The following is a 58,795-nucleotide window of genomic DNA, read 5'->3' on the forward strand; positions in this document are numbered from 1 at the left end:
CTCTTTCGATCTCTTGTTAAAGTTTTCATATTATGATAACACTTTATACACATCATCGGTCGCATAAGGATCCTTTATTTTAAATATTTATTGGTCTTTATTCAATACAGTGATCTTCTTTAGTCATCAACTACACAGCACGAGTGCATCTCATGCTAATCTTGTTACAGCAAATATTACATCAAAACATCAATGCACGTTTTGAGAGTAATACAAAACAACAGTCGAAAAGTCATTGTTGAATCTATTTAAGTCCATTTATTGCCCAACACCTTACTGGATCCTCTTGTGGAAAACGGATTGGATCATGGCTCTACAATCTGAATTCCGCCATGAACATCATCTTTAAACTGGGACCACCAGTTCACTGATCCTTGGGTGACGTGGCATGTGGCGTACTGTGCAGCAATATCACTCTCGGAGAGTACTTCGCCCCAGACATTCACCTCTGTCACTTCGCCAACAAAAGATTTGTATGGGTTAAAGCGCCCTGCGTATACGTCAAAGTACTGTCCGATCGTGGTGGTACCTCCGGAAATGATATTTAGGCCTGCATTTAAGCCTGTACCACTGCCTACGACCACACCATCCTTGTAGAACTTATAGTCTCCGTTGGTGTTGCTCCAAGTGAAGCAGAAATGGTTCCATTTCCCATAGTTCAGGCCGACATCAGCATACCTTTGAAAAAGAGAAAAGAAATTGCAGGGATAATAACTAGATGAAAAAATAAGAACATCAATTCTACGGGAAATAAGTATTAATTAATTGGACATTTATGCTTTTTTGATCATTTTTTTCACTATTTCATGTGCTGATTACTTTTGAAAAAAGCTCTGAGACGATTAAAAAGATTGGTGCCAACCGATGTTGCCCTTTTGCTGTATAAAGCTTACATACTATACCACATGGAATAATGTAGTCCACTTCTATTGGAAGTCAACAAAACGTTAATTCTCCTAACCATTATTTCTTAAAGACCCTTCTGAGTGCTGAAAATAGCTCCGAATATACTTTCATTTTGTCAATGGCAAACATGCAATCACTCGAACGTAGAAGGTTCGATCAATCACTTACCCTACTTTTTTTAATGTTTCAAGGAAAATCACGTTTCAAAATCAACGTTAATCAGAGAGTTTGAGACCAAGAGTATACAAGTTTATAGTCTTGATTTATCCTTGCTTTGTTGTAAAGAAGCATTTGTAATATTTAAGCGCACCTTTACTTGTTTAAGGGACTATTAGTAGAGGAACAGCTGAATAACTGGTAAAGTTTTTCTTTCGCAAATTCACCACTAATAATAGTGCGAAGTGGACAGTACCTTTTAGCGCCGTAATCGAACTCAACAGTTAAAGTGGGATATGTACAAAGCATCAACGCATTTCCCCACGTTTCTACAGCAACATTGTAGCTGTATAAGCACTCGTACACATTAAAATCGGCAACATAAGGTTTGTTGTCATCAGTGTCTTTCGCAAAAAAGCACACTGTAGCTGCGTCCAGATCATACACGATCGAGTTTTCTTTTATTGCGTAATCTGTGTTGGTAAGCTCTTGAAAAACCATTCGGTACTCTGCGGAAAGAAAACTTTTCAATGTATTATAACAATAGAGTTGATTTTCTAGAGTGTAAATATTTTTCAGCCCGACTTTGGCTCACTTCAGGGAAAAAGGGCTCTAAGAAGGACCAGAAACATACTGTATTTACGCCCAAGAACACTTCTGTGTTGCTATAACAATAATTTCGTATGGCAATGTAAAAGAACTTTTATGACGGTAAGCCGTGTTGAACACTGCCGGTGTTGAGTCGGTGTTGAAAACCGTCAAAAATTGTCTCGGCTCCAAATAAAAAAACGTTAAGTCATTTTAAAGAATGTTATAATGGCGGTTTGGGATTATTGCCTGAACTGAGCGGGTTTCGCTCGACAAAGACAAACTTATATCCACCTCGCCAGCTGGGTTCTTTTTCGAGTTTCTGCAATTCCTTAGCCTGTTCCAGGCTGTCGGTAGTTATAGAAGAGTGAATAAAGTGGGTGACCGAGGAAAAATTATTTAAGCACGATAGTTTCTAAAGCCTTAAGGTTGTGGGTTCGTATGAAAAATCAATTGTTTAAATTTGAAACGGCAGACGTAGACAGTGTAAAGTGCATCTTAGCTTACCATTGGAAGGAGTGCAAGAGTCTGTGGCATCCATCACAGAAACAAACAAAACAACGAGCAGGAAAGTGGTACAAGCGAACTTCATTTCTCTTCGATATCTGTGGAGCTGATAAAAAATTATAAATGTTAAAATAGACTTTGATACCTGCATCTACATTTTATACTTTCAGGACTCAGAAAGAACTCCGCCGAAACCTTCATAACAACTGAATCAAGTTAGATTGGTATTATTTATACAGAACAGGCATAGAGCAAATAAAATGCTTGATGTACCGATCTTTTTTATCGAACCCTTTATGCGCGCGCTGCCACGCCAGCAAGGTAAAACGCCGGGAGCTGGATTGGCTAAGAAAGAGAACTACGAACAACTTTCTAGTCACCAAATTTTGGGTTCTTGGAGTAAGTGACTAGCCAGTTTTGCAAGATTTGCTTGAGTTTCCATCGGTATTCCAGCCCGTTATTTACCTTATAAATGAATGACTGAGCGCGAGTTGTTGAAGTACGTCCTTCTTTTAGACATAAAAACTATAAAAGTCAATTGAATAGTGTTGGTTACATTTCACTGAAGAAGGAAGTAACACTGCAAGTTTAAGAGCGTCCAGGTTTTAATTCATAACGTTATTTTTAGAATTTTACTTAGTATTGGCTACTTTTAAAAAGTGTTATTTTCTGACGTGCTTTCTTTCTTGGCTATGCCAAGTTAACATTTTAAACATTATATCATGAATCGTTCCCATTTTCTTTATTCTTTAATATTTATTTTTTACTTCACAAAATAGCCTTGTTCTGGAAGTGAACATTGAAGGTGGTGTATTTGATTGGAAAAGAAGTAAAAACCAATTACCCGTTTATAATAATTTGTTCTATTGTGTAAGATACTTTACGTGTGCTATTGCCTGAGGGGCGCACGTGCATTCCTGCGTTTTGAATGAGATTTTCCTGTTTCTATTTTTTATGTTCTTCGTTGAAGAACCTTATTTTGGAACTGAATGTTTAGCACACCCGGCTTTAGCCTTGGCCAAAAGGCAACGCAAGTGGACGCAAGTAGCCGCAAGTTGAACTTGCTTGCAGACTTGCGTTGGGTGGCTAAACGGACTCGCAAGTTTACTTGCAGGTGCACGCAAGTAATGCTATTTCGTGCGCTGCAATTCAGTACTTGAAGTAAACAGCAAAACTTGCGTTGGGTGGCCAAATAGGTGAAAACTTCCGCCGACTTGCATGCAAATTTGATCTCGACCAAAGTGAACGCAAGTCACCGCATATCAACGCAAGTGCACGCAAGTCCTGGCCAAACGGAAACGCAAGTGGATGCAAGTTTAAAACTCGCGTCTACGCGGTTTGGCCAGGACTTAAGAGGGAGACTGGACTAAGAGACGTGTAAAATCAACTATATATAACTGATCCCGTGGATAATTCTTTATTCTCTTTCAAATGCCTATTGTCATCTATATTGTGTGAAGTACTTAGCAGTTGCTTTGAGCACAAGTTTTGTTTTTTTGTTACGTTGATTACTAACGCGTTATTGTCTGGCGTGCTTTCCTTCTTGCCTAACATCGTTATTTCCGTTTTTGACATAACAATAGAGTTGGTGTTCGCGGGCGTAAAAATGTTTTTGGCCCGACTCAGGCTCTGAGAAGGACCAAAAACATATTTACGCCCAAGAACATCAACTCTATTACTATTATAATCATTTCAGAGGGCATTAAGTTAAGCAATCAAAAACAAGCAATATCTTGAACACTGCCGTTGCGAGTCGGCGTTTTATTTCTGATTGAAAACTAGGCTTAAAAGTTTACAAAACTCGGCAGAAAACCGCAAAATTACTCAAAACAATCTTTGCTTGAAAAGAAATTTACAAAATTCTATCGGCAGCAAAGAAATAGTCGTCGGCAGCAAAAACAAAATAATTCGCCGCCTGCATTCTTCTTTGAGCTTCTGTAATTCCTCTTCATCTAGCTGAGAAGACTGAGAATTTGCTTTCCCGTTCAGTCCTTCAAACATTTAGTCCAGTCCCTGAACTCTCTCTTCCACGCGCCCTTTATAGGGGTTGAACCCAGGCGCGCGAAGAGAGAGTCCAGGATAACTTGCATGCGCATGCTCAGAACGAACCAATCAGAAGCGAGGAGTGTGGCGTCACTTGCTTGGGACGCGCGCGCTAGGCTAAAACTGGCTCACTCAAATGACGAATTCAACTACGCCACCGAGCGCGGGAATAAATGCAAGAAAAAAACTGTGCTCAATTGCATCCAAAACCAATTCAAAAAACAGCTACAAAATACTAGGAATAGTTGACGGATAGCGATTTTTGTTTTGGCCGTTAGCTTTTAGCTGGCACTGACTGCAAAGCTAGGCTTTTTAAAGTTATTCCGGTGATCCTGCTTTAGTACACGGCCGCGTAGTTGAACTCGTCATCTGTGCGCGCGCGTTTTCAAAAGTGCTGCCAAATATGGTTTTTCCCCCAATTTTGGGGGAAAAACTGGCGCATCCGCATGCAAGTTATCCTGGACTCTCTCTACGCGCGCCTGGGTTCAGCCCCTATAAAACGCGCGTCGAGAGTTCAGGGACTGGACAATCAAACATTTTGTCATTATAAAGCTCAAAAACAGTTTTGAAGCGTCTCCACTCAAATTAAACGGAGCTTGAAGTGATGCCAGCTTGTGCCAGCCAATAAGAAAACGGCGCGAACAGTTGAATGGTTTTCAGTTCTGATTGTCTGGCTTCGTTTTTTTCTTGTTTCTGATTGGTTAACCGCAGCGGGTTAAAATATATTTTAGCCCGCTGAATTCTTCATTTTAGCCCGAAAAATACGCCACAATGCCGGATGAAATGATTATAATATTATTATTTTTTTTTTTACAAAAGAGCCTTGTTCTGGAAGGGAACATATCATAAAGCCTTGGAGATGGCATGTCTGATTGAAAAAAAGTAAAAACCAATCACCCGTTTATAATTTGTTGTACTGTGTAAGATACTTAGCAGTCGCTTTGAACACAAATGACATAGGAAAATTCCTTTTTGTCAACCTTGTTTCATTGACTGCCAAATCATCGTTTTCTGAGCTGCTTTTTTCTTTGTTACTTGGCCAAGTTGTTACATTTTCAAACTTATCGATCTCGAAACTACATGGTGAGCTGTTAATCCAGTTTGTCCCTATCAATTTACATTGTTTTACCTTACATCAAAGGCCTAACTGAACCTCTCTAACAGAAACAACGGAATTCAAATCACAACCAGGCCTCTTTAGTCCTTACAACAGGATTTTTTTTCTTCGAAATTAAGACCACCGACGGAATTAAAAACAAATGTTGTTTTTTAAGATCCCATGGGCCGACTGTTCGTGGAGCTATACTGGTGAAACGGAAAGATGCTTTCAAACAATGACTAAAAAATACCAGAAACACAAAAACCTATAAAAAAAGGTTTTAATATTGCTTCACATGCATGGTTGATCGACCATTCCATTGACTTCTAAAGTGCACGCGTGATCAAAAAGGGAAATTTTCACGTAAGAAAACTTTGGAATCCTGGCACACAGCAATTGCGAACTACGTTGACAATAACGCAAAACGGTTACCAAGATAATATTCAATTTTTTTGAAATTTACATAAGCATTTTTTCTCGCACACTAGCATGTTATAATTGTTTTTATTGTAATTTCGCTTTTTCGCACTTGTTATAGTGCATATTACAACGTTTAAAGGGCCGGACATGAATGAGTTAAAGACTACAGACTGGAAGTCGAAAGCTTGTTTTATCTTTAAATTTTTAATAAGAGAGCGTTTTTTTAAATTTTACCTAGAAAAGTAAAAGTGTTTACTGTGAACGTTGTCTCGAGTGACATGGCCGAAATGAAAATCGCTCTTAAAAACCGATCGTCGCATGTACCGTCATGTATCACAGAAATATTTTACAATGCAATTATCACTTGACTAAAGTGAACATATACGGACCGACTTAGAAGGCAAGTCGTTTCATTTTGTTTAATCCCAGTACTGAAACCTGCACATGACTTTGCTTTCTCTTCTGTCCTGTAGCCCACCGTTACAGCAAAGAAAGTTTTGTTCAAAGTTGTCTCGTCTAACCCATTATAGATTAAAAAATCACCGTTAAAATAGCTGTTTAAAATTGTTTCGTGTAGCATAACGTCTAACCATTCAAACAACTAATCATGTTATGTCATTATTATGCAAAGAAACTCAAGCGCTGGTTAACACAGGATACTGTACTGAACTTTTTTTTATGAAATCAATGCAAACTGTTATTTCGTTTACTTTAGCGATATTTTTTTTAAAAAAATCTTCCTTTTTTTTCATTTCGGCACGCTTAAATTTTAACAGGTACTTCCGTTTATAACCTTGCATCTCCATCTGTTCGGTTAGAAAATTATAAATTGCAAGAGGTGAAGATAAAAACACGTTTGAAACACCTGTCTTGAACAGCAAACAAAGTGTGGTCTAGTGGGTAGTGACCGTGATAGCACAGTATTTAAACGTTAAAATACCGTAGCATTGCTCTTTTAAATCAAACTGAGGGAGTTCTTGTGTCTGATACAGAATAGATACATGGTAACTTGGGGGTTTAAAATTCTTGTACGCTCAAAACGTTTCAAAATTGCACTTTATATATCTTGTGCATTTAAAAAAAGGCGACGGAGCCTGAAAAATTGAAAGTGTAACGCTTCAATGTGCATTTCCATTTCGTTTTTCTAGCGACGGAATACTCTCTTGTTATAGCTAGGTTTAGGACAGGGATAAATAAAAACGCGAAAGAAACTGACTTAAAAGTTTTCATATTATGATAACACTTTATACACATCATCAGTTGCATAAGGATCCTTTATTTTTAATATTCATTTGTCTTTATTCAATACAATGATCTTCTTTCGTCATCAACAACAAAGCATGAGTGCATCTCATGCTAATTGTGCTACAGCAAATATTACATCAAAACATCAATGCACGTTTTGAAAGTAATACAAAACAACAGTCGGAAAGTCATTGTTGAATCTGTTTAAGCCCATTTATTGCCCAACACCTTAATGGATCCTCTTGTGGAAAACGGATTGGCTCATGGCTCCTTCACCACAACTCCGCCATGAACGCCATCTTTAAACTGGGACCACCAGTTCACTGCTCCTTGGGTGATGTGGCAGTTGCGGTACTGGGCAGCAATATCACTCTCAGAGAGAACAACGCCCCATACATTCACCTCTGTCACTTCGCCAACAAAAGATTGCGTTGCGTCGAAGCCTCCTCCGAGTGTGTCTTGGTCCTGTCCGATGACTGTGGTACCTCCGGATTTGATTGTACCGCCTTCATTAAAGCCTGTACCACTGCCGACGACCACACCATCCTTGTAGAACTTATATTCTCCGTTGGCGCTGCTCCATGTAAAGCAGACATGGTTCCATTTCCCAAAGTCAAGTCCGACGTCAGCAAACCTTTCAAAAAAAGAAAAGAAATTGCAGGAATAATAACAACAGTAGATAAAAATAAGGAGATTAATTCTACGCGAAAGTAATATTAATTGTAAAAATTTTATGCTTTTGGGATCTTTTTAGTTCACTATTTCCACTATTTCGTGTACTGATTACCTAACGGTTACTATTGTTAGTGGCTACTAAGTTTAGCAATTTTAGCGAGTCGAGTTGGGCTAAAATCGCTACATTAAGTACTCGCTAAAATTTTTCTCGGTCAAATTTAATACTCGTTTAATTTAAGTACCCTCCAGCCTCCCACCCCAAAGGGAAACAGTTCTTTAAATAAATGGATGCCGGTAACTTTGTTCTTTCTAGTATAAATGCAAATGTTAGTTCAATTTCAAGTAATTTTGTTCTTTTACTGAACATTTTTTCCATCTGAGCGATTAAAAACTGATTTATACGACATCACTAATTTTTAGAAAATCCGCGCTAAATAAAATAGCCGCTAAATCTTGCTCAGAAAAAAAATGAGCGCTAAAATAAGTTACCGCTAACAATAGTAATCTTACGGTACTTTTAAGCACTGAAGCGAAATTTCAGTATCCCTTCGTTAATCAGAGAGATTGAGTCCAAGAATATACAAGTTTATATCCTTGATTTATCCTTGCTTTGATGTAAAGAACCATTTGTAATTTTAACCGTAAGCGCACCTTTACTTGTTCGAAAGACTTTTAGTAAGGAACAGCTGAACAACTGATAAAGTATTTTTTTTAGCAAATTCACTATATTTTTTTAGCGGAGCTCCCCAGCTTCCGAAGGGCCGCAGAGCGGAGCCCCATAACTATTAGAAACGGACAGAATCGTGCAAGTATGCATACATGACACAGAAGTAGAAAAACCTATCTGTTCCAGTTGTCATGGTTCGCGGGCGGGGGCGCCAACCTAGACTTTCCCACGACTAGCCCGTTTCCTAGACTTTTCCTAGACTTTTCCTAGACTTTTCCTAGATTTTTCTTAGATTTTTCCTGGTTTTTGGGGGTTTAGGTGGTTTTCTTTTTTTTTTTCGGGCGGTTTTTTGGGTAGTTAGGTCATCTGGCGGAAAACGGACTTTTCTCGCCTGCAGCGCGCCATTTTTTACCGACCAGTTTTCTGGTCGGCGGTGTGCCGGGGGTGTTGATATCCAATCAGGGATCGCAATGTGTTGAGACGTCAATTATCCAGGAAACTTGATCCTCGCGAATCCATCACTTGCTCTGTAATTGCTCTCGACGTGAGAGAAAGTGAAGACGTGCGAAGGAAATGAACGTGAGGGAAACAATTAACGCTGGTTTCAAGGAAATTCGAGAGATTCGACGAGCACAGTTTTTACAGATAATTTCTGTCGAACAGATTTCTTTGTCTAGCTTCGCACCAACGAGGATTTCTAAGTTCACGCAAGCTTAGGCTTCACGCGGCGACTTTGTGCCTCCCGTAAAAAGCTTTCTGCGATAACACAGGTTCCAAACACCTTCCAGTGACAAGATACATACTGTTCTTTTTTTCTATTTTAGGGAAGGACTCACCCAGAAAACAGTTTGTCGAGGTTATCTCGATTCATTGTGAAATTCACGCGCGTATCCAGTCATTTATGAAACGTTTATTGTTTATTGTTTATTTATCACTTGATGTCGCAATAAATCGGTTCTATCCAACATGGCGTGTGTTCGCTGACTATCCTACATTTGGCGACGAGAAGCGCGGATTACAAGAAGAAAACCAAGGCCAGAGAAGAGAACATCAGCGAAATCCACGGCTATGACCTCGAAGCACTTTGGCGACCGACAAATTTAGAAGAATTTGAAGAAAAGAAAGCAAGAAAACGCCTAGAAGAACTTGCGAAGAGACCACGTGCTCGATAACAAATCATGCCAGATACACTTGGCCAAGAAGGAGGCGAAGGACACGCGCCGAATCCGGCAGAAATAAGAGTATTCAGCGTCGGAAAATCACTTAAGATAGAGCCATTTAAGATTCCAGAAAATCCCCTGGAATTGGACGAGCATGGAAAGAATGGATTGAAGACTTCGAAGACGAAGCATCAAATTTCGAGATTATAGAAATCAAAGACCGCGTGAGCGCCTTGAAGATTTATGGCGGCAAAGAAATCAAGAAAATCGCTCGTAACTTACCAGAAACAACGCCAGTGGTCGGAGATGATGATTACAAGAAGCTGAAAAGAAAATTAGACAACTGTTTTTTGCCGGAAAAGAAAAAAACATCACGGCAGATTCACGTTTAGCAAGCAAAGACCAGGCGAAGGAGAGAGTGTTGTCACATACGCGGCGCGACTGCGCGAAAAATCAAAGGATTGCGAGTTTGGCGAGCAAACAGATGACAGAATACTGGAACACTTGATACAAACCATCAAGGACAGCGAACACGCGAGAAGAAGCATTCAGAAGAAATGGAACCTCGACAAATTCCTCGAGGAAGCAAGCCAAAGAGAAGATATCAATCAGCAAGTCAGAGACATGGAAAGATATCGAAAGTCAAGATATCGAAAGTCGAGCATCAATCAAGAGATTTTCCGAAGAACGGCAAGTGGGGCGGAAGAAGAAAATCCAAGTAACCGCCGCAACCTCCCAGAAAACAAGATCACAAGAAAGAAGAGAAAGAGAAAGGCAAAAGCTGTGCTTACTGTGGAAAGACAGGAGCACACCCTTCAGGCCGAAACTGCCCCATACGGAAACAGTGAAAGTGTAGCAAGTACAATCACTATGCGTCATGTTATAGAATCCGTGCACAACCTCAAGAGAGACCTAAGGAGACCAAGAGAGGGCGAATCAAGAAAACAACAGAGGCTGAGGAGACAAGCAGTAACTCGGATGATGATTACATTTACCTTTCAGGAGACAGCACAACACCTACACCGAGTGAAGAAGATAAGGTCAGGTCAGATTCAAGACACGGTGCTAATCCGGATTGGAGATATAGATGCTTTTGTTGAACCAGACAGTGGAGCAAGCGCAAATGTGATGGACGAATATCAGTTCAAAGCCTCAAGCACAGATCACAAGAAATAAAGAACCTAGAGCCCAGTAGAGACACACTGAAGACACTTCAGTCCGATCTAACAGTCAAAGGCGAATTCACTGCAACATTGCGGAACAAGAACCGAGGTGCACAGAGCAAGTTCTTAGTAATCCAAGGGAAGATGGATTCCCCACCACTCCTTAGTAAGAGCACACTGGTGGAACTTGGAATGCTCAAAATAGATTCAGAAGGGACACTTAAAGGAACCAATGAGCTGAGAATCAAAACTGCTAAAACACCGGATGACAGCATCGAAGCAGTACTGAACGAATACAGCAATGTATTTCAAGGGATCGGTTGCTTTCGGGAAAAGAGTACAGGCAAGAAGATTGAAGCTAGAATTGGAACCTGACGCAGAAGCTGTGGCCCAGAAACCACGCCCTGTACCGTATCACCTACAGAAACCACTCAAAGATTGGCTTGATCAGGGAGTGAAAGAGGAGATATTTGAGAAAGTCCCAGATGGAGAGGCAATTACCTGGCTTTCGACACTGGTGGTTCAGCCCAAACCAAAGTTTACAGGAGTGAAGAGTGAAGAGTTAGACTCCCACATGATCAAGGCAAGCATCGACAGGAGGATTCCAAACCAGTCAATGAAACTAAACCGAAGAGTTCAATCACCAAGAGTAGAAGACTTCGCGTACCGCCTGCATGACTGATATATTTTTACGAAGCTGGATCTCAGACAAGGTTACCACCAGCTAGCTCTTAACCCCTCCACAAGACAAGTAGCAACATTCAGCACACGTTGGGGAAAGTACATTCCCCAACGATTGGTGTTTGGGGCGAAATCGTCCCAAGATGTCTTCGACGAGGCCATGTTCAGAATCTTTGGTAACATACCCCACTGCTTAAACCAAAGGGATGACAAACTCCTGGGAGGAAGAGACCAGATAGAACATAGAAAAGTACTGAAGACCGGCCTAAAGAAAGCACGAGATCATGAAATCACATTTAACAGAGAGAGATGTGAATTTGGAAAGGACCAAATTGAGTTCTTCGGACATGTTTTCACCAAAGATGGACTGAAACCATCACCTGACAGAGTAAGAGCAATCCACGAATGCGGAATGCCTGAGAACAAAGAAGCAGTGCGAAGCTTCCTTGGAATGGCAGGCTACCCTGGACAATCTCATACAGAACTATGCCGCCATAGTAGCACCACTATACCAGCTAAACAGAAAGGAAACCAAATTCTACTGGGGTAAACAAGAAGAGGAAGCATTCAGAAAGTTACAAGGCAACATCTCAAGCGAGAAGACTATGGCATCCTTTGACCCAAGCAAGTCCATTATCCTTTGTACAGAGGCAAGCTTCAATGAAGGCCTATCAGCAGCCCTGATCCAGAAGACAGACAGAGGCATACAACCAGTACATTTCATCAGCCGAAGAATGACAGACACTGAGAAAGAGGTACAGTCAAACCAAGAAAGACGCTTTGGCAATCAAATTGGCCAAAGAGAGGCTAAGAATTTTGCTACTTGGAGCACCCAGATGTAGAATTGTCACTGCTCACAAGCCAGTGATTCCTTTGTTAAACAAAATAAAGGCCAAGGTACCACCAAGAATTGAGAAGTGGATCATGGAGATGCAAGACGTGGATGACGAGTTGGTCCACGAACCAGGAAAGGTTGAAGCAGACCCCTTAGACTACCTCTCCAGACACCCTCTGCCTGAGACAGGAGATGACAAAGCTGAGAAGATCATCAGATGGAACGTGAATGCAGAGCATGCTGTAGTTGTCACACGAATCAGAAAGGGAAACCCAGAAAGATGAGATCATGTTGCGATTAGCTAACAGGATCGCTAAAGGGGACTGGGAGAAACACAAGAGAGATAAAGACCTTGAACCCTACCTACATATGAAGCAAGAGTTATCAGTTGCAGAAGGACTTATCTTCCGAGAACATCGAATAGTCCTACCGCACTCCAGAGGAAACAGCACACCAGAGGAAAGTGGTGCAAATGCTAAGAGAAAAATACTGGTTCCCACTGATGAACAGCATGATCCTCACAGTTATTGACCAGTGCTATGAGTGCCAAGTAGCTACGAAAGGAAACAGAAAAGAATCAACCAAGGTAACCAACATCCCAAACCGACCTTGGGACACAGTTTATACCCAGTGGTAGAGTCAGTTCCATCAACCGACTTCCAGACTAACAAGGAGAAATTGAAGCACATCTTCGCTACCTCTGGAACCCCGAGGAGAATTGAGAGCGACAACGGACACCAGTTCAACTGTAAAGAGTTCAATGAATTTGCAGAGTCGTGTGTAGCATTTGTGGTTCCCAAATAACAGCCAGACGGGTTACAGATGGACGAGCAGTTTGCCGAGATGCCAGCCAATTTAAGCTAGCAAATGCAGTAACCAACATCACCGATGAACCAGAGAAGAACGAGGAAGCACAAACACCACATTCAGTTCCAGACCTTAAGATCCCAGAAAAGGAGACTCCACCCAGTGTACCACCTGATACAACAGCAAATGCAGAGACACCACCGAAGTCACCCAGTGTAGAGACAATACCGGAACCGGAACCTGAACAGAAACAAGGAGCAGAGCAAGACCAGCCAGTGACCAAACCAGCATTGACGAGACCCAGACGGAAAAGGCGCCAGCCTTCACATTTGATGGACTATGTGTTAACTTAACAAGGAACTTGTTAAACAGCTGATTTAGTTTGTTATTGGATTGAACTTTGTTAGAGTTACAAGCTTTTTTTAGTTTGGGAGGGATGTAGTATCCGTTCCTCCGCACGCAGTGCGAACCGACCTTGTATCACGTGATATCACAATAAATCAGTTCTATTAAACATGGCGTGTGTTCACTGACTATCCTACACGACTGACTAATTTTTTTGCTGTTGTTTCTGCACGGTCAAATATATAAAATATCAAGAAATTCTTGAGCCTTAATGTATTTTCGCATAAAAAAAATTAAAAAAAACATAACTTGGGAGCTCCGCTTTTAGGCTCGGCTTAATCTATTTTACACTGTTTTGTGAGCAACAAAGTAGTGCAAAGTAATCAGTACCTTGGAGTGAGACCGAACCAAACATTTAACTTGGGAGCTGTGGAAAACACCAACGCATTTCCCGATATTGCTCCAACCACACTGTAGCTGAAAACGTCCTCTCCTGAACTTTTCGACGTGGGAAATTCAGGTTTGTTGTCATCAGTGTCTTTCGCGAAAAAGCACACTGTAGCTGCATCCATATCACACACGATAGAGTGTTCTTTTATCGCGTAATCTGTGATGGTGTGCTCTTGAAAAATCATTCGGTACTCTGCAAGAGAACGTTTCGATGTAATCATGAGCTATAGGATAAGTGGAGTTCGTCTAAAGATAAAGCCAATAACTAACCACTAAAGTCCTGTTGGTAAAGTCGTCTTCTACTCTCGTTGTTGCAATTAGTTTACAACACATGTGTAGCCAAGCTTTTGTTGAACTGAGAAGTCCTGGATGCTAATCTAATTTGCATTTGGTGTTATGGCGAAATAACAATACCACTGGGTAGGAAAAACTTTTACTGTTGCTAGGAGATTTTGGTTTTTGGCCAATCACTCAATCTAACAAACAATGGGTATTGTTTCTCAATTTCGTGTTGAGCTCGTAAGATCAATAAGCGCTTTCAATCCCCTAGTTAGGAATGAAAAAGGCGACAAACTTGAGCCTTTCCCCACATGGACGGTTATGCAAAAACGTTTGGCGACCGGAAATGAATTTTGGTTTATTTTGGAGGTGTTCGCGGCTGAACAGCGGAAAAAATATGTCAAATTTGGATAGCTTTGTAGTCGTTATTTTTGAAGGCTTTCGCTATGGAGTTAGCTGGAGTTGTCTTAGCCTAAACAAGCAACGAGTGACATTTTTACCGGTGCAGCAGGCACGGGAAAGCACAGGCGTTCAACTCTATGCGTGTCTTTGTTTGTGTGGTAACAGCTTAGCAATATGAATATTCAAGTATCTTCACCAATTGTTGTTGTGAATATTTAAGCTTCAAAAAACAGGGTTTTACGGCTGTGTTTTTCAAATAAAATAAAATAGAAATATTTCCGCATAGGGTGAGTTATTTTTTTTGGACGAATTGAAGGTCGCAAGAGCAGTTATTTGATTTAATGTTTTCGACTCGTTTATATGACACAATTATCTACATGCGGCGTGCAACTTTGACATCAGAGAATCCAGTACTGTTTCTGAAATGTAGCCGAAAAAATATATTTTCTTCACTCACTACTTCTCTTGACATAAGAGCGTCAGTTTATGACAGGAAAACAAAGAAAAGTTGTAAGAATGGGCGAGCCTGTATTATTTTAATTTGTTTCAAAGGTGATGTTAATAGTTCTTAACTCCAATTCATACTCGAAAAATTTAACCATTTAATTAAGCAAGAATACAACGACTCCGAGTAAACCCATGCATGTTTACTACATTCCACTCCCTGTGTGACAGAATGGTCTCCTTTGGAGACCCCCAAGGTGGGCAACCTTTACCTTCCATATAAGGAGATGGCCACCTTTGGATCTTACGAGCTTCACACGATCGAAGGGATTATTTTCTTACCCATGGTATTATGTGCATAGTACCAAATGCAAATTAGCCTAGCTGTAGGCATACCTACCCCCAAAGAAAATGGTTTTTGTTTCGGGGAGTGGGCAAGGGCAATTGCAAATTGCAATTTGCAAATTTGTTTAGCATCCAGGATTTCTCGGTTCAATAAATGTTTGGTTATCCATGTATTGTGAACTAATTCGAACAACGAAATAAGACGAAGACTTTAATGGTTAGTTATTGGGATTTATATTTAGACGATATTCACTTATCCTATAGCTCATGATGTAATATAACTGATAGAGCATGAGCTATAGGATAAGTGAATATTGTCTAAATATAAAGCCAGTAACTAACCACTAAAGTCTTCGTCTTCTGTCCTTGCTCGAATTAGTTCACAATACATGGGTAACCAAGAAAATGTATTGAACCGAGAAGTCCGGGATGCTAAACTAATTTGCAGTTGCAGTGCCCGTGCCCACAGTGCCATTTTCTTTGGGGATAGGTGTGCCTACAGCTAGGCTTATTTGTATTTGGTACTATGTACATAATATTATGGGTAGGAAAATAATCCCTTGATCGTGTGAAGCTCGTAAGATCCAAAGGTGGCCATCTTCTTATATGGAAGGTAAAAGCTTCCCACCTGGAGGGTGCGCAAATTTGAATATAATGCCTTCTCTCTCCTTCTAAAAGCCCTCTTTTAAAATTCCGCTTCTGTTATGACACACTACAGTATTCATAGTTTACCTATCTGCAGTGGCAAATCGTGAAGGTCTGTATCCGTGCTGTATTCTCTGCCACAAAATTGTCGGGAAAGTCCAAACTTTGAGATTTCCGAAGGTGTCCCGACCTAAATACGATCATTTTTCCAAGGAAAGATGTAATTATGGTAATTATATTCCACGCTTTTATGGTGAGAACAATGTGTTTTTAAAAAGGACACGATTGTTTTTTGCCGAATATTTTTGTGATTACTCTGAGTTTCAGAAATATTCAAATATAAATGAAAATAAGCTCAAAGATTTCCTACAATCAATATGAACGTATATCGCTAAGTGTTGTTTTAAATTGGTTTAAATATCAAAGAAACAGGAATTTTTTACAAATCACGCGCACGCGCCCATATTTTTGTCCAGTCATAAATATCTCGTAAAGTTGTCGATGTCAGTCGTTGTATTTCGTGCATACACTTTAAATAAATGCAAAATGATGAGGCTAAGGTGTCCCCCGCCACCTTAAGAACTACTAACATCACCTTTGAAACAAATTGAAATAATACAGGCTCGCCCATTCTTGCAACTTTTCTTTATTTTCCTGCCATAAACTGACGTTCCAATGTCGAGAGAAGTAGTGAGTGAAGAAAATATATTTTTTCGGCTACATTTCAGAAACAGTACTGGATTCTCTGATGTCAAAGTTGCACGCCGCATGTAAATAATTGTATCATATAAACGAGTCGAAAACATTGAATCAAATAACTGCTCTTGCAACCTTCAATTCGTCCAAAAAACCTGTATAAAAAATAACTCACCCTATGCCGAAATATTTCTATTTTATTTTATTTGAAAAACACAGCCGTAAAACCTTATTTTTTTAGGGCTTTTAAAAATATTCACAACAACAATTGGTGAAGAGATTTGAATATTCATATTGGTAGGTTGTGACTACACAAACAAAGACACGCATAGAGTTGAACGCCTGTGCTTTTCCGTGCCTGCCGCACCGGTAAAAATATCATTTGTTGCTTGTTTAGGCTAAGACAACTCCAGCTAACTCCATAGCGAAAGCCTTCAAAAATAACGACTACAAAGCTATCCAAATTTGACATATTTTTTCCGCTGTTCAGCCGCGAACACCTCCAAAATAAACCAAAATTCATTTCCGGTTGCCAAACGTTTTTGCATAACCGTCCATGTGGGGAAAAGCTCAAGTTTGTCGCCTTTTTCATTCCTAACTAGGGGATTGAAAGCGCTTATTGATCTTACGAGCTCAACACGAAATTGAGAAACAATACCCATTGCTTGTTTGATTGAGTGATTGGCCAAAAACCAAATTCTCCTAGCAACAGTAAAAGTTTTTCCTACCCAGTGATATTATTATTTCGCCATAACACCAAATGCAAATTAGATTAGCATCCAGGACTTCTCAGTTCAACAAAAGCTTGGCTACACATGTGTTGTAAACTAATTGCAACAACGAGAGTAGAAGACGACTTTACCAACAGGACTTTAGTGGTTAGTTATTGGCTTTATCTTTAGACGAACTCCACTTATCCTATAGCTCATGGATAGAGTTGATGTTCTTTTAGCTAATACTTTTCAACCCGACTTTGGCTCATTTATAAATGAGCTCTGTGAAGGGCCAACAACATGCTGTACTTACGCCCAAGAACATCAACTGTATTATTATTGAAATAATTTCAGAAGGCACTGTGAAAAAAAAAAGAGATTAAGACAGCAAGCGATATCTTGAACACTGCCGGTGTCGTGTCGGGGTTTATTTCTGATTGATAAACTTGCTGAAATGTCTATAACACTTCGCAGAAAATAGCAGAAATTGTTTCTCCAAATAAAAAATAAATAAATAAATACCTAAGAAAAAGTCATTTTTTTTAAAAAAAATGTTTAAATGGCAGATTGGGATTATTGCCTGAACTGAGCGGGTTTCGTTCGACAGACTTATTTTCACTTCGTCGCCTGGGCCTCTTCGAGTTTCTGTAATCTATAACGAGAACATTGAAAATTCATTTTCTTGATAGAATTTTGTCGTTATAAAGCTAAACAAACCAGTTTGGATCGCCTCGAGTGAAACGTTGCTTGAAGTGCTGCCAGTCAGCAAGAAAATAATGAGCGTGAATACAGTCCGACCTCTGTTAAGCGGCCACCCTCCATTAGGTCGCGGCCAGAATGGGAGTGACCGATCAAAACGATCTCAGCTGATGGGTGCGAAGCCAACGAGACAAAGAGAAGCTGATGTCGTTTGGTAGATGACGTCGATGAAGCCTCGCGAGTGAGGGAAATGAGTGGGAGAGGAGAGACTGGGACCCAGTGCACCGAGGCGCGGGCGGTGCCACCCCGCGCTCCGCAAGGCCGGGGAGCGGCGGAGGCCCGAGGGAGAGAGTCGGGACTGCGGGTGTGAACGACGGGCCAGACCCACGCGCGCAGGGCAAGAACGACACACGCGCACGCGCCCATCCAACCGGCGAGTCAGCGGACCGGCAACGCTTAAATAAGCATTATGATGAGCTTAAGGGTCCCCCGCGACCTTAAGCGGCCACTTTCCAAAGTCCCGATTTATTCAAGTTGTATGGGTAATCAAATGGTGACGAGTGAAATTAGGAAATAATTTCACGCGCATTTTGTCAAAATTGTAATAATTTCTCGAGCCTTTAGGCGAGGGAAATTATTACAATTTTGACAAAATGCAAGTGAAATTATTTCCTAATTTCACGAGTATAACATTTGATTACATTTTAATATCATAGGTGACAAATCACGCTTGCAATCGTAGGTTTTTGACTGGTATACTGCATCGCGAACTCCGAGCGTGAAAAGTTGAAAGCATACATTTTGCTTAAGTTCGCAAGTTTTTTAGTCTTTGAAGAAAACCTTTGAGAGATTCCTTTTTCTGTTGACAAAAAGTTTCAAATATAGCTGGCTAAGATGAAATTCAAGCGAAAATATACAAAGTTTAAGCTTTAAAACATCTTTTATCCCGGACGTCATCTTGCCGCTAACTACGTTGCCATGGCAATTTTATAATTTCACATGTGAAATTATAAATTAACGTTAAAATTTCGCGCCAAATTAAGGAGTAATTTGTCACCTATGATATTAGTCACTAAACTGTTGTATTTGATACCTCTATTCAACGGCCACCTCTATTAAGCGGCCGCGGCCACCTTTTTTCTGTCACAAGTGTATTATTTATATGGTTTTTTACCTCTATTAAACGACCAGCAAATTATATTTCCAAGCGAAATGGTGAAATATCTTGAGCACAATTTTTTCACGTACTAACAGTTGATGCAAAAAGGCCTAAGAAACTTGTCAACGATGTTTTGCATCTTTTTTCTGTTCATTATTAATCAAAGAAATACACTGTACATTTCAACTACGTGCCCTCTGTGTTAGAGCTAGAACTATGCATGGGCTGGAAATGCACTTGATGTTTTGTTACAACGAATTTTGGATATATCTTCATATATGTTCAATTTTTAAAAGCATATTGCGATAAAGAGTCAATAAAATCGGTGTTAACTGCATTTCCTAACCAATTTATATTGTACCTCTATTAAGCGGCCAACCTCTATTAAGCGGCCACTTTTCAAAGTCCCGAGGGTGGCCGCTTAATAGAGGTCGAACTGTAGTTGAAAGGTTTCCAGTTCTTATTGGCAGGCTATGTTTTTTCCTATATTTCATCAGGGTAAATTTTCTACTTTAGGCTGTAAAATACGCCATAATGTCCGATAAAATTAATATAAAAAGATTTGAACATTTTAATGTTTCATTGGTCATATTTACAATTACAATAACAGATAAATATTGTTTTTAACGTCATTTTTTGCCTCTGTCCTCTTATTGTTAATGACTTTGACAATGGCCGTTTTTATACTAGAGACGAGTTACACGTCTAGACGAGCTTCGGCAAAAATTTTGCGTCTCTAGTATAAAGACGGGCACACAAATTTTTTGTCGATAAGAGGACAGACGCATCAAAAAATGAGGTCAATTTGTTTTTTACCATAACAAAAAGCCAAAACTGATTTTGAAACGAAGGAAAGAATTGCATTTGGCCGAATTTATACTAGAGACGAGTTACCCGTTTAGACGAGCTTCGGCAAAAATTTTGTTGCTCGTCTGGTTATGCGTCTCTTATATAGAGACGGGCAAAAGACGAGTTACGCGTCAAGACGAGCTTCGGCAAAAATTTTGTTGCTCGTCTGGTTAAGCGTCTCTAGTATAGAGACGGGCAAAAGACGAGTTACGCGTCAAGATGAGCTTCGGCAAAAATTTTGTTGCTCGTCTGGTTATGCGTCTCTAGTATAGAGACGGGCAAAAGACGAGTTACCCGTCTAGACGAGCTTCGGCAAAAATCATCAGTTTTGTTGCTCGTCTGGTTATGCGTCTCTAGTATAAAGACGGGCACAATACGCGTCTAGACGAGCTTCCTTTCGGTATCCGTCTTTCAAGACGCATTTCGAAAAGTAGCTCGTCTAGACGGGTAACTCGTCTTTTGCCCGTCTCTATACTAGAGACGCATAACCAGTCGAGTACCCGTCTAGACGGGTAACTCGTCTTTTGCCCGTCTCTATACTAGAGACGCATAACCAGACGAGCATCAAAATTTGCGCCGAAGCTCGTCCAGACGGGTAAATCGTCTCTAGCATAAAAACAGCCAATGCATTCTGGAAAATACGATTGTCGTAGAATCTGAATTTCATCTCTGTAATTAGGAGAATCACAGGCTCGTAAATTAACAGTTAAGTTAGAATAGGCCAAACAATACAAGAAAAAATCCGAATTGCTCAACTAACCTTTAGAGCGGTTTTTACTTGAGTGTCGAAAGTGAATTGCGTTTGCTTTGGTGATTGGCTTAAAAATCACGCGCCACTTTCTCAGCCAATCAGAACTAAACCAAAACCAATCGCCACGTTTTCCCGCGCTTCGTGCCAGCTACAGGTATTTGCTTCGAGTTTTGATTGGTTCACTTGATTGTCTGTGTCCTTTGTGATTGGCTAGATCAACTACTTTGGTTTTGGTTTTTACGACACTCAATTGAAAACTGCTCTAATCCAGTGAAAACTGTTCACAAAATAATCCGCTAAAACACGGTTCAGCTTCCTAATTTCATCGACAGCACAAATCCCCGCTCATCTCCGATTTTCAGGTCTGAATCCTCAAAAAACATGCATCCGTATATTTTTGCTCTTAAGTTGCATTGGTTTCTTCAGTTTAAACCCATTAATTTTAGATGATTTCCTCATTGAAGACTACTAGATTTGTGGTGCAATTCTCGCCTCATCAAGAATGCAGCGCTGAAAAGTTTCACAACACTTTTGCTGGTTGCGCCAGCTTTACGTGTTTCATGCGTCTGTACTCTTATTGACAATAAAAATTAGCTAATCAACGCGCGAGAATTCGCTTAGTTATTGTAAAAATAAATTGTTTAACTTTGTTAAGTCAGACGTTGAAATGGATTAAAGTGTTATATGCGTCTTGTTAGCTTACCATCACGAGGAGTGCAGTGATCTGTGGCGCTTCTAGAAACGAGCAAAAGCACGAGCAGAAAAGTAGTCCAAGCGAGCTTCATTTCTCTTCAATATCTGTGGAGCTGATCGAAAAAACAACAAATTTTATTATATAAACTGCATTGTTTTACACAGATTTCAAACCCTGAGAAAAACCGTAATTGAACACACATAATATTACGATAAATTTACTGTGGTAATATCGATGACTTTAATCATGTTTGATAACATGTTTGACCCTTTTAATTAAATGTGCTGGTGTATAGCCGAAACGTCTTCGGATCTTCCTCAGAGGTCTTCGGGAAACTTCGGAAATCTTCGATGAAGTTCGACAATCTTTAGTAATCTTCGGAAATTTTCAGAAACTGTTCGGGAACTCTTGTATAACTTTCGAAAAACATTTTGAAAATTTTACATCTAATTGAACACTCGATAAAACCTAGACTTTGAAATCTGCATCCCCATTCTATACTTACAGGACTCAAAAAGTACTTGGCTGGAACCTTCACAACAATAATAAATTCTATCGGTATTATACAGAACAGGCATTAAGCAAATAAAACACTCGCTGTACCGATGCCATGTTTGTTTTTATCAAACCCCTGGGAGCCAGCTGCCACGTCAGCAAGGCAAAACGCGGAGCGCCCAAACTGTGTCCGGCCACCTATAGGGCTGCCCACAAGTTGCACGAGATTTTCCAAAAAGTTGCACGAAATTTCTCAAAAAATTGCCAAACGTTGCTCCAAAAATTCTAAAAACTATGCAGATGTACAATTTTGCTATAATTTCTTTTTATTTGCGGTCGGCTTTGCAAGAGTAAAATATGTTTTGGAGCCTAATTGTATTTTAAAAAACGAAAAGGAAAGGTTGCGAATAAGAACTATTCTCATGGACTAGTTTGGCATTAGAGCACGAAAACTCGAATAACTATATTTATCTGTTTATATTACAAGCCTATCCCCAAACATGACTCACCACAGTGGAAATTCAGTTCTTGTTCAGGTATCACCTTCTTCTGTAATAAGACTTCGTTACAGGATCGCTCTTCTGGGAGAACTGAATGCAATCGGTGGATTTCTCTGCTTTACATGGCCCTCATTAGTAACGATCAAATATAAAATTGACATCTGTCAAGTACGAAAATTGTGTTTAAGTGCTGGTTACAGCTATCTAGGCTTACTGGCGCCAGTAGGACCTAAAAATAGCGCTTGCCTTGTTAAATTCACCTTCCTAAGGCTTATTAATATTTACTTAATATAAAATTTTCGCCGAGTTCAAAAAACTGCAAATTCTCACTTATTGTATAAACTTCAACAAAAATAAAAGCAGCTACAGATAGTGTGAATACTGACAGTCATTCTTGCATTTTGGAAATCAAACTTAAGGCTAATGTTGAGTATGAAAATAACGCTCAAAAAATTCAATTTTTTAAAAAAGTTGATTAACACTACGAAGTAATGATGACGAAGCAGGTTTGTCAGATGTTATCTGTGAATATTATTAGTTAAGTTCAGAAAGCTTTTGTTGACATCTGAGTTTCAAAGATACATAACGTGACTGTTTAAAAGCACTTATTAAAGGAGAAGGACAGGTAATGTCAACGTTTAATGGCCCGAGCATGGCGCCGATTATTTACCCATTACAAGTCACGAAACTAAATAAATTGTTTGTTTAAAATGAAACCTGCTATTGAAAAACTGGAAAATTGGTGTACGATTGCAAATCACAATTTTTTGGGGGATGGCGATATTGGTTCTGAGTCATTCTGGTAAATTTCTGATAAGGTGATTTATCTCACATAGCAACATATTGCCTGTAAAGCAAATTGTAATATTTCCATTTACAAAATTAAAAAGTCCCCTAATTGATCAAGTGCTTTGTTTGCTTTTTGAATTTCAAGGATTCATAACGTGAGCGTTTAAAAGCACTTAGTTAATGAGAAGTACAATTAATGCCAACGAAAGTTACGTTTCAAAAAGATCTCTCAAACAGAAAAAACGTTTTTAATATCATATCAGAATGGCTCACATATGGCGCCAATTGTTTACCCATTACAAGTCACGAAATGAAATGCGGTCATGCAATGTGACTGTTTAAAAGCACTTAGTAAATGAGAAGAACAATTAATGTCAACGAAAGTCGCGTTTCAAGAAAACACTTTCTCTTAAAGGCATTCAAGGCCTACTGTGAAAAAGCCTCTTGCGTATAACTTTGAATCTCTATCTTCTCAGGTTTAAAAAAATAAACATTGAAAGAGGTGAAGCTAAAAGCCCGTTTGAAATACCTGTCCTCAAAACATGTCAAAAGCAAACAAAGAGTGGTCAGTTTTAGTGAGTGCGATTTTTGTTGATTTCAAGTACAGTTTTTAACTTGGTAGAATTTAAAATCGCCTTCCGTTCTCTGATAACGGTTATAATTTAGGGAAAATGTATTCATTGTAAGAAACTAAAAATGTTGAGAGCTATTGTTGAATAAAATAAAAAACCTTGTATAATCACTCATTGAGAGAGTGAATGCTATATTTATTCGGATGCTTTACAGACTCTTTACACTGAGAACATTTATCAGAACATTTTTGGCAATATCAAGCACTAAGATTGGAAACATTTTTGTTGAGTACATGTTTTTTACATGTTTACCAAAAGCCTTCATGGGAATTTCTAGCTACCAAACACCTTTGATTTGATTTGAACAAAGAGAAGTTTGATACCCTGTACACTTGGCTAAGGAACATAAATAACTGTAAAATGTGAAAAACACTTGGACCACCTACCGACAGATAGTCTAGAGATTAAAAAAGAACACGCTTTTTGTGATTAGCAAAGGCTGAATGTACCTGGCAGAATTCGTGGGCGGAATTCCCCTGACTGTTCTTTATTGTTTCTATTATTCACAAAGGCAAGTATGGGTTTAGGTGGAAACCCTTGCATTAAGTATGCTATTGCGTGATGTACGCGCGTACATTCCTATTTGTTAGTATTGTTGCTCTGACCACTAAACTGCTATTGTCTCGCTTGCTTTATTTTACATCTCGGCCAAGTTTACATTTTAACATTTTGTTCCCGTTTTAAAAGTTTTTGATATTTTGACTTCATACAAGAACTTTGTTTTGAAACTTTACATTTAACAAACATTACAAAAGGATTAGACTAAGTGACATGTATAGAACGCCACCATTAATCATTTCCTTGAATAATTCTTTTTGCTTTAATAGTAATTGTGTGAGGTACTTAGCGGTTGCTTGGAGCACAATTTTGGATTCAATTTCAGTGTTTTGTTAACTACTACTAAAACATTATTGCCTGGGCACGGCAGTGCTTCGTTCCCTTTTGTTTTTGTTTTTTGTAATTTTTCTTCGCAAATGAACCTTGTTCTGGATGCGAACATATCACAAAGCCTTGTACAGGGCTTATGTGATTGGAATAAAAGTAAAACCCAATTTCAATCAATTCCTCACGCGTGCATACTAATTTGTTCTATTGTGTAAGATACTTAGCAGTCGCTTGAAACACATACGAAAATTCCTACATGTCAACCTTGTTTCTTTGACTACCAAACTATCCTTTTATGGCCTTCTTCTGTTCTCTTGGCCGAAGTGTTACATTTTGGTCTCGAAACTGGTGAGCTGTTAATTCAGTTCGTTTCAATTCAATTAATTTAAATTGTTTTACGACTTTTTCCCTTGACAAGAGAGCTTTGTTTTAGAAGTCGTCTTGAAACACATTCAGTAGACCGTACTAGACAGTTTGAATCACGCAGCAGACGTATAAGAAACAAACGTGCTGGCTAGCTTGCTTTATTTTTGGTCTCTGTCAGGTTTACAATTAAAAATTGCATCACGAAATTTGCGAGAGGTTATCAAGGGCAGTACTACGTTTCGCTTTCAATTCTTTTCGTATATATTTTTGGTTTTACTTCACAGAAGATCCTTGTCTTGGTAGCTACTCTGAAACAAAGGCTGGAACTTTGAATAATATATAGTTTTTACTCAAAACTTTTTATGAAATCAATCCAAACTGTTATTTCGTTTACTTTAACGATATTTGCCTTAAAATCTTCCTTTTTCATTCCGGCATGCTTATATTTTATAATACTTGCACGTGGGAACCTTTAAACGGGCGAAGAGGTATTAAAAACCTGTTTAAAGCACCTCAAACGAAGAGAAAATATGGTCAGGGAGGAGGCTTTTGTTGATTTATTTGTTGGAGTTTAAATTAAAGCCTTAATACGCGATAAAGCATCGTTAAAGAGTTTGGTTTACTTAGATAAAACCCACAGTATAAAATCACATAATGCTTGATGTTAAGAAACATTTATATGATAATTTTTGATAATACTGTGAACTGTCTATGGTAATCAAGATGAGGTGAAACATAGCTAAAACCAAACATGGCTAAAATAAATGTTCTTTTTTTCAGCAATCATTGCAAGTTTCTGTTTATTATAAACAATATATAACCTTGAATCTCTATCAGTTCATCTTTAAAAAATAGACATTGAAAGAGGCGAAGATAACAAAACCCACACGTTTGGAAAAGCTGGCTTCAAACGGAAAGGAAGCTTGCTTTAATGAGCGTGATATTTGTTGATTTCAAGTTTTAGTAGATTTTGAAATCGCCTTCAAGTTTGTATAATATTCCGTTCTCTGATAACGTTTGTAATTAAGGGAAAACGTACTCTTTGTGAGTAACTGAAAATGTTGAAAGCTGTTGTTGAATAAAATATACAACCTTGTACAGTCACTGATTGAGTGAGTGAAAGCTATATTTATATTTATTCGGATGCTTTACACTGAGAACATTTATCACAACATTTTTTGGCAACATCAAGCACTCAGCTCAATTAAACAATTCAGTAAACATCTTTTACATCCAGTCTTCGGAAGGAGATTGGAAACATTTTTGTTGAGTATTATGACCACGAGGCGTTGTTTTATTCATTTCATCTTACACGTTTACCACGAGCCTTCATGGAAATTTCTACTAAACACATAAAGAATTTTGATTCCCTACGCACCATTTTCATTCATTCATGTTAAGGCAAAGTGTCCAATTCTATGTAGAAGCCTTGAGTCCAGAAATCGCTTGGTATTTAAATCGAGTATTCTCTGAGAAACGGTGAGACATTCTGACTGTTGAGAATATACTTTATTGAACTTAAAACCGTGCTCGTCAGTCAAGATTTTAAGAGTATGCCGAAGCTTGGAAAATTCGTACACTACAAAACCAAAGCATTATTTAGAATCCCTTGCATTTCTAATCAAAAATCGAATACTCTCAGAGGGTTTTTATTTTTGTGGATATTATTCCATGAGAGCTGACTCCGTACCAAAACACGAATATTTATATGTGTCGAGAACATCAAGATTTTCATGGTATGCCCAAGATCGAAAAAGTTTTCAACTACAGAGCCAAGTTAATGTTTTAAATCGCTTGACATTTCTAAACAAAGATCTACTATTCTATGAAGAATTAAACGAGATATTTCGTGGAAATTCTATAAGAAATTCAGACTGCCGGGTATCTAGTGTTCTCAAAACACCTCCAGGCTGCCGGGTATCTAGACACAAGGGATTTTTAACTCACAGAAGATCCTTGTCGTGATAGCTGTTGTAAAACAAAAGCTGGAACTTTGAATAGCAATTGTTTCTGGATGATGTGCATGGCAGTGAGATGAAAACAAAACCTATTTGCCAATATCTTTTCCCGTATTAATATGGCAATGGTTTTGACTTAAGCTGTAGAAAGTCAACATCCAGTCCTTGACTTAAATTTTTATAAATGAAACTCCTCTTAAATTCGTCGTTTATGTTTACTTTGGCGCGAATAACTTCGTCTAATCCTATTGAAAATTACACAATTTGCTTACTATTCACTGCGCTGTATCCCATCGTTACCGCAAAGAAAGTTTTGAATAAAGGTGTCTCCTCTAACCCATGATGAAACAAAAAATCGCCGTTTAAATAGTTTTCTAACATCGTTTCCTGTAACATCACGTCAAAACATTTAAACACCTGATCATATTTTGTCAAAATATGCACAGAAACTCGAGCACTGGTTAGCGCAGGATACACTTGGCCGCATTCTCATTTATTTTTACTCAGTTTTTTAGAAAATAATGCAAATTGTTATTCCGTTTACTTTAGCGATATTTCTCTTAAAATCTTCCTTTTTTTCATTTCGGCATGCTTATATTTTAAAATACTTGCACGTGGAAACCCTTTAACAGGTGAATATGTAATAAAAACCTGTTTAAAGCACCTCAAACGAAGAGAAAATAGCTGGGGTAAGTACTTTTGTTGATTTATTCTTGGAGTTGAAATTAAAGCCTTGATACGCGATAAAACATCGACAAAGGGTTTGGTTTACTAAGATAAAACCCGTAATGCTTGATTTAAAGAACACTCATATGATAATTTTTGTAAAAACTGTGAGCTGTATAAAATTATCACGATGAGGCGACAAAACATGGCTAAAATAAATGTTCTTTTTATTCACCAATCTTTGCAAGTTTCTGTTTATTACGAACAATATACAACCTTGAATCTCCATCTGTTCAGGTTAAAAAATAGACATTGAAAGAGGCGAAGATAAAAAACCCACCCGTTTGGAAAGGCGGTCCTCAAACGCAAAGAAAGCGTCGTTTAGTGTGCGTGATATTTGTTGATTTTAAGTTTTAGTAGATTTTGAAATCGCCTTCAAGTTTGTATAATATTCCGTTCTCTGATAACGTTTGTAATTAAGGGAAAACGTACTCTTTGAGAGTAACTGAAAATGTAGAAAGCTGTTGTTGAATAAAATATACAACCTTGTATAATCACTGATTGAAAGAGTGAAAGCTATATTTATACTTATTCGGATGCTTTACACTGAGAACATTTGTCACAACATTTTTTGGCAACATCAAGCGCTCAGCTCAATTAAACAATTCAGCAAACATCTTTTACATCCAGTCTTCGGAAGGAGATTGGAAACATTTTTGTTGAGTATTATGACCACGAGGCGTTGTTTTATTCATTTCATCTTACATGTTTACAACGAGCCTTCATGGAAATTTCTACTAAACACATAAAGAATTTTGATTCCCTACGCACCATTTTCATTCATTCATGTTAAGGCAAAGTGTCCAATTCTATGTAGAAGCCTTGAGTTCAGAAATCGCTTGGTATTTAAATCGAGTATTCTCTGAGAAACGGTGAGACATTCTGACTGTTGAGAATATACTTTATTGAACTTAAAACCGTGCTCGTCAGTCAAGATTTTAAGAGTATGCCGAAGCTTGGAAAATTCGTACACTACAAAACCAAAGCATTATTTAGAATCCCTTGCATTTCTAATCAAAAATCGAACACTCTCAGAGGGTTTTTATTTTTGTGGATATTATTCCATGAGAGCTGACTCCGTACCAAAACACGAATATTTATATGTGTCGAGAACATCAAGATTTTCATGGTATGCCCAAGATCGAAAAAGTTTTCAACTACAGAGCCAAGTTAATGTTTTAAATCGCTTGACATTTCTAAACAAAGATCTACTATTCTATGAAGAATTAAACGAGATATTTCGTGGAAATTCTATAAGAAATTCAGACTGCCGGGTATCTAGTGTTCTCAAAACACCTCCAGGCTGCCGGGTATCTAGACACAAGGGATTTTTAACTCACAGAAGATCCTTGTCGTGATAGCTGTTGTAAAACAAAAGCTGGAACTTTGAATAGCAATTGTTTCTGGATGATGTGGCAGTGAGATGAAAACAAAACCTATTTGCCAATATCTTTTCCCGTATTAATATGGCAATGGTTTTGACTTAAGCTGTAGAAAGTCAACATCCAGTCCTTGACTTAAATTTTTATAAATGAAACTCCTCTTAAATTCGTCGTTTATGTTTACTTTGGCGCGAATAACTTCGTCTAATCCTATTGAAAATTACACGACTTGCTTACTATTTACTGCGCTGTATACCATCGTCCCCACAAAGAAAGTTTTGTTTAAGGTTGTCTCCTATAACCAATTATGAAACAAAAAATCGCCGTTTAAATAGTTTTCTAACATCGTCTCGTGTAATATCACGTCAAATCATTCAAACACCTGATCACATTTTGTCATAATAATGCACAGAAACTCAAGCGCTGTTAAGCGGAGGATACACTTGGCCGCATTCTCATTTATTTTTATTCTTTTTTTTAGAAAATATTATTTTTTTTTTTTTTTTTTTTTTTTTTTAAATTTTTTTTTTTTTTTTTTTTTTTTTTTTAATATTTGCTTTAGTTATATATAAAAATTTTAAACCCTCAAAAAAAAAAAGGTTTTTTTTTTTTTTTTTTTAAATAAAAAAAAAGTTTTAAATATAAAATTTTATAAAAAAAACAAAAAAAATTATAAAAACTGTGAGCTATATAAAATTATCACGATAAGGCGACAAAACATGGCTAAAATAAATGTTCTTTTTATTCACCAATCTTTGCAAGTTTCTGTTTATTATAAAACAATATACAACCTTGAATCTCCATCTGTTCAGGTTAAAAAATAGACATTGAAAGAGGCGCAGATAAAAAACCCACCCGTTTGGAAAGCCGGTCCTCAAACGCAAAGAAAGCGTCGTTTAGTGTGTGTGATATTTGTTGATTTTAAGTTTTAGTAGATTTTAAAATCGCCTTCAAGTTTGTATAATATTCCGTTCTCTGATAACGTTTGTAATTAAGGACAAACGTACTCTTTGTGAGAACTGAAAATGTTGAAAGCTGTTGTTGAATAAAATATACAACCTTGTATAATCACTGATTGAAAGAGTGAAAGCTTAATTATTTATATTTATTCGGATGCTTTGCACTGAGAACATTTATCACAACATTTTTTGGCAACATCAAGCACTCAGCTCAATTAAACAATTCAGTAAACATCTTTTACATCCAGTCTTCGGAAGGAGATTGGAAACATTTTTGTTGAGCATTATGACCACGAGGCGTTGTTTTATTCATTTCATCTTACATGTTTACCAAGAGCCTTCATGGAAATTTTTACTTACACCCTTGATTTAAACACAAAGAATTTTGATACCCTTGTCATGGAGAAAAGTCCCGCGTGTACCGGGATTCCCGAGAACGCGTGGGAAGATAAGAAGAAGCATGAGAGACGCCATGTTAGATGATGTTGTTGGCTTGAAGGAAGATAAAATAAACTCGTCCAATGCGACATGGTAGCAGAGCGAGCGGATTGAAGAAGAAAACAAAAACAAAAGACACTTAGAAAGCCCTACTTATTGTTTGAAGCCGTTCACATCATTCTCAGCCGAATAATTCTTTCCTCAAAGCCATTATAGTGTTGTGAACAACATCAGCCTCGAATCAGCCGAGTTGACGAATTACCTTGAAACCTAGCCGAAATCTTCATAGACATGACAGACTTGGGCTCCATGCTGAGGGACTTTCCTCGAAACTGGACATGATAAAAGACAGAATGGAATTCAAACTAAGGGCCTGATTACATGGCGAATTTCAGCCCGGGCTAAAATTTCTGCCCGGCTTCCAAAACAAATCTTTTTAAAAACACGTCTGCGATTACATGAAGAAAGTTTCATTCCGGACCGAATTACAGCCCGGGCTGAAATTTCCAGCCCGGTTTTTGAAACCGGGCTGGAAATCTCAGCCCGGGCAAACGGGCCGAAAAACCTCATGTAATCGCGTTTTCAATTTCAGCCCGGGCTGAAAGTTAGCTTGGTGGTTTTCAACGAAAGAAAATGGCGGCTACGATAATTATTCAATTTTGAAAGTGTTCAGCCCTGGCTGAAATTCTCCATGTAATAGCAACAAAATTCCAGCCCGGCAAACCGGGCTGAAATTCGCCATATAATCGGGCCCTAAGACGAGGAAGTGTGAAAGTAAACATTGAACTGGAGGAGAAGATGCTGCAAATCGAGCATCAAAAGGCCGAGATTGAACACCGAAAGTTGCAAATTGAAGCAGAGAGGCCTAACCAGGAGAAAGAAAAACTCAAGAAGAAAATTGAGACAGAAACAGCAAACCCAGGTACGAACCTAACACTGTTAAATTACCAAAGCGCGAGTTCAGCAAATTTAGCGGGAAATTATTGAAATGGCAGGGGTTTGGGACTCCTTTGACTCAGCAATACACTCCAATGAATCTCTCAGCCCAGTAGAGAAAATGAATTACCTTAGAGCTAAATTAGAGGGGGAAGCTGCAGAAGTAATCTCGGGATTAACCTTGACGAATTCTAACTATCAGGAAGCAATCAGACTGTTGCAAAAACGCTTTGGACAAAATGAGATTATCATCAATGCTCATTATACTAGTCTCACGGATTTACCTGCCTCCTCAAGCCATACACCAGCCTTACGCACGAGCTATGACACAATAGAGAAACATCTAAGATCACTACAAGCCCTGGGGGAGGATTTAAACACAAAAATGCTCGTATCCCTGATTATTTTAAAGCTACCCAAAGATGTGATTAATCACCTGACTGACCACAAAGCGGATGATCAAGAATGGTCAGTACAGCTACTTAGAGATAAGTTGCATAGATACATCACCAATCGTGAAAATTCTGAGAGACAGTGTGGGACTCCCAAAGATGAAAGTAGACACCCTATTGCAAACATGTGGCCCACATCTCAGGACAGTGAACGCAAAACTACTATTGAAGCATTGTTCTCTGTTCCCAAACTTCCCAAAGATCTGAAAGTCAAAAGAAGAGATGTCTTTATCTATTGTAATGGAAAACACTGCAGTGACGAATGTAGAAAGTACCCCACTGTAACAGCCAGGAAAGAAAAGATAAAGGGACTCTGTTTCATATGCCTAAAACCATGCCATAATCAGAAAGATTGCAAGTCAAACAAGGTGTGTGCTCATTTTCAGCAGAAAAATCGTCAACACAGAAGTCTTTGCATTAACAAATTTCCAGAGAAACCGGCAGAAACTGTCAATACAGTGACTGAACCGATATCCATCACCATCGCAGCAGAGAATCCCCTGCTAGTTTCTGATGAGCATGTACTAATGCAAACAGCCACCGCTAAAGTAGAAGATCTACAAAAATCAAGAAAAGAGACTGTCCGATTACTTCTGGATACAGGTAGCCAAAGAACCTACATTACTGAACAGCTGGCAAACAGACTTTAGTTGCCAATCAACGGATCTGAGACCCTGACAGTCTACACATTCAGCTCATCTAAACCCAGACAGCTGCAGACTCCTGTTACCGAACTCAGGTTGTTAACCAAAGATGGATCATCCCTGCACTTGAGAGTCAATGTTGTACCCAAAATAACTGGTACTCTGCAAAGACCAAGCTTTGATACAAAGAACATTGAACACCTTGTTAAGGACATTACACTTGCTTATTCAATCCCAGAAACCAAACCACCTGACAAAGTATGATGCAGTCATTCAGGACAAATTACAAAAGGGCATCATTGAAGTTGTACCTGTTGAAGATTCCGCAAACACATTGAAACATAACATCCCACAACATGAGACAGTGACACCCGAGAAGACCACCACAAAGATACGCATTGTTTTTGATGCCTCCGCTAAAACCAGAAAGGGAAGTCAAAGCCTGAATGAAAGCTTACACCGTGGCCCAGCAATACTGGAGGATTTGTGCGGGCTTCTGATGAGGTTTAGACTTAACAAAGTCGCCCTGGTTGCCGATGTCGAAAAAGCTTTTCATCAAGTGGGACTTCAACCTGAAGACAGAGACGTAACAAGATTTGTTTGGTTAAAAGATGCCACAAAGCCGACCTGGAAAACAATCTCCAGATACTGAGATTTACCAGAATCCCATTTGGAATGATATCTAGCCCATTCTTGCTGGCTGCAACAGTCGAGTATCATCTGAACAGAGCAGATACCCCAGTAGCCAAAAAGATTTCAGACAACATGTACGTGGACAACATGATCACAGGAGTTGCCACATCAGAAGAAGCAGACGAATTCTACAAAGAAGCAAAGTGCCTTTTCCAGTCCTCATCAATTAATTTCCGTGAGTGGGCATCAAACTTTCAAGAATTCCTCCAGAGCGTCTCAGAAAGTGACCGAACAAGTGGAGACACCATGAAAAGCCTTGGAACCACCTTGAACATGAACAGTGACACAATTATTATCAATGGATCTCACACTTTATCCTTTCAAGTCACTTCCAAAAGAGAAGCATTGCAATCTATCAGCCGAATTTATGAATCATTAGGTTTCTTCTCGCCAGCCACACTCAATGGAAAACTGTTCATTCAAGAACTATGGAAACAAGAGTTAGACTGGGATGAAACACTCGCTGAATCACAACAGCAAGAGTGGTACAAGCTGCATGAAGACCTTAGCCCACCGTCCTCCCTGTTCATACCTAGATAAACAGGAGGAGATGAATACAAACTGTTCTGTTTCACTGATGCTTCAGCCAAGGCATACTCAGCAGCTGTATACCTGTACTCCGCAGTGGACAAAACCCCCAATGTTAACCTGGTATTCTCCAAGGCACGTGTTGCCCCAACAAAGCAACTGAGCTTTCCAAGACTGGAACTGTTAGCTGTTCTTACTGGAACTAGATGCCTAAGCTATGTTACTAAACAACTCCAGTTACCGGTGACTGACCGGATTCTGTAGCCAGACTCGTAGTGTGTTCTTCACTGGATGAAAAGCAACAAACCCCCTACTCGTATTTGTCCAGAACAGGCTGAAAGAGATAACCTCTCACAAAGATATCAAGTTCAGATATGTTACCACAACCCAGAATCCAGCTGACTTAGCCACCAGAGGTGTTTCCACAGAAGACCTCGTTAACAATCAGTTGTGGTGGCATGGACCATCTTGGCTCGGTGATCAAAAGACCAAGTTGCCTTCGTGGGACTTTCAGCAAATTGACGAAAACACATTGAAAAAGATGGCCAAACAGCCTGCTGGTCCACAGATTATGTACGAGACCTCATCCCTGATTGAAATGGATCGCAAGAAAAAGCACTCTAACAAGCCAGTTGCCCCGTTTGAGTTGAATGAAAACAATTATCCTTCCCTAACAAAACTTCTCAGAGTGACGGCATGGGCCCTACGATTCATTCAAAAACAAATATACTAAGTGAAAACCATCTGGGAAAGACATGTCCAGAACAGCAGTTTTGCATCAGATATTAAAGCAATCAAGAACAATACAAGAAACAAACTAAAGAGTCAACTAGGGCTAAGGATAGATAAAAGTGGAATCCTTCGTTGTCATGGCAGATTGATTAGAGAAAATCTCCCAGAAAGTACCTTCTACCCCAAGCTTCTACCGAAGAACCACGCCTTTACAAGCTTAATTAGTCATCAACAACGTCCATGTCAGAGCTGTTCATTTAGAAATCATTTATGACATTTCTGTAGAACAATTCCTCCTGTGCCATAGAAGATTTATTTCCAGGTGTGGCAAGCCGAAAGAGATTATATCGGACAATGCCTCACAATTCAAGCTAGCGAAGTCCACTGTTGGTTGATGAAGCATGGAAGTTTACCACCTCTAGCTCTGACACGCAAAGCTTTCTAGCAAACGAAGGAATCAAATAAACCTTCATCACTGAACTGGCCCCCTGGATGGGTGGCTTCTATGAAAGTCTTGTGGGACTTGTGAAGCAGGCTCTTCGAAAAAGTATTGGAAAGATCTGTTTGAACATTGTCCGGTTGGAGACCATTCTTACAGAAGTCGAAGCTGTTGTAAATTCACGACCATTAGTGAACGTGGGAGCTGATCTGAATTCTGGATTTGCACTCACCCCTGGTGACTTTCTTAGTCTAAATCCAAAACCTGGTGTACCATGCCTAGCAACAGAAGACGAACAGCCGCAAGATCCAGACTTTGTTGAAAGACTACGTTCTGCACAGAAACTTCTGGAAACATGGAAGAAAGGCCAGAAACATCTTAACATGTGCTGAGTCTACGAGAAAGGATGCAGAAACACTTGAAAGCTCCTAGAGTTCAATCCAAAACTCAGCCCACAAAGGGAGATATCGTGCTTCTGAAAGATAGTTCGCCAAGAGGAACCTGGAAGCTAGGAATGATCGAAGAACTCCTTACAAGCAAAGATAATGAAGTACGAGCAGCTACAGTCCGAACAGCATCAGGAAAGTTGCTGAACAGACCATTGAACTTTCTGTACCCTTTAGAATGCTCGGAAGTGAGTGAAAAACCAACCGAGTCGAACGAACCTGTTGGTAATGAAAAACAGGATGACACAAGCAAGCAGAAGAGTAGGAATGAACAGCTGAGAAACGCCCTATTCGCAACGCTGTGATCGAAGCAAGAGAAAAACTAAACGAATTATTGAACACTTGGTCAGATGCATGTTTAAGTCCGTGTATTTACTTTTTGTTGAGTTTTCCTCGCTGTATAAATAAGATAGGCTTCAGAAAGACATTGTCAGTTTTCGTTTGACGTGACATACAACAAAACTTTCCTCGGGAGTTTCATGGAAAAACACTCCACGAAAAGTCCCGCGTGTATCGGAATTCCCGAGAACATGTGGGAAGATAAGAAGAATCATAAAAGCCGCCATGTTAGATGATGTTGTTGGCTTGAAGGAAAGATAAAATACTCGCTCAACGCGACAACCCTACACACTTGGCTGAAGAACCGAAATAACTGTAACCGCAATCATTTTCATTTATTCATGTTAAGGCAAAGTGTCCAATTCTATGTAGAAGCCTGGAGTTCAGGAATCGCTTGGTATTTAAATCGAGTACTCTCGGAAAAACGGTAAGAAATTCTGACTGTTGAGTATATACTTTATTGAAAAATCGTGCTCGTGAGTCGAGATTTTAAGAGTATGCCGAAGCTTGGAGAATTCGTACAGTACAAAACCAAAGCATTATTTTTGGACATTATTCCAAGAGAGCTGACTCCGTGCCAGAACACGATTATTTCTAAGTGTCGCCGGAACATCGAGATTTTCATGGTAGGCCTAAGCTCGAAAAATTCCTCATTTATAAAGCCAAAACAATATACTTGAAATCGTTTGACATTTCTAAACAACGATCTGTTATTATAAGAAGAATTAAACGAGCTATTTCGTAGAAATTCTGTAAAGGCAGGTTTTCACGGTGCGATTTGACTGCCCGATTTGGCCCAGATTTGATAAGAAAATGAGTCCGAAAATGAGATCGGTTGCAGTGCCACAGATTTAATTTTGGAAATCGAGCCGATTTTCATCCTTGCAATTCAAATAAGGCAAAGTAAGTCCGGCCTACGATTCGCAGTGTGTAAATTTGCTTAGAACAAATTGGGTCGACAAATCATCGTATTTAAACCGGCCTGTAGAATTTTAGACTGCTCGGCTGCCGGGTATCAAGACACAACATCTGTTTTTATTATTATTTCACAGAAGAGCCTCGCCGAGATAGCTGTTCTGAAACAAAGGCTGGAACTTTGAATAATAATTGTTTCTAAATAATGTGGCAGTGAAATGAAAAAAAAAATATTTGCTAACATCTTTTCCCGTGTTAATACGCAAAAAAACGTTTCAAAATTGCTCTCCATATGTTTTGTGCAGTTAGAAAAAGGCGAAAGAGCCTGAAAAATTCAAAGTGTAACACTTCAAGTGCGCATTTCGATTTCGTTTTTCTCAGTAGAGACGGGATGCTCTCTTTTTAGCTAGGTTTAAGGTAGGGATAAATTAAAAAAACAAGGAGACTGACTTTAAGTTTTCATATTTCGATATCGTATCAAGAAATGTGTTTCAACATTGATAACAATAGGCTTTGTTTCACAAGCAGAAAATGACCCTATATGGTCGTTTTTGAACAATGGCGCAACAGCTTCAGAACACACGAGGGATTTGTCGAAGTTTCTGATTAGCTTACGAGCGGGAAATTTAAACGTTCGGAAAGATTGAAGGAAGACAAATTCTCCCTGGGAGGGTGATACTAGTAGGTTTGGTTCGGTGCAAACAGCAATGGCGCGGGGGACGGGTAGGAGCGACAGTTGCATAAAGGTGAACAAGTGTAATTAAAAGTTTAGAAAGGTTTTGACTTCAAAGCGTTTGTTCACGTCTTCTCAAGTGTGAATAAAAGTTCAACAAGGTTTCGAGTTCTAAGCGTCGGTTCATGTCTTCGCAAGTGTATTTAAAAAGTTAAGCAAGAGTTAAGCGTCGGTTCGCGTCGTCGCAAGAGTGAATAAAAAGTTAAGAAAGGTTTCGAGTTCAAAGCGTTGGTTCGCGTCATATTTTGATACCACTTTATATACATCTTCAGTTGCATAAGGATCCTTTATTTTATGTATTGATCTACCTTAATTCAATACAATGATCTTCTTTCCTCATCAACCACATAGCATGAGTGCATCTCACGCTAATCTTGCTACAGCAAATATTACATCAAAACATCAACACACGTTTTGAGATTGATACAAAACAACAGTCGGAAAGTCATTGTTGAATCTGTTTAAGCCCATTGATTGCCCAACACCTTACTGGATCCTCTTGTGGAAAACAGATTGGATCATGGCTCCACCACCACAACTCCGCCATGAACGCCATCTTTGAATTGGGACCACCAGTTCACTGATCCTTGGGGGATGTGGCAGTCGCTGAACTGGGCAACAATATCACTTTCGGAGAGAACAGTGCCCCATACATTCACTTCTGTCACTTCGCCAACAAAAGATTCGTCTGCTTCGAAGCCACCTCCAAGTTTGTCCTGGTCCTGTCCGATCACGGTGATACCTCCGGAGCTGATTTTGCCGCCTACATTAACGCCTGTACCACTGCCTACAATCGCGCCATCCTTGTAGAACTTGTAGTCTCCGTTGGTGTTGCTCCATGTGAAGCAGATGTGGTTCCATTTTTCAAAGTCAAGACCGACATCAGCATTCCTATTAAAAGGGAGAAGAAATTGCAGGAATAATAACTAGATAAAAAATAAGAAGATCAATTTTAAGGGAGGCCGTCTTTCTGAAAAACACCCACTCAAATTCGCGTCAAAAAATAATTTCTCCTGAAACTCTGGCAACTGAAAGACTTTACCGAGGCTAGAACTGAAACATATTTGGTTTGATTGAAGATGATTTTCTGGTCGTGTTAGGAGTGAGTGTTTTTCAGAAAGACAGCCTCTTAAGAATGAACCCTTGATTTATTCTTTGATTGATAAAGCAATCTTTCGCAAATTCACTTTAAGCTGTTTTTTGAGCAACAAAACTTGACTTCACACTAGAAGCTAAGTTAGTTTCAAGTAAGCACTTGACTTAAGTGCACTTGAAATTCCTAAGTCGCATTTTACAAAATCTGGCTACTCACTTGATGACAAAGTATATTACTTGAGGTACAAGCTGTCAATCATTTTCAGAATCGTGATAAGCTGCACGCCACTTAATTTGGCTTCCATTTCTTATTGGCCAAGTGCGTTCTTAAATGTTGTGTAGACCATACTTGGCGGCGTATTTCGGCTTCTTTGAACTACGAAAGTTTCCATGGTCACCAAGTAAAGTACACGTAAGTACGTTTTCCCCCTTCACACTCAAAGTAGGTTCCAAGTGCACTTAGATTATACTTACGAGCTATAGTGTGAAGCCAAGAAAAGTAGTGCAAAGTAGTCAGTACCTTTGAGTGTTCTCGAGCCAAACCCTCAAACTGGGAGATGTGCAAAGCAACAGCGCATTTCCATACGATGCTTCAGCATCGCTGTAGCTGTATACGCACTCGTTCCCACCATATCCACCGGAAGGTTTGTTGTCATCAGTGTCTTTAGCAAACAAGCACACTGTTGCAGCATGCAGATCATACACGATAGAGTTGTTTTTTATTGCGTAATCTGTGATGGTGTGCTCTTGAAAAATCATTTGGTACTCTGCGAAAAGAGAACGTTTCGATGTAATTATTTATATTACAATAGAGAACATTTCGATGTAATATAACCTCAGAGTTTATGATCTAGAGTGTAAATAAGTTTTCAAACAAACTTAATTTGACACATTTAAAATGAGCTCTGAGAATTAAGGTCCTTATACACATTGGGTTCTTGTTTGAGTTTCTGTAATCCCTCTTCATCTAGATGATAAGATTGACAATTTGTTTTGGTGGTTGCGTTTTCAGCTATTTTGTCGTTATAAAGCTAAAAACAGTATAGCAGCGTTTCGGGTGAAACGGTGCTTGAATTAAGTGCTGCCAGCCAAAAAGAAGCGTGAACAGTTGAATGAATTCCAGTTCTGATTTTATGTCTTTTTTTTCTGGTTGGATCAGGGCAGCGGATTAAAATATCTTTCAGTGCCCTATTTGTTTCGTTTTCACAAGCAAAACACTCCATGCACAATGCTCCATAAAATTATTATAATTATGAGGTTTGAATAATTGCCTTGTTCCCGCTTGGTTAGAAAGAGTTAATAATGCTGATAGCCTTCATTTAAACAGGATAGTTTTAAACTGAGCTCCAACCTTGTGGGTCGTGTGAAAAATATATTGTTGAAATTTAAAAATTGAGACGTAGACAATGTAATGTGCGTCTTGTTTAGCTTACGATTAGGAAAAGAGTAGACGAAGTTTACCCGAAGTATTCCGAAGACAAACCGAGGAATTAAAAAGCGTGCCGTTCCGCTGAATTACTGTTTATAATACGTCGTCTTGGCTTACCTCCAGTAGGATTGCACTCCGCCGCTTTAGACAGCTTTCTCCCTTTTCCTCCCTTTCTCCCGTTCCTTTTTCTGGCATCTAACGCAGAAACGAGCAAAAGTACGAGCAGGAAAGTGGTCCATGCGAACTTCATTTCTCTTCAATATCTATGGAGCTGATTGAGAAAAGCAAATTTTAAAAGCAATGATTTAACTTAAATTCAACACATTTGATACCACAAAGAACTTCGCTGGAACCTTAACCATTATTGTTTTTACAAATCTCCTAATGTGCGCGCCGCCACGTCAGCACTAGAGAGAACAAGAGAACTTGTTTTGCGAGTTGTCGAAGTACGCCTTGGTATAACACATAAAGCTAATTCAATAGTATTACGTGTCACTGAAGAAGGCCGAGTAACTCTGCAAGTTTTGGTTGGTTCAGGTTTTTCCTTTTTACCAAGCGTTTTGCCAAATACTTTTTTCTTTTTTATCCGTAAACAGATTTGTAGCAGTTTGCTTAAACATACTACATGAAGCATTAAGTCATAGGACCACTTTTTAAAAGGCTTATTGTAACATACGTTTTAGGATTTCACTGAATGTTTGTTCCAGAATCGACCAAAACAGTTCTGAAAGGTTATTACTTCCACTTAATCGAACCCTTATGAAAGTTAAAAAAACTGAACATAATGTAGACGCATAGACCGGCTACAAAGCAGACGCATAAACGGCCAACAAAATATAAATCCTTTAAGGAAAGTGTGCAACTGAACTCGCCTTTCATTGGTCTTCATTGATACATCTAAAATAAAACCATTGAATTGTTTCTTATTTCAATTCCTACCTTTTCCTTTGAGCTTGGTTCAACGGGTCAGAGCCGATGTGGGAACAAGTGCCGTCTTCGTGTACTCACTGAAAATGACGAGAGTGGCTCTGAAATGTGCGCATTAAGTAGGCGCTATTGCGTTAGGCACGTGGCAGCCTCCTGCAAAGAACATAAATGACACAAAAACAAAATTCCTACTTGTTAGAAGAGTTTCATTGACTACCAAGCTATTATCGTCCAGCGTACATTATTTATTGTCTCGGCCAAGTTCACATTGTTACCATGTTTACTATTTTTCATAGTTTCACCTCTTAAAAGAACTAAGTTCTAAGTTTAAAAATTTAACAAAGCCTTGAATGAGAATCAGATAGGCGATTCGAGGTAACACTTCGATTCAACTCCTTAAAAATATGTTCCTTATCGGCCTTGCATTCCTACCTGTTGAAATGGTTTCATTGACTACCAAACCATTATGGTCTGGCTTATCGTCTCGGCCAAATTCATATTGTTATCATGTCTACTATTTTTCATTTTTTTCTTCACCTTTATTTTTTGTCTTTGCCAGGTTTACATTTAAAAACCTCATCACAAAGTTTGCAAGGTGTTACTCAGAGCAGTACTTTATAGAAAACATTTCATCATTTCCTTTAATAATTCTTCTTGCTTTAATTCCTATTCATGCATAATATGTCCTACTGTGTAAGATATTAAGCAGTCGCTTGAAACACAAATGACAGACGAAAATTCCTACTTATCAATTTTGTTTCATTGACTACAAAACCATCACTTTTGACTAACAAAGCATTATCCATCAACTATGATTTTTCTGTACATGTTTTCCCGACCAAGGTTGATATTTTCAAACTTTTTGGTCTCGAAACTAGTGAGCTGTTAATCTAGTTTGTCCCTATCAATTTACATTGTTTTACGACTTTTTCACTTGACAAAAGAGCTTTGTTTTGGGAATCGCCTTGAAATTGAACGAACGTTCTGGTTAGCTCGTTTTATTTTTTGTTTCAGCAGGTTTACAATTAAAAATTGCATCAAGAAATTTGCGAGAGGTTATTCAGGGCAGTACTACGTTTCGCTTTCAATTCTTTTCACATATCTTATTTTTATCTCACAGAAGAGACGTTTCTAAAACAAAGGCTAGAGCTTTGAATAATAATTTATACTCAAGTGCTTCTATGAAATCAATCCAAATTGATATTTCGTTAATTTAGAGATATTTGTCTTAAATCTTCCTCCTTTTCATTTCGGCTTGCTTATATTCTAATGCTCATTTTCAAATCGAAACCTCTTAACAGGTGAATATGTATCAAATACCTGTTTAAAGCTCCTCAAACAAAGAGAAAATATGGTTACGGAAGAGGCTTTTGTTGATTTATTCCTTGAAGTTGAAATTTAATCCTCAATACGCGATACAGCATCGATATATAAAGAGAGTGGATTACTTAGATTAAAACCGCTATAAAATCACATCATGCTCGATGGAAACACTTATATGGTAATTCTTGATAGTAATAATACTGCGAACTTGATAAAATTGTCACGACGAGGTGACAAAACATGGCTAAAATAAATGTTCTTTTTATTCATCAATCATTCCAACTTGCTGTTTATTTATATGGACAATCTATTACCTTGAATCTCTATCTGTTCAGGTTAAAAAATAGACATTGAAAGAGGTGAAGTTAATAACCCGTTGGGAACAAAAAGCAAACAAAGTGTGTTTTAGTGAGCGTGATTTTTGTTGATTTCAAGAACAGTATTAAACGTAAGCAGATTTTAAAATCGCCTTCAAGTTTGTGTAATATTCCGTTCTCTGATAACGTTTATAATTTAGGGAAAACGTATTTATTGTAAGTAACCTAAAATGTCGAGAGCTGTTGTTAAATAAAAAATGTACAACCTTGCAATTGTATCATCACGCATTGAGAGACTGAACGCTTTATTTATTTGGATACTTTACACTAAGAACAATTATCAAAACATTTTTTGACAATATCGAGCACTCGAGGGTTGTCCAATATACACGACCTGATACGAGTCGTAAATGTCTTTGTCGAGTGGAGAAGTGCATCTCACCATGGAGATAAGCAAGTAGTAGTAAGCAAGGGGCCCTGCGATATGTTGTCGGGTCGTACGAGTCGTACGAGTGGACAAAACCATTGTCGACTCGACAAATTGAAATGTCGAGTGGAGAAATGCATCTCATTAAGGACACTTAGAAATTATCCATCATATTGTGGAGCAAGGGCCCTGCGATGGATTGTCGAGTCGTACGAGTGGACAACGTAATTGTCGACTGGAGAAACGTAGTTGTCGACTGGAGAAATGCATCTCATTAAGGACACTTAGAAATTATCCATCATATTGTTGGGCAAGGGCCCTGCGATGGATTGTCGACTCGTACGAGTCGTATGAGTGGACAACATAATTGTCCACTTGTTCCACTGGAGAAAAATAGTTGTCGTGTGGAGAAACACGCTAAACGCAACGCTAACGAAACACGCTAAATACAATGTATTCCCCGTTCTAAAAGCGTGATGGCCCAAACACGCTAAACACATGTGTATATTATTCGTTCTTAAAGTCGTACGACTAAAAGTTTGCTAGCGAAACACGCTAAACACAATGTATATTCCTCGTTCTAAAAGTATACCTTGTGTTTAGCGTGTTTTATTGTCACACTTTAGCGAAGAATATATAGAGTGTTATACGTTCAGTTGACATATAGGTTTTTGGGTCATCACACTAGAACGAGTGCTTACAAATTGTAAAGCGTGTTTGGGTTCTCACGCTTATAGAACAAGGAATATACATTCCGTTTAGCTTGTTTCGTTGGCACACTCTTAGAACGAAGAATATATACTTTGCGTAAAGCGTGTTTTGGCCATCACGCTTTTAGAACGAGAAATACATTGTGTTTAGCGTGTTTCGTTGGCAGTCAATACACATTGCGTTTAGCGTGTTTGGGCCATCACGCTTTTAGAACGAGGAATATACATTGTGTTTAGCGTGTTTCGTTGGCACACTTTTAGAACGTAGAATATACACACTCAGCCTAGTCCCTAGGCGTTCTCCTCCTCTCTCGGGCGAGCGCGAGGTCCACGTAAGAGCCTGGGCACGGGTTGGCGTGCCGGCCGCTCAGTGTCATTCGGTGACGTCACCAAATTTCGCGCCAAATCGATAAGCGGGAAGAGAACGCCTGGGTACTAGGCTGATACACACTGTGTCTAGCGTGTTTTGGCCATCACGCTTTTAGAACGAGGAATAAACATTGTGTTTAGCGCGTGTTTCGGCCATCACGCTTTTAGTCGTACGACTTTATGAACGAATATTATACACATTGCGTTTAGCATGTTTGGGCCATCACGCTTTAGAACGAGGAATATACATTGTGTTTAGCGTGTTTCGTCGGCGTTGCGTTTAGCGTGTTTCTCCAGTCGACAAATTATGTTGTCCACTCGTACGACTCGTACGACTCGACAACCCATCGCAGGGCCCTTGCTTTTCAATATGATGGATATTTTCTAAGTGTCCTTAATGAGATGCATTTCTCTACTCGACAAGTACGTTTCTCCAGTCGACAATTACGTTGTCCACTCGTACGACTCGTACGAGTCGACAACCCATCGCAGGGCCCTTGCTTTTCAATATGATGGATATTTTCTAAGTGTCCTTAATGAGATGCATTTCTCTACTCGACAAGTACGTTTCTCCAGTCGACAATTACGTTGTCCACTCGTACGACTCGTACGAGTCGACAACCCATCGCAGGGCCCTTGCTTTTCAATATGATGGATATTTTCTAAGTGTCCTTAATGAGATGCATTTCTCTACTCGACAAGTACGTTTCTCCAGTCGACAATTACGTTGTCCACTCGTACGAGTCGACAACCCATCGCAGGGCCCTTGCTTTTCAATATGATGGATATTTTCTAAGTGTCCTTAATGAGATGCATTTCTCTACTCGACAAGTACGTTTCTCCAGTCGACAATTACGTTGTCCACTCGTACGACTCGTACGAGTCGACAACCCATCGCAGGGCCCTTGCCCAACAATATGATTGATAATTCTAAGTGTCCTTAATGAGATTCATTTCTCCACTCGACTGATGACATTTACGACTCGTATCAGGTCATGTATATTGGACATGGATGGAGTACTTATAAGCACGAGACGTTGTTTTATTCATTTCATTTTACATGTTTACCAAGAGCCTTCATGGAAATTTCTACCAAAAACCTTTGATTTGATTTGAACAAAAATAATTTTGATACCCTGTACACTTGGCTAAGGAACAAAAATAACTGTAAAATGTGAAAAACACTTGGAACATCAATTGACGGATTAAAAAAGAAAACGCTTTTTCTTATTAGCGAACGATGAATATACCTGCTAGGATTCGTGTGCGGAATTTCCCTGACTGTTCTTTGTTGATTCTATTATTCACAAAGGCAACTATGGGTTTAGGTGAAAACCCTTGCTTTACGTGTGCAATTGGGTGATTACGCGCGTGCATTCCTGTTTGTTGATATTGTTCCTCTGACCACTTAACTGCTAGTGTCTCGCTTGCTTTATTTAACATCTCGGCCAAGTTTGCATTTTAAATTTTTGTTCCCTTCTCATTTTTTTCATATTTTGACTTCATAGAAAAACCTTATTTTGATACTGAACATTTTTAAACAAACCTAGAAAAGAGATTGGACTAAGTGACATGTAAAACCACGCCACGATTAATCATTTCCTTGAATAATTCTCCCTGCTTTAATTCCTATTCATGCATATGTCCTACTGTGTAAGATATTAAGCAGTAACTTGGAACACAAATAACAGACGAAAATTCCTACTTGTCAATTTTGTTTCACATTGACTACCAAACCATCACTTTTGACTAACAAAGCATTATCCATCAACTATCATTTTTCTGTGCATGTTCTCTCGACCAAGTTTTATATTTTCAATCTTTTTGGTCTCGAAACTAGTGAACTGTTAATTCAGTTGGTCCATTTCAATTCAAATTGTTTTACGACTTTTTCACTTGATAAAAGAGCTTTGTTTTGGAAATCGCCTTGAACGCATTTAGTAAACCGGACTAGACAGTTTGAATCACGCAGCAGACGTATAAGAAACAAACGTGCCGGTTAGCTTGCTTTAGTTTTTGTCGCTGCCAGGTTTACAATTAAAAATTGCATCACGAAATTTGCAAGAGGTTATATTCAGGGCAGTACTACGTTTCGCTTTCAATTCTTTTCACATATATTTTTTTTACTTCACAGAAGAGTCTTGTCTTGATAGCTATTCTGAAACAAAGGCTGGAACTTTGAATAATATATAGTTTTTACTCAAAAGTTTTTATGAAATCAATCCAAACTGTTATTTCGTTTACTTTAGCGATATTAGCCTTAAAATCTTCCTTTTCTTCATTTCGGCATGCTTATATTTTAAAATACTTGCACGTGGGAACCTTTTAACGGGTGAAAAGGTATTAAAAACCTGTTTAAAGCACCTCAGACGAAGAGAAAATATGGTCACGGAGGAGGCTTTTGTTGATTTATTCGTCAGTTGAGTTAAAATTTAAGCCTTGATACGCGACAAAGCATCGACAAAGAGCAGGGCGTCAGAGGGCGGTGAAACGGGCTTTGTCGCGTATCAAGGCTTAAATTTCAACTCCAACAAATAAATCAACAAAAGCCTCCTCCCTGACCATATTTTCTCTTCGTTTGAGGTGCTTTAAACAGGGTTTTAATACCTATTCACCCGTTAAAAGGTTCCCACGTGCAAGTATTTTAAAATATAAGCATGCCGAAATGAAAAAAAGAATTTAAGATTTTAAGGCACATATGGCTAAAGTAAACGAAATAACAGATTGGATTGACTTCATAAAAACATAGTAAAATATTAAAAAGCGATCTCTGGTTAAAAATATGATGAAAACGAGCTTTCGACTACCAGTCTGTAGTCTTAAAAACAGTTGAGTACAAATTATAATTCAAAGTTTTAGCCTTTGTTTCAGAATCGCTATGAAGACAAAACTCTTCTGTGAAATAAAAAAATATATATATGTGAAAAGAATTGAAAGCGAAATGTAGTAAAACCTGGCAGAGATAAAAACTAAAGCAAGCTAACCAGTACGTTTGTTTCTTATACGTCTGCTGCGTGATTAAAACTGTCTAGTGCGGTCTGCTGAATGTGTTTCAAGACAACTTCCAAAATAAAGCTCTATTGTCAAGAGAAAAAGTCGTAAAACAATGTAAATTGAAACGAACTGAATTAACAGCTCACCAGCTTCGAGACCAATAAGTTTGAAAATATAACAACTTGGCCAAGAGAACAGAAGAAGGCCAGAAAAGGATAGTTTGGTAGTCAAAGAAACAAGATTGCCAAGTAGTAATTTTCGTATGTTTAATTATTTGTATTTCAAGCGACTGCTAAGTATCTTGCACAATAGAACAAATTAGTATGCACGCGTGAGTCGAGGTATTGGTTTAAATTGGTTTTTACTTTTATTCCAATCACATAAGCCCTGTACAAGGCTTTGTGATATGTTCACATTCAGAAGAAAAATTACGAAAAACGAAAACAAAAGAGAACGAAGCACTTCCGTGCCCAGTTTTCATTTACTAAGTGCTTTTAAACGCTCACGTTATTACGCCTTGAAAATCAAAAAGCAAACAAAGCACTTGATCTTTACAGGCAATATGTTGCTATGTGATATAGATCACGTTATCAGAAATTTACCAGAATGACTCAGAACCAATATCGCCATTCTCCAAAAATTGTGATTTGCAATCGTAAACCAATTTCCCAGTTTCCCAATAGTTGGTTTCATTTTAAACAAACAATTAATTTATTGCCCGCTTCACCTGGTTTTGTTAGAAAAACAACATTGCATGACCGTCTTCAGTTTCGTGGCTTGTAATGGGTAAACAATAATAATAATAATTGTCGCCATGCGCGAGCCATTCCGATCAAACGTCGACATTAACTGTCCATCTCCTTTTATAAGTGCTTTTAAACAGTCACGTTATGTATCCTTGAAACTCGAATGTAAAAAAAAGCTAGCCTTCTGAACTTAACTAATGATATTTACAGATAGCATCTGACAAACCTGCTTCGTCATCATTACTTCGTAGTGTTTGTCAACTTTTTCAAAAAATGGAAAATTTTGAGCGTTATTTTCATACTTAACATTAGCCTTAAATATGAGTTCCAGAATGCAAGAATGACTGTTAGTATTCACACTATCTATAGCTGCTTTTATTTTTGTTGAAAGTTATACAATAAGTGAGAATTTGCAGATTTTTGAACTCGACGAAAATTTTATATTAAGTAAATATTAATAAGCCTTAGGAAGGTGAATTTAACTAGGCATGCGCTGTTTGCAGGCCCTACTGGCGCCAGTAAGACTACATAGCTGTAACCAGCACTCAAACACAATTTCCGTACTTGACAGAAGTCAATTTACTAATGAGGGCCATGTAAAGCAGAGAAATCCACCGATTGCATTCAGTTCTCTACATAGAGCGATCCTGTAACGAAGGCTTATTAAAGAAGAAGGTGATACCTGAACAAGAACTGAATTCCCACTGTGGTGAGTCATGTTTGGGGATAGGCTTGCAATATTAACAGCTAGGCAATATAGTTCCTCACGTTTTCTTGCTCTAATGCCAAACAAGTCCATGAGAATAGTTCTTATTCACAACCGTTCCTTTTCGTTTTTTAAATACAATAAGGCTCCAAAACACATTTTACTCTTGCAAAGCCAACCGCAAATAAAAAGAAATTATAGCAAAATCGTACATCTACAAAGTCAAAGAACTGAAGAACTGCTTTATACTAGGATTTCTTCATGGATTCTGTTAGTGAGGAAACCAGGTCATGTTTCAAGCTTGATGTTTTATTAAGCGGGTGGCCTGAGCCCACTTTATAGCTTAGCCGGAGTTTTGTCGTTCACCTGCAGTTTTTTTGTTAGCCTCTCTCGGCCAAAACCACGACAATAGTGTTGGGAGGGTAAGGTGGGGAGAAGAAATCGAAAAGAAAAGAAAGATTGATTGCAGGTTAAACTATGGCGCATGGTGGGTGCCGCTATTGTAATAATGTTTTGTCAGGCCGTGAACAACAGACTTGTGATGAGATGTGTTTTAGATGCAACTTGTAAGCCTTCTTTTCGATTATTTGCGGTGAACCTTGATAATAAAACGGATAATTTTACACACGAGAATTTAGGAATTATTTCTTGTGCCGATTTAATTATATTTTTAGTTTAGAAAACGAGAAAAGTTTGGATCACGCCATTAGAATTCTTGATTCTCAGGCTGAACACATCAGCCTCGTTTCTTTCAGGTTAATATTGTTAGCGGCTAATAATTTTGCGGCTGTTTCCTAGCAAGATTTAGCAGTTACATTAAATTTAGAAATGTTTCGAAATTGAAAAAATAAGAGCGATATCGTGCAAACCAGTTTTCAATGAAAATAGAGCTAATATGGTTAATTAAAAAAAGAAAAAGAAAAAAAAACAATAAATAAAGTCGCTTAAAATTGAAAGAGCATAACCATTGTCAGAAAGAACGAAGTTAATTGAAAATGTCAGAAAGGTCTTTGCAAACTCGCAACTCGCAACTTGTTGATATCCAATCCAGACATAAGATTGTAAACATTTTCAGGTGGCTAGGACTGACCACAATTACAAGTTGCTTAAAAACTTTGTTGGCAGCTTTTCATATTAAGAAAAACTTTTATTCCCTTCGAGCAACTTTTCTCCTTTCGAGCAAGACCGAAGATTTCCAAGATTTCCAAAATCTGTCCGAAGCCCATACGGACGTTTCCTAGTATTTTGGAGGTTCACGAAGTTTGCCGAAGATTTCCGAGGGAGATCCGAAGATGTTTCAACTTTCGGCTCATTCAGCATTAAAACAACACAATTCATCAGCAAACAAAAAATATTCAATATCTTCACGATTGTTCTCAGTAAAAGGATTCCTCGTAATTTAACAAATATTGTTGGCGTTAAAATGTTATTTAGATACTTTTGTTGCAGTGAAATTGTATGAAAATACTAAGAAATTTTTGTCTTCAAATGTGAATTTGCAGGAACTTGATAAAAACAAATATGACATCGATACAGCGAGCATTTTTGCTTAATGACTGTTCTGTATAATATCGATAGAATTGATTAATGTTGTGAAGGTTCCAGCTTCGTTCGCCAAAACTCGCGCCTTCGGCCCTCGAAGAGATCCACGTTGCGCCCGAATAGAGAGCCTGCTCGCAGGCTAAGGTTATACAAGAGTTTCCAAACATATTCTGAAAATTTCAGAAGATTACTAAAGATTATCGAAGATCATCGAATATTTCCGAAGTTTCCCGATGACCTCTGAGGAAGATTCTAAGTTGTTTCAACTGTACACTTACAAATTTTAGTAAAAAGATCAAAAATAATTTCAAACAAAATTAAAGTCATCGATATTACCACAGCCTGAAGTTGATCGTATCATTATATGTGTTCAATTATGGTTTTTCTCAGAGTTTGCAATCCGTGTAAATCAATCCAATTTTTATATATAATATATTTTTATTTTTTTTATTTATCAGCTCCACAGATATTGAAGAGAAATGAAGTTTGCTTGTACCACTTTCCTGCTCGTGGTTTTGTTTGTTTCTGTGATGAATGCCACAGATCACTGCTGCAAACCTTGTAATGGTAAGATAACAAAACGCACATTAAACGTTAAACCCTTTTAACGTTGCGTGACGTCAATCGTACAAAAATTATTACGTCAATCGTCCACTAATAGAAACGACTTCCAAATTTGGTCGTTGCTAGCCAGATAGCTGGAATAGCCCGGGATTGAAAGCCAATCAAATTCCTTTTAAAGGAATATTAAAGTATGTTATTGGCCGCTCTCAGAAAACACTTTTTTTTATTTTGAGGGTTACAATAGTGTTACAATAACATTACAATAATATTATTACAATAATATTTTGGCTTTTTACGACCACTGAACGCGGTTAGCTTCTTTATGTAACGGTTAACAGAAGTGTTAAACATTAATTTTAACGTTTAAAAAAGTTCACAATTATTCTTTTACATTGTTGTAAAAAGCAAACAGTTAATTTATTTGGTTGTAAAAGTAATATAGCCTATTTTAATTTAAATTTTTTCATCGCTTATTTCGTCTAGGAGTTAAAGTTTTAAGTCAAATAAACCTTAGACAAAATACTTGGCTTAGTCCTTACGGTTAAAATATTTTACGGCTAAATATAACGATTTAAATTTTTCAATTTCTACACCTAACAGCTAAATTTTGGCCATTACATTACCGCTAATGACGCATTGAATTCTGCGGCCGTACGGCAATCGCATCTTCCTCGTGCATTTCTTTACTTGGTTTTAAAATCAGTTTTTGCTTTTTGTTATTGTAAAAACAAATTGACATCAGTTTTTTTATACGTCTGTCCTGTTATTGATGATAAATTTCGTCATAACATTTTCAAAGTTTGTTGTAGATCCACAATTTACGACACTTTGACAATGTTATGACGCAATTTATCATCATCAATAACAGGACAGACGCAAAAAAAAAAACTGATGTCAATTTTTTTTAATTAACATCCGCAGAGTACCGAATGATTTTTCAAGAGCACAACACTACAGATTACGCAATTAAAGAAAACTCTATCGTGTATGATTTGGATGCAGCTACAGTGTGCTTTTTTGCAAGAGACACTGATGAGAACAAACCTCCTGGTGAAGATGGTGCGGGCGATTGCGTATACAGCTACGATGATGGTGAAGCAATTTGGGGAAATGCGTTGACGCTTTGCACATCTCCCAGTTTAAATGCTTGGTTCGATGACACCAGAAGGTACTGACTACTTTACACTACTTTGTTGCTCACAAAACGCTTAAAGAGTTTGCGAGAGATTACTTTATCAATCAAAGGATAAATCAAGGAATTATTCTTAAAGTGACTGTGTCACGCAATTTTAGGCAATTCCGGCACTGACAAACTGGCCATGAAGTTAACTGGAATATTACAATACCGACTTAAAAACTGTAAAGGAATTTAAAAGAAACACAGCCGGAAAGGCCAAAAAGCGGCATGTATGGGCAAAACGTCGACCCGACTTTTTTCAAGTTTATCTCAATTTGTATGAAATTGTCATTTTCGATGCTCAATTGCCTTTAAAAACAATACACTCTTAACTTAATTATTACCTAATTAACTGCGCTGCGCAGTTCTTGCTCTGCACGGGGTTTATTTTTCGTTTTGTCGGTGACCTGCACCAAACCTCCACTCGGTCAGGCTCATGTCACGTGATGTTTAGAAGCTAAAAATCAGTAACAAATGGAAACATTTTGTTATTTTTTGTCTTTACAAAGGATTTTTAGTGTGAAATATTCGATTTTGAAGCGTTTTATTCAAAGAAAATTCTAAATTTTCACGCGTCGAAAGAAAAATATATTTCAGCGGGCCAGAATCTGTGAATAAATACCATTACGTTGGTGTAAAAGAATGTGCTGACATGACAAGTTTCACTTTCGATCGGCTAGATCTAGGGCTTTCCACAAGTTGCTCGAGATTTCTAAAAAAAGTTGCCCGTAATTTCTCAAAAAGTTGCTCAAAAGTTGCTCCAAAAATCCAAAAAGTTGCTTCTAATAATAAAAGTTGCTCGAAAGTTATTTTGCTCCAAAAAATCCAAAACGTTGCTTCTAATCAAGATAACTTCTCTAAATATATGCTAGTTTCCCTTTGAGGGTAAGATTTCTAAGCAGTTTTGTGCAATTTTACAGCAAAAGGAGTATCTTAATAACATATTAAGGGGAAAATTTTTAACTGAGAAAAATCGTGAAGATATCGATGACGTCATGTTTGCTAACGAGTTTTGTAATGTTTTAATGCAGAAAGAGGACCAGAAAGAGCAGAAAGTTGAAACGTACTTAGCTGTTCCTCGGAAGTCTTCGGCAAACTTCATAAATCTTCGGAAACGTTCGTATTGCCTTTGAACAACGCTCGGATAACCTTCGGAGATCTTCGGTCTGTAAATTGCCCAAAATGCAACAAGTTGCTCGAGAGGAAAAAAGTTGCTCGAAGGGGAAAAAGTTGCTCGAATCCTGAAAAGTTGCCAAAAAGTTGCCGAGCAACTTGTGGAAAGCCCTAGCTAGACCTCGAGTCACGTAATTGTTCAAAGCTATTATCAGCTTAGCTGCTACCTGCCAAATCTTTGCGAATCCATTAATATTTACTTACAAAATTCAGTGTGAAGTATTTTGAAGCGTTTGAATCAAAAAAAATATTAAAATTTCACGCTTTAAATAAATACGCTTAGGGCTTTTCACAAGTTGCTCGAGATTTCCCAAAAAGTTGCCTGTAATTTCTCAAAAAGTTGCTCAAATGTTGCTCCAAAAATCCAAAAAAGTTTCTCCAGACAATAAAAGTTGCTCGAAAGTTGCTCCAAAAAATCCAAAACGGAGCTTCTAATCAAGAGAATTTCTCTAAATTTATGCTTATTTCCCTTTGAGAGTAAGATTTCTAAGCAGTTTTATGTGCTTTTACAGCAAAAAAAGGATCTAAATAACATATTAAGGGGAAAATTTGTTAAATATCGTGAAGATATTGATGACGTCATTTTTGATGACGAGTTTTGAAATGTTTTAATGCAGAATGAGCTGAAAGTTGAAACGTCTTCAGATGTTCCCCGAAAATCTTCGGCAAACTTTGTATATCTTCGGAAACGTATGGCCTTTGAACAACACTCGGATAATCTTCGGAGATCTTCGGTATGGAAATTGCCCAAAATTCAACAAGTTGCTCGAGAAGAAAAAAGTTGCTCGAAACATGAAAAGTTGCCAAAAAGTTGCCGAGCAACTTGTGGAAAGCCCCAAATACGCTTTAGCGGGCAAGAATTTACATTTATTTACATTACGTTTGTGTCCTGGAATGTGCTGGCGTTAACAAACTTTTACTTTCACAAGGCACTGATCGGCAAGAATCACGCAATGCTTTGAAAGGTTTAAATCTGCTACAAACGGAACTAAACAAATCCTCTGGTCTAAACTTAGCATGTTAAGTGTGAAATATTCGACTTTTTAGCGTTATTTATTTTTGGAGCTGTATCATCTATAGGATTTCTGAAATCTGATGGAAAACCACTGAGACAAACATGCCCTGACTTGCAAGGGTTACGTCATTGGTACCCTACCCCCTTCACAGAAATAATTAATTAATTGATATTAATTAATTAATTAATTGGCTATTAAAGTTTACACCATAGCGCTTTAGCGGTTTAGGGGTTGAGCGGACGACAGCCCCAACAAACCATCACAATAGTGCATTCTGCACTAAAAGCATAAATTTCCAATTAATATTCTTTTTCCTTAGAATTGATCTACTTATTTTTTATCTAGTTATTATTCCTGCAATTTCTTTTGTCTTTTTGAAAGGTTTGCTGATGTCGGTCTTGATTATGGGAAATGGAACCATGTCTGCTTCACATGGAACAACACCAAGGGAGACTATAAGTTCTACAAGGATGGTGTGGTCGTCGGCAGTGGTACAGGCTTTAATGTAGACGGCAAAATTAGCTCCGGAGGTACCACCGTGATCGGACAGGACCAAGACTCCCTCGGAGGAGGCTTCGCTGCAGACGATTCTTTTGTTGGTTACGTGACAGAGGTGAATGTATGGGGCAACGTTCTGTCTGAGAGTGATATTGTTGCCCAGTACAGCAACTGCCACGTCACCCAAGGATCAGTGAACTGGTGGTCCCAGTTTAAAGATGGCGTTCATGGCGGAGTTGTGGTAGTGGAGCCATGATCAAATTCGCTTTCCACAAGAGGATCCAGTAAGGTGTTGGGCAATAAATGGGCTTAAACAGATTCAACAATGACTTTCCGACTGTTGTTTTGTATTACTCTCAAAACGTGCATTGATGTTTTGATGTAATATTTGCTGTAGCAAGATTAGCGTGAGATGCACTCATGCTTTGTGATTAATGACGAAAGAAGATTATTGTATTGAATAAAGACAAATGAATATTTAAAATAAAGGATCCTTATGCAACCGATGATGTGTATAAAGTTTAATATAATAACGCCTTCGCGTTTTTATTTGTCCCTGCCCCAAACGAAAACCTATCTACACTCTTTTTTTTATAAGAATACAGTTTTTCCGACCCAGGCTGAATATTCTTATTTTTCTTCCGATTTTAGGCTGAAAATATTCTTATGAACATTCTTAGAAAATACCGTTTGACATTTCCGTTTTAGCAAGTATTGGGTAATCAATTACAAGTGTTTGGTGTCCAGATCTGTATCGTGTTATATTGTGCACATTTTCCATCGCTTTTCGTTGCAGCCAGCAAGATCAAGATGTCGCATCAGATAACACTTGGCCGTTTGGCTTTAAATAAAGCATTCCTCACAGAGATACAATGAAGGAAATGAAAACACCTGATTTTGTTTCAACTAAAAATATATATATTCAATTGTATTGTATTTACAAATTTTCAACTCAAAAATATATGTTTTTCAAAATCTCAGCCTCGGGTTTATTCTTAAGATATTCTTAAAAAATCGCAAATTTCAGCCTCGATATTCTTATAAACTAGATTCTTATAAAATAAAAAGAGTGTATAACAAGAAATCATTCCGTCACTGGAAAAACGAAAACGAATTGCGCACTTGAAGTATTACACGCCGCCTGGTTAGCTCAGTTGGTAGAGCGCCAAACGAAAACCTATCTATAACAAGAAATCATCCCGTCGCTAGAAAAACGAAAACGAATTGCGCACTTGAAGTGTTACACGCCGCCTGGTTAGCTCAGTTGGTAGAGCGCCAAACGAAAACCTGCCCCAAACGAAAACCTATCTATAACAAGAAATCATCCCGTCGCTAGAAAAACGAAAACGAATTGCGCACTTGAAGTGTTACACGCCGCCTGGTTAGCTCAGTTGGTAGAGCGCCAAACGAAAACCTGCCCCAAACGAAAACCTATCTATAACAAGAAATCATCCCGTCGCTAGAAAAACGAAAACGAATTGCGCACTTGAAGTGTTACACGCCGCCTGGTTAGCTCAGTTGGTAGAGCGCCAAACGAAAACCTGCCCCAAACGAAAACCTATCTATAACAAGAAATCATCCCGTCGCTAGGAAAACGAAAACGAATTGTGCACTTGAAGTGTTACACGCCGCCTGGTTAGCTCAGTTGGTAGAGCGCCAAACGAAAACCTGCCCCAAACGAAAACCTATCTATAACAAGAAATCATCCCGTCGCTAGAAAAACGAAAACGAATTGTGCACTTGAAGTGTTACACGCCGCCTGGTTAGCTCAGTTGGTAGAGCGCCAAACGAAAACCTGCCCCAAACGAAAACCTATCTATAACAAGAAATCATCCCGTCGCTAGAATCAAAGTCTCTTCGAGATATCGACGTTTTTGCATGAAGTATGAGTCGAAGGTTTATCCTGTACATTGTTCTTCGAAGTTATCATTACATTTTTTTTGTAGTTTAATTTAACAATTTCCTATCTTCGCGGAGGAAATGCAGCCATATAATTTTGTCAAAAATGGCTCGTTCGCGCCGGGTATTTATACACATATTCCTTAACATTACACAAATAAACAGTGCAAATTTCAGCGAGATCTGACAATTCTATACTTTAAAACTGCAAGGACCTTTCGAGGCAGTCGATTACGGCAGCGAAATTAGCAAATGAAACAGCAAAATATGCGTTCGACGCTTTGTTTTTGCGACGCTATATTTGAATTGTTATAGGTAGACCGTCGTTCATTGTGTTCAAGGCCGTATCGTTACGATTGCTCCATGAAAAAGCACGAAAAAAAAAATACGGATATTTCCGACTACTGTCGGAGAAAACATTGCGTAAACAAATCGTTACACTCAAGCTGCGTTTTGTCTAGGCTCGGCGAGGGTCGGATATCAAGACCCAGGATTAAACAAAAGCCACATATACAGTGAATGCTTTCGAATTATATTTGAAGATGAAATACGAAAGAATTTTGCTGTCTTTGACTGAAATTCCACTCGAACTGCGTAGATACTATCGCATGTTGTAAAGCCGATTCATGCAACATTGCTCTCAACGCGATGTAAGTGCTAGTGATTATTTATTCGTGTTTTAGTTACGCAATCCATTGTTTGTGCGACGCTTTTTATAGATCGCCTTTCAGACACACGTGCGTTGAGATAAGAAAGCTGACATGTCACTTTTAAAATTGTTATATAACGTTTGTAAATGTGACAAGTCACGTTTTTTCCACGAAATCGCAAGTGATCACCCACAGCGGAAAGTAATCCCTTGAGAAATTAAAACAGACCCTTGAGAAATTAAAAAAGTCCCTTGAGAGTTTACAAATATGTGGATCCAAATTTTGTCTACTAACCCCTATTCTACCATTTTTGCTTGTAAACAAGCAGAAACGTCGAAAAAACGAAAACGCCAAATTGCGCACTTGAAGTGTTACACGCCGCTTGGTTAGAGCGCCGGACTGCTGTGCGGGAGGTTGTGGGTTCGAACCCCAGACCGGACCAACACTCAGATTACATCTGCAAATGGTTAGATATTCTAGTCTTCTCGGAAAAGGACGATAAACTGTAGGTCCCATCTCCTGTATCTTCAGTCTTCTAACAGTGGACGTTAAAGAACCCACACACTATTCGCAAAGAGTAGGGCACGAAGCTCCCGGTGTTGTGGTCTGGCCTTTACAATTATATCTTAAATTACAGTATAATATGTAAAGCGCATTTGAACATATATACCGTATTAAACGCCCCAGGCGTTTATTTCAAACTTGGCTCCGTGGATCCGGCGTTTATTTGAATGGTGCAGTTTAATTGAGCAAAATGTTTATTAAACAAGGGTTTTTAGTCATTATTTGTGACATGAATATATCTTCCATCATACCCGAAAGCATATTACACCTCAAAAAAATGCCTAAAAGGCTTACTTACCACTCCACGTTGGAGACCCGGCGTTTATTCGTGGCCCCGCGTTTAATCGAGAAAATACGGTATATGGAAAATGCGCTATATAAATGCATTATCATTATCATTATCATTACACGCTAATTTTTTCAGGCTCTGTTGTATTTTTCTAATTTTAATTTGTGTCGTGAAATGACCAGAAACCAGAAACCCCAATCTTGCATCTAGCTTACAAGTTTATTTTTTCAATTTATTCCTCAGTTTCATTCCAAAACATCTGGTTATTTTTTCTTTCCTTTGAAAAGACACAAAGGTTTGGATGAGTTGAGGTAATTACCTTTTTTAAGTTGTTCTTCGTTAGTTTTAGAAAAAAAAAATATTACGTGAAAAGTAAGACATGCCACCTTCAAGGCTTTGTGATATGTTCACTTCCATAACAAGGCTCTTTTGTAAAGTACATAAATTGTAAACGTTATCAAAGGACTGAACATAAACGAAAAGTTCGTTCTACTTGTTTGAATTCAGCAAAAATCATGCTCGCTAAAGCGAAGTTGGTTTGCGTTTGAGGACAAGTGTACCAAACGGGTTTTTCATCACCGATTTCAACATCTATTTAATTAAAGGGACACTGTCACAAGCTTCACAATTTTCGCGGCTGTGTAAACGTCCCGGGGGGGGGGGGAGGCTCCCACATGAAACGGACGGGGATGCTCGTCAGAAATTTTGAAAAGAACCCCTAAAAGAGACCAATCTTGGTGTGGCTCAAGCTCTTCTTGACCCCTAAAAGATACTAAAAACTAAGAATGGAGTGATGATGCGAATGGCTAAAAATATTGGCGTTTTGGGCGTTTTTCCCGGAACACCCTAAGCGAGACCAACAATCCGAAAGTTACACCCCTAAGCGAGACGACGAGCATCCCCGTCACTTTCATATGCGAGTCCCCCCCCCCCCCCCTGGGTAAACGTGAGTTTAAACGCAACATCCTTT

At 38.5% G+C, this 58,795-nt stretch overlaps 5 protein-coding genes across 5 annotated transcripts; 2 read left to right on the forward strand and 3 right to left on the reverse strand.

The window, feature by feature from the left end:
* Positions 1–305: 305 nt before the first annotated feature.
* Positions 306–2,242, reverse strand: LOC144655004 (neuronal pentraxin-1-like). Its single transcript, XM_078515225.1, has 3 exons — positions 2,158–2,242; positions 1,319–1,571; positions 306–678 (listed from the first exon to the last, which is right to left on the reverse strand). Exons 1-3 carry the CDS (start codon positions 2,240–2,242, stop codon positions 306–308), a joined length of 711 nt encoding a protein of 236 aa, XP_078371351.1.
* Positions 2,243–6,975: 4,733 nt separating this feature from the next.
* LOC144655555 (neuronal pentraxin-1-like) lies at positions 6,976–22,547 on the reverse strand. The gene is made up of 4 exons (XM_078515806.1): positions 22,428–22,547; positions 21,433–21,535; positions 13,688–13,940; positions 6,976–7,598 (listed from the first exon to the last, which is right to left on the reverse strand). The coding sequence occupies exons 2-4, from the start codon at positions 21,512–21,514 to the stop codon at positions 7,226–7,228; spliced, it is 708 nt and encodes a 235-aa protein (XP_078371932.1). The 5' UTR covers positions 21,515–21,535; positions 22,428–22,547; the 3' UTR covers positions 6,976–7,225.
* A 12,483-nt stretch (positions 22,548–35,030) lies between these two features.
* Positions 35,031–35,369, forward strand: LOC144655005 (uncharacterized). The gene has a single exon (XM_078515226.1). It carries the CDS (start codon positions 35,031–35,033, stop codon positions 35,367–35,369), a length of 339 nt encoding a protein of 112 aa, XP_078371352.1.
* Positions 35,370–37,677: 2,308 nt separating this feature from the next.
* Positions 37,678–40,969, reverse strand: LOC144654521 (C-reactive protein 1.1-like). Its single transcript, XM_078514673.1, has 4 exons — positions 40,874–40,969; positions 40,052–40,205; positions 39,026–39,272; positions 37,678–38,301 (listed from the first exon to the last, which is right to left on the reverse strand). Exons 2-4 carry the CDS (start codon positions 40,182–40,184, stop codon positions 37,929–37,931), a joined length of 753 nt encoding a protein of 250 aa, XP_078370799.1. The 5' UTR covers positions 40,185–40,205; positions 40,874–40,969; the 3' UTR covers positions 37,678–37,928.
* Positions 40,970–48,386: 7,417 nt separating this feature from the next.
* Positions 48,387–54,930, forward strand: LOC144655556 (pentraxin-related protein PTX3-like). The gene is made up of 4 exons (XM_078515807.1): positions 48,387–48,456; positions 50,454–50,562; positions 51,481–51,727; positions 54,307–54,930. The coding sequence occupies exons 2-4, from the start codon at positions 50,475–50,477 to the stop codon at positions 54,677–54,679; spliced, it is 708 nt and encodes a 235-aa protein (XP_078371933.1). The 5' UTR covers positions 48,387–48,456; positions 50,454–50,474; the 3' UTR covers positions 54,680–54,930.
* Positions 54,931–58,795: the final 3,865 nt, after the last annotated feature.

This window comes from Oculina patagonica, chromosome 5 (genome assembly GCF_052425735.1).
Source record: "Oculina patagonica isolate OP01 chromosome 5, crgOcupat, whole genome shotgun sequence".
Taxonomy (NCBI): Eukaryota; Metazoa; Cnidaria; class Anthozoa; order Scleractinia; family Oculinidae; genus Oculina; species Oculina patagonica.

What these genes read in the sequence shown, in the direction of transcription:
- LOC144655004 (XM_078515225.1), bottom strand. Translation starts at nt 2,242, where the DNA reads ATGAAGTTCGCTTGTACCACTTTCCTGCTCGTTGTTTTGTTTGTTTCT. An exon ending in CTCTTGCACTCCTTCCAATG is followed by an intron (nt 1,572 to 2,157) that starts GTAAGCTAAGAT and finishes TTCTTTCCGCAG; the next exon opens with AGTACCGAATGGTTTTTCAA. An exon ending in TTCGATTACGGCGCTAAAAG is followed by an intron (nt 679 to 1,318) that starts GTACTGTCCACT and finishes TCTTTTTCAAAG; the next exon opens with GTATGCTGATGTCGGCCTGA.
- LOC144655555 (XM_078515806.1), bottom strand. Translation starts at nt 21,514, where the DNA reads ATGAAGCTCGCTTGGACTACTTTTCTGCTCGTGCTTTTGCTCGTTTCT. An exon ending in TCACTGCACTCCTCGTGATG is followed by an intron (nt 13,941 to 21,432) that starts GTAAGCTAACAA and finishes GTTCTCTTGCAG; the next exon opens with AGTACCGAATGATTTTTCAA. An exon ending in TGGTTCGGTCTCACTCCAAG is followed by an intron (nt 7,599 to 13,687) that starts GTACTGATTACT and finishes TTTTTTTGAAAG; the next exon opens with GTTTGCTGACGTCGGACTTG.
- LOC144655005 (XM_078515226.1), top strand. Translation starts at nt 35,031, where the DNA reads ATGGGTGGCTTCTATGAAAGTCTTGTGGGACTTGTGAAGCAGGCTCTT.
- LOC144654521 (XM_078514673.1), bottom strand. Translation starts at nt 40,184, where the DNA reads ATGAAGTTCGCATGGACCACTTTCCTGCTCGTACTTTTGCTCGTTTCT. An exon ending in GGAGTGCAATCCTACTGGAG is followed by an intron (nt 39,273 to 40,051) that starts GTAAGCCAAGAC and finishes CTCTTTTCGCAG; the next exon opens with AGTACCAAATGATTTTTCAA. An exon ending in TGGCTCGAGAACACTCAAAG is followed by an intron (nt 38,302 to 39,025) that starts GTACTGACTACT and finishes CCCTTTTAATAG; the next exon opens with GAATGCTGATGTCGGTCTTG.
- LOC144655556 (XM_078515807.1), top strand. Translation starts at nt 50,475, where the DNA reads ATGAAGTTTGCTTGTACCACTTTCCTGCTCGTGGTTTTGTTTGTTTCT. An exon ending in CTGCTGCAAACCTTGTAATG is followed by an intron (nt 50,563 to 51,480) that starts GTAAGATAACAA and finishes TAACATCCGCAG; the next exon opens with AGTACCGAATGATTTTTCAA. An exon ending in TGGTTCGATGACACCAGAAG is followed by an intron (nt 51,728 to 54,306) that starts GTACTGACTACT and finishes TCTTTTTGAAAG; the next exon opens with GTTTGCTGATGTCGGTCTTG.